This window comes from Leucoraja erinacea, chromosome 30 (genome assembly GCF_028641065.1).
Source record: "Leucoraja erinacea ecotype New England chromosome 30, Leri_hhj_1, whole genome shotgun sequence".
Lineage (NCBI taxonomy): Eukaryota > Metazoa > Chordata > Chondrichthyes > Rajiformes > Rajidae > Leucoraja > Leucoraja erinaceus.
The window spans coordinates 23,178,954-23,232,981 of record NC_073406.1 but is presented as its reverse complement, the minus strand read 5'-3'; the positions used below and the strand labels follow the sequence as shown (position 1 = coordinate 23,232,981).

Genomic DNA, 54,028 nt, shown 5'->3' with positions numbered 1-54,028 from the left:
TGCCAAACTGGGATGAACAATTGTTGTAGCTCATCCATGCCTTCCATTGCATATTCACCGTCAACCCTTTAAGAATCAAATTGCCAGTCTATCTTGGCCAATTCACGTCTCATACCCCCTTCCCTGACCCTATTGTCCTGCAATCAAAATGTGTTTTCATTCCCAATGTTATTATTTGTTTTAATCCATAAAGATGGATTAATTAAATTGTGAACACGTGAAACATTAAAACCGCAGTGTTAGATTGTCACTGCTATCGTTGACACGTTATTACCGAATTCATTTTAACGGCAAATCAATGCTCTTACTATGGAGTATCAGTACTGTAGTTATTTAATGAGCAACATTCACAACTATACGTATGCATATATGTTACCATGGTCCAGGATTTATTGACACAGGTTGATCATACGCTGAATAATCCAAATAATCCTGTTTGGAAGTGGAAAGAACTAATAGAAATTGCATTAACTGCAATGTGTAAAAAGAGTTGAGATACTGACTTATAATTTTGCTGCATGGCATTGTGGGATATATCATGTCTTGATTGGTGAATGTTTAGTTTGTGACTTTATTTGAAGCAGAAATAATATGTGAATGCTTCATTGAGTATAATTCCGACTGGTAACTACGTGCTTTATCCGAGCACATTATCGCGTGTCATGCAAGCCATCTTAAATGACCACCTAAACTGTCATTTGGCAAACTAAAAAGCTGCCAAGGTTGCCTGGCTGGCAACAGGGAAAAAAAGTTAAGCGAGAGCCCTGTAGAGCACATGATGCCCATGCCTATAGACCCCTGTATTAAGCAGCAGAGGTGCAGAAGATAGCTAAGACTCCCAGGATACTTATCCTCATTGGGTTAAAATGTATTTCATAGAATAGTGAGAAAAATATGTACAATATAGTTAGCACCTTTAGACATTAAATCATCGACTGTTACAATTCATTTTTGGAATGGACAATATCACTGTGTACTGAATGGGCTACATCCTTTGAAAAGCAAGATGGTCTCGATGGTAAAGGTGAAGTAGAGGGTCTACTGGACTCTCATAGCCTCCCATCACTCTTGCAGGTGGATCTCAGCCACTAGCACTTCCTGGAAAGTGATGATTCATCAGCAGTCAAGGACATCACATTAAACACTTCCACTTCGCCTCTTGAGGCTGCAGTTCTGACATTTCAGGAACAACACTCACTCCTCCCCATCAGAATCAAAGGGAGACTATTATTTGGCAACTAGTTCGACCAACTGTTTTTTCCGGTCACTATCAGCGAGTATAAGTACAAAAAATGGGCAAGAGTAGGCTCCCTAACCGCGTTATTAAGTCAGCAACATCATTCTCTGGAGGTCCCACGCTTAAGCCATCCATTTCCTTTTCATATATCCATAGAAACTCTTACTGATATTGTCGACAAGTTTTCTCTCAAAATCAAATTTCTCTTTTCATTTCAAGTCTTTTATTCTTCAGCTGCTGGTCATTTGACGACTGAGGGTTTGAAGATGATATACAGAGGAGCAGTGTCTTCTGTAAAGAATATGTAAATAAGGTGAAGCCTGAACTGTTCAGAGGATGAGAACATTTGAGCTTCTTGGTGCTGGACTGGAATAGTCTTCTGTTTCAGGTACTCTTGGTAATCTGTAAATGGATGTCATATGTCACAAACTTTCTGAACAGTTATGTATTCATACCTTCAGCATTGCATTGAACAAAGATCAAGAAAATATAGATGATATCTGAAATCAAAAACCGAAAATGAGAGAAACACTCAGCAGGTAACAGCATCCATAAAAAGTGATCAAGAGTTCATGTTTCAGCGTGAAGATTACTTGTCAGAATGGTTCTGACAAAAGATCATCACCATGAAACATCAACTCTGTTTATCTTTCCAGAGAGTTGTCCAGCTTTGTCTATTTTATTGATGCATTGAAGGACAGACAAATTTACCACTGTCTGTTGGACATTCTCACTGGATTTAAACTAAATAGTGGGGGGGGGGGGGGGGGGGGGGGGGGGGGGGAGGGGGGGGGGGGGATGGGATTTGACAAGTTGGGAGAATAAAGATGGAGTTAAAGAGATAGTGAGTACAGGAACCGTTACGAAGGTCTCCCGAATTAATGGGAAGGTAAGTTCGAGGAGGGACATGAGAGTAAGGTCGGGGCTAATTGCGAGCGGTGAGAGGAGAGGTGAATACTGGTCGAAGTGTAGTATATGAATGTGCGATGTATAAAAAATAAAGTGGACGAGCTTGAGGCTCTGTTAGAAATGATGTTGTGGGAATTACAGAGACATGGCTGCAAGAGGGCCAGGGCTGGGAACTGAATATTCAAGGGTATACCTATCGAAATGACAGACAGGTGTGGGGTAGCTCTGTTGGTGTGGAGTGAAATTCAGTCCCTTACCAGGGGTGACATTGAAATAGGAGATGTGGAATCAGTATGGATAAAACGAAGGAATTGTAAGGGTAAAAAGACCATAATGGGATGTATATACAGGCCCCCCAAACAGTAGCCTGGATATAGAGTGCAAGTTGAATCAGTAGTTAAAATTGGCATGTTGTAAGGCCTTTGACAAGGTTCCTCATGGAAGGTTGATTAAGAAGGTTCAACTGTTGGGTATTAATGGTGGAGTAACGAGATGGATTCAACAGTGGCTGAATGGGAGATGCCAGAGTAGCGGTGAATGGCTGTTTGTCAGGTTGGAGGCCGGTAACTAGTGTGGTGCCTCAGGAGTCTGTGTTGGGTTCACTGTTGTTTGTCAAGTACATCAATGATCTGGATGATAGAGTGGAAAATTGGATTAGTAAGTATGCAGATGATACTAAGATAGGTGGTGTTGTGGATAATGAAGTAGATTTTCAAAGTCTACAGTGAGATTTAGGCCATTTGGAAGAGTGGGCTGAAAGATGGCAGATGGAGTTTAATGCTGATAAGTGTGAGGTTCTACATCTTGGCAGGACAAATCAAAATAGGATGTACATGGTAAATGGTAGCGAATTGAAGAATGCAGATGAACAGAGGGATCAAGGAATAACTGTGCATAGTTCCCTGAAGGTAGAATCTCATGTAGATAGGGTGGTAAAGAAAGCTTTTGGTGTGCTGGCCTTTATAAATCAGAGTATTGAGTATAGAAGTTGGGATGTAATGTTAAAATTGTACAAGGCATTGGTGATGCCAATTCTGGAGTATGGTGTACTATTTTGGTTGCCTAATTATAGGAAGGATGTCAACAAAATAGAGAGAGTACAGAGGAGATTTACTAGAATGTTGCCTGGGTTTCAGTAACTAAGTTACAGAGAAAGGATGAACAAGTTAGGGCTTTATTCTTTGGAGCACAGAAGGTTAAGGGGGGACGATAGCGGTTTTTAAAATGATGAGAGGGATAGACAGAGTTGACGTGGAAAAGCTTTTCCCACTGAGAGTAGGGAAGATTCAAACAAGGGGACATAACATGAGAATTAAGGGACTGAAGTTTAGGGGTAACACGAGGGGGAACTTCTTTACTCAGAGAGTGGTAGCTGTGTGGAATGAGCTTCCAGTGAAGGTGGTGGAGGCAGGTTCATTTTTATCATTTAAAAATAAATTGGATAGTTATATGGATGGGAAGGGAATGGAGGGTTATGGTCTGAGCGCAGGTATATGGGACTAGGGGAGATTATGTGTTCGGCACGGACTAGAAGGGTCGAGATGGCCTGTTTCCGTGCTGTAATTGTTATATGGTTATATGGTTATAGATGGGACTAGGGAAAAAAAAAGTGTTTGGCACGGACTTGAAGGGCCGAGATGGCCTGTTTCCGTGCTGTAGATGTTAATTGTTATATGGTAAAGATAATGCTATGGTTGTTGTGGGAGAAGGCAATTCTGGATTTAGTGTTGTGTAATGAACCGGATTTGATAAGGGAACTTGAGGTTAAGGAGCCATTAGGAGGTAGTGACCATAATATGGTAAGTTTTAATCTACAATTTGAGAGGGAGAAGGGTAAATCAGAGGTGTTAGTGTTACAGTTGAACATAGAGGACTATGGAGCCATGAGGCAGGAGCAGGTCGAGGTTGACTGGAAAGATACCCTAGCAGGGATGACAGTGGAACAACAATGGCAGGTATTTCTGGGAATAATACAGAAGGTGCAGGATTAGTTCATTCCAAAGAGAAAGAAAGATTCCAAGGGGAGTGTGGTTGACAAGGGACATCAGGGAAAGTATCAAAATAAATGAGAAGTACAACGTAGCAAAGATGAACAGGAAGCAAGAGGATTGGGTAATGTTTAAAGACCAACAGAAGATAATTAAAAGGGCAATACGGGGAGAAAATATGAGGTACAAAGGTAAGCTAGCCAATAATATAAAGGAGGATAGTAAAAGCATCTTTAACTATGTGAAGAGGAAAAAATTAGTTAAGACCAAAGTTGGACCTTTGAAGACTGAAAAAGGTGAATTTATTATAGGAAACAATGAAATGGCAGATGAGTTGAACAGGTACTTTGGATCCGTCTTCACTAAGGATCACAAACAATCTTCCTGAAGTACTATTGGCCAGAGGATCTGAGGCAATTGAAGGAAATCCACATTAGGCAGGAAATGGTTCAAGAAGGAACTGCAGATGCTGGAAGATCGAAGGTACACAAAATTGCTGGAGAAACTCAGCGGGTGCAGCAGCATCTATGGAGCGAAGGAAATAGGCCACGTTTCGGGCCGAAACCCTTCTTCAGACTGATGGGGGGTGGGAGAGAAGGAAGGAAAAAGGGAGGAGGAGGAGCCCGAGGACGGGGGGATGGGAGGAGACAGCTCGAGGGTTATGGAAGGGGAGGAGGTAGCAAGGGCTAGCAAAATTGGGAGAATTCAACGTTAATGCCATCAGGATGCAAACTGCCCAGGTTTGAGGTGCTGTTCCTCCAATTTCCGGTGTTGCTCACTCTGGCAATGGAGGAGATCCAGGACAGAGAGGTTGGATTGGGAATGGGAGGGGAAGTTGAAGTGCTGAGCCACCGGGAGGTCAGGTTGGTTATTGCGGACTGAGCAGAGGTGTTCGGCGAAACGATCGCCCAACCTACGCTTAGTCTCCCCGATGTAGATCAGCTGACATCTAGAGCAGCGGATGCAGTAGATGAGGTTGGAGGAGATACAGGTGAACCTTTGTCGCACCTGGAACGACTGCTTGGGTCCTTGAATGGAGTCGAGGGGGGAGGTGAAGGGACAGGTGTTGCATTTCTTGCGGTTGCAACGGAAAGTGCCTGGGGAGGGGGTGGTATGGGAGGGAAGGGAAGAATTGACAAGGGAGTTGCGGAGGGAGCGGTCTTTGCGGAAGGCAGACATGGGGGGAGATGGGAAGATGTGGCGAGTGGTGGGGTCACGTTGAAGGTGGCGGAAATTACGGAGGATTATGTGTTGTATTTGCCGGCTGGTGGGGTGAAAGGTGAGGACAAGGAGGACTCTGCCCTTGTTGCGAGAGCGGGGATGGTGAGAGAGAGCAGTGTTGCGTGGTATGGATGAGTCCCTGGTACGAGCCTCATCTATGGTGGCGGAGGGGAATCCCCGTTCCCTGAAGAACGAGGACATTTCTGATGCCCTGGTATGGAATGTTGGGTAGACAGATGGGACTGAAGGCTGATAAATCCCTAGACTCTGATGGTCTGCATCCCAGGGTACTTAAGGAAGTGGCTCTAGAACGCATTGGTGATCATTTTCCAATGTTCTATAGATTCAGGATCAGTTCCTGTGTATTGGATGGTAGTTAAGGTTATCCCAATTTTTAAGAAAGGCGGGAGAGAGAAAACAGGGAATTATCGACCAGTTAGCCTGACATCGGTGGTTGGGAATATGCTGGAGTCAATCATAAAAGATGAAATAGCAGCACATTTGGATAGCAAATGGATCGGTCCGAGTCAGCATGGATTTACGAAGGGGAAATCATGCTTGACTAATATTCTGGAATTTTTTGAGGATGTAACTAGGAAAATGGACAAGGGAGAGCTAGTGGATGTAGTGTACCTGGACTTTCCAGGTACACTTGGATAAGGTCCCACATAGGAGATTAGTAGGCAAAATTAGGGCACATGGTATTAGGGCACATGGTGTTGGGGGTAGAGTGCTGACATGGGTAGAAAATTGGTTGGCTGACAGGAAACAAATTGTAGGGATTAACGAGGCCCTTTCAGAATGGCAGGTAGTGACTGGTGGGGTTCCGCAACGCTCAGTGCTGGGACCGCAGGTATTTACAATATACATCAATGAATTCGATGAAGGGATTCAAAGTAACATTAACAAACTTGCAGATGACACAAAGCTGGGTGGCAGTGTGAACTGTGAGGAGGATGCTATGAGAATGCAGGGTGACTTGGACAGGTTGGGTGAGTGGGCAGACGCAGTTTAATGTGGATAAATGTGAGGTTATCCACTTTGGTAGCAAAAACAGGAAGTCAGATTATTATCTAAATGGTGTCAGGGTGGGAAAAGGGAAAGTACAATGGGATCTGGGGATCCTTGTTCATCAGTCAATGAAAGTAAGCATGCAGGTAGAGCAGGCAGTAAAGAAAGCGAATGGCATGTTGGTCTTCATAACAAGAGGGGTTGAGTATAGGAGCAAAGAGGTCCTTCTGCAGTTGTGCAGGGCCCTAGTGAGACCACACCTGGAGTATTGTGTGCAGTTTTGGTCCCCTAATTTGAGGAAGGACATTCTTGCTATTGAGGGAGTGCAGCTTAGGTTTACAAGATTGATTCCCGGGATGGCGGGACTGTATGCTGAGAGAATGGAGTGGCTGGGCTTGTATACTCTGGAATTTAGAAAGATGAGCGGGGTTCTTATTGAAACATATAAGATTATTAAGGATTTGGACACACTAGAGGCAGTAAACATGTTTCCGATGTTGGGAGAGTCCAGAACCAGGGGCTAAAGTTAAAGAATAAGGGGTAAGCCATTTAGAACAGAGATGAGGATGATTATTGTGGGCTGTGTGTCTATGGTTTTCTCTGCCTCAGAGGGTGAGTCTCTAGATACTTTCAAGAGAGAGCTAGATAGGGCTCTTAAATATAGCAGAGTCAGGGGATATGGGGTGAAGGCAGGAATTTTAGGAAACAAGGAAATGGCAAGTGTTAAGTGGATGTTTTAGTGGATTAGCTTCACAGTACGTCACATGCTGGGAAACGGTAGGTACTATGAAAATCTAATTAATCCAATTCATATAGAATCATACTTGGGGAGGAATTAATATCATCATCAGTAAAAATGTAGTCCTGGGTAAATTAATGGACCTAAAAACAGAGAAGTCCTGTTTCTGGGATTCTGAAGGAAGTGGCCATTGCCGAGTGGATGCTTTGTTTGCAATCTTCCACAAATCCTTACATTCCAGAGAGGAACCAGAGCATTGGAAAACTACCAATGCAAAGTCAGAGGGAGAGAGAAAGCAGCTCACTAGAGGTGGACAAACATTACATCTGTTGCTGGAAAAAATGGTAGAACCAATTAATTAAGGAATTAATAACAGCTGCAAAATAATTTAATCAAACAAAGTCAGTGCTGCTCTATGAAGGTAAAATTATGTGTGGCAAGTATTGAATGTTTTGAGTATTGCTGACAGTCAGGAAAGATGAGATTGCACCAGAGAGAATTGAGATGTACGAGGATGTTGACAGGGATGGAAAATTGTATCTATTAAGAAAGATAAGATGAACAAGACAGTTGTTTAAGAAGGAACTGCAGATGCTGGAAAATCGGGAAGAAGAAAGGAAGAGGCAGAGACAATGGGCTGTGGAAGAGCTGGGAAGGGGAGGGGAAAGGGAGAAAGCAGGGACTACCTGAAATTGGAAAAGTCAGTGTTCATACCACTGGGGTGTAAACTACTCAAGCGAAATATGAGGGCTGCTCCTCCAATTTACGGCGGGCCTCACATTGGCCATGGAGAAGGCCCAGGACAGAAAGGTCAGAATCGGAATGGGAGGGGGAGATCAAGTTGGATATTACAAACCGAGCACAGGTGTTGGGTGAAGCGATCGCCAAGCCTACGCTTGCGATTTCACCGATGTAGAGTAGCTGACACCTAGAGCATCTAGAGAACTAGGTAGCTCTATTCAGAACAGTGGGGTCTGAGGGATGATCCAATTTTGGTGTAAAAAATGAATATAAGAGACCAATATAGAGAAAATAAGCAGGACCTATTTTGCTCAACAGAGTAGTCAGTCACCAAACCATACGTAATCTAATAATTAACAGGTGACCTCAGGTTTGAAAGACTGGTGTACTGAAATCAGACTTTGCACAAATTTACCTGTAAATATGTAAAGAATTTTTCAAAATTGTAAAGTCAAGTTACAGAAATGCACATCTTCAGGAGTTATATAAACGTAGCAGCTACCTAATTCAAAAGACAACTAGTGTTCAAACAAAAAACAAACAGTTTCTACATTATCTCCTAGCAGTAATCAAACAGCCGGTGGGTTGGATGTTGAATGAATGAATGAATGATATCTTTATTTCGAACAATTGAAAAAAAAAGAAACAATGAAAATTAATAAATAAAAGGAAAATTATATATATACACAGATATATACACATAAATACATACACACATATACATACATACATATACACATATATATGTACATACATAAATTAAAAAATCAAAAGCCAATTTCAACATAATATACATTAGACTCTTTCGAAAAGGGATAGGAAGAAGCCTATGCTTGTCGTCCTACCCCCATTCTTCACCATTAACAATTGCAAAATTCAATAAAATAAACCAAACAGACAATTCAAATAAAACTACTGCAATCAAGCTATTAAGAAAAAAAGAACAAAAAAAAACAAAAAGAACAAGCATCATTAACATCTGTGAAATTTACATTCTCCTTCCTCATTAAAGTACTTTTCAAAGATATATCTTTTGTACATTTTTTTAAATTGCATTATATTCATACTTTGTTTAATGGTTGTTGGCTGCAACCACCTCAATGCAAAGACAATTACAGTGGGCTGTGATAAATATGAAGTTATTACAACCACATCACTAATACTGTGAGTTACTGACCATTCCAAGAACAGAACCTGACAAAAAGGAAAGGTTTGAAGCAGAACGTTCTCACAATTGCCTTCCCCATATCAATCTACTAGACTGCATGTAAAAAATGGGAGATTTGGTTGAGGCTCAGACTGTTGCAACTACTGCATCCCAACATGATCCAGCATTAAGAAAATATAGAAAAATATTCAACTTGCTGTGTGAAGTATTTGAGATGTTGCTTGAATATACTCACTTCAATCTCTTTGCACTAAGGCTGCTCGTTGCTTCTTAGAGGTATTGTTGTTGAATCAGATGGATGCCCATTGATGTTATTCCAAATTGGAGATGGTCTGTCACCCCTACCAATCTGTAGAGATAAACACATTATGAAACTTGCAAGTTTGGAAAATTACATTTTAAAAGTGGTGATTTACTTGTCATTGTTTGACAATGAAAGAAACAGAATATTTACACCACAATGTTTGGCACTGACTCTCATTCTTTTGTCAAATTGTTGGGACATCTTTCATGGCACTCTCCATCTTCACGTTGAATGTCAAATGTTGTCCAGAGGCCACAAGACTATCTATAGTCCTCCTTATCAGCCCTGGTACTGCCGCCCTCACTGTGCAGTACTAGCTCCCCAACAAACTCCCTGCCTCCCACATTTCACCTGATCACTTGAACAAACATCCTGCCCCCCACAACATCACAGACATTACATCATCTCAAGTAGTTTGTCATTTCCTTTCCTCATGCTCACCGCTGATATCCAATCTTGAGCTGTTCTTCCCTTTTGTAACCTTACCCTGAGATGTAACATACACCAATGCTGATGACACCTCTGCCTTCAAGCACACCCGATCATTTAATGGCAGGATATGGATCCATGAGCATCCCTAAGATGCTGATCCTTGCTGTATTGCTTGCAACCTGGAGTACTGTATTCAGTGGTCATATTGTGGCCTCCTCCACATTGGAATACACAAATGAAGATTTGATCACAGCATTCTGTCTATAGGGGCAATTCTGAGTTCCCATTAATTGTCACTTTCATTCTTCATCCCAGTCCCAATCTGATCTATTCGTCTGTGGCTTCCTGCATTGTTGTAACAAGACATAATGTCAGCTTGATTAACGGCATCTCCATCTTCCATCTCGGGATGTTGCAGTCTTCCAGTCTACGGAATCTTCAGGTAACTCACTTTCTCTGCCTGTATCAGAACTGACCATTGACAATGTTATCCTTCTTTGATGTTGGCAGTTTCACGATATTTGAAATGTCTCTGGCTATATCATCACTCTCTCACTGCCACAGTAAACCACAAATTCTCCCTGTGATCTCCAACAATCACATATATTACCATTGTTCTATCTATTCCTCTCCATGTTTCCACATTTAAATCTTGCGTGTATGTCTCTCTTTCTCAATTATAATGAAGGGTCTTTGTTTTATAATATTAGTTGTTTCTTAACTAGTTCTGCTTGACCTCCTGAGTATTTCCAATATTTCCTGTTCTTATTTCATATCTCCAGCAACTACAGTTGTTTTGTTAATTTAGATCTGGTTCTCATTCTTTCTACTCCTCTTGTTCCACAATGTTATCTGATCTGCACAGAGGTACAAAATATTTGAATGTGATTTGAGCTAATGGAATGAAGGTTGTTTTGTTCCACTGCCTGCAGGCAACGTACAGCTCCATGACTCATACTCATACATTCTGCAATTTACTGTGAGTTATGTGACAACATATCAAAGACAACTACGATACGTTACTATGCATTACATCAGGTTAAGCACTTACATGAGCACGTAAGGTGAACAAAGGTAAAACCAAAATAGGTACAATCTGAACTCATCGTCCACTTTGCTGAAAGCGTTGGGATAGAAAGGATTTTTACTAATGTCACACCTCTGACCAAAAATAAGACTTACAATTATTATGGGATGGATATCAGAAACAAAATAGTCAACACAAGGATTGAATTCACATTTACCAGACATGAACTAAGACTAGAGTCACAGAGCAACACACTGACCAGGTTGGCATTTGGGCTAGTCCCACTTGGCTATATTTGATCCATGGCTCACTACACCCTTCCCTTCGATATATCCGTCCAAATGCCTTTTTTACGTCATGATTGTATCTGTTTTTATACTTTCTCCTGGGCTCATGAAAATTGTTACATACGCACATCAAGGTTGGGTTTATTTTGCAGTCTCTCAGTATTGTTTTACAAAAATCTAGTCCCATGGGTTCAGTGGTAGCTGATAAAGCCGATGTGGGATGAGATTATAATTTATATCGTAAATATTTTAATCATTTGCAAGATGCAGGGCAGAACGCCACAGGAGATACTTCTTCCCGGTGTCTATCGAACATTACAACTCCTCCGCCTTCTGTCGTGGGGTGGGTTGAGACCGACTCCCCTCCCCCTCCCCAATCTTTGCACATCCCCAAGCCTTTCCACTCCACATTTTAGTTTCATGTATTTTGTGTTTTTATGTCTATTGGCAGATCAATTTCCCTCCTGGGATAAATAAAAGCCTATCGTATCACTTAGCACCTCACGCTGTAAGGCACTGATCCGCTGTTGTTACTCCCTTTGATGTGCTTTGGGTCTAGTGTAATGATGCATCATTTCAGGGTAAGTAGAACATGCACAGGAAACACAATACTAAATTATTTGAATTAAACAGCAACAATCTTTGCTTTGTTTTCAACTTTAATTCTGCAAGAAATACAATTTAATACATATGAGCTTTAAATAATGGTGAGATATTATGTACTTACCCCATTCTCTCGTATTTTAATGAAACCTATCAGAAACAAAAACGTAACAAGGTTTTCCGCATAAATACCATGAAATTGGTTTACTAAATCTTTAGTCTATCATGTTTTGACATAAAATTAATTGGTGATTTACAAACTATTCTGCCAGTTCTATGACACAATTGTTCAGGTTGATAGTTCAGGTTGATAGATCCCATTGTGCCAGGTGGAGTTAACTTTAAATCTATAATTGGTGTGATAATGTTAGGAGTGAGATATACAACAGCTCAGGGTGTGTATTGTCTGTCTGGCGGCAGCATACCAGCAGCAGGGCCCAACAGGAATGAGTGGGCAATGAGAAGGGTTATGAAAACCTGAATTCTTCAGAACCACACTTAAGCAAAGGAATAAGTAATTCTTCTAAGTTCATAACTTCTAGGATTAGAATACATCCATTCAGCCCATCAAGTCTACTCTGCCATTCAAATCATGGCTGATCTATCATTCCCTCTCAATCCTATTTGCCCCATAATCTCGCACACCCGTACTAATCAACAATGTGTCAGGTCGACACAGAAACTCTGTGAATCCCAGCACTTACAATAATATCAGTTGGATCACAGAGGTAGCCTAAAGAAAATGTTCAGGAAGGAATTTCCAAACTTTAGAGGACTGGCGGAGAGTGAATTCAGGGAAGATCAGGAGAGTGGGTGTTTGCAGACCCAGAGGCCCCGCAGGTCTGCACAAGGCTGAAGGGATGGGACTGCAGTTGGGGGGGATAGCCGAAGGTCATGATAACCTGTATTTAGATTTTTATGTTGAAGTGCACTTGTAGCAGGAGTGATTGTTAATCAGCAAGCAGAGCAGCAGAATAGAGAAGATAATAGTAGCAAAAGCATGGCTGAGGATTTCAGTAAAGGAGGAGCTGATGCACGACAGAGGCAAGTGCAGGAAGTGAAAACAGGCCGTCTTCATAGTGGTGTGAATGTATGCAGAAAATCCCAGTTCTAGGTCAAAAACAACATTGATGTGTCGAATGACTCCTCTCAGCATCAAACAATTTCCTTGTGGAAATAATGAGAATGAACAAAACTAGCAATTTTAGGTCTTTTAGTACAGTGAGCAAAAAGATTGGTTCAATTCATAGTCACACAAAAGCTTGGTGATTGTAAATACCAATATTAAAAAAAACATGATTATTTCCAAACTGGCTAAAAAACATTGGATACAGAAAATGATAATAGAAAGATGTAAACAATAAATTAATAACATACATGGTCTGAGTCCAGGATGCCTCCAGAAACCAACTGCCACAATTAAAATCAAAACGATAACCACAATTGCGATAACTGGAATGATAACTTTTAAATTGGAATTTTCTGCACACTTTACATCAGCTTCACTGGTTCCATTTTCAACCAGTTGTAGATTGAGCTTTTCACATCTGGGGAATTTACAGAAAAATAAATGAATACAATCCCATTCCCAAATGCATGCTTTGTTAAGTATAATGAATCAGTTACAATTAATCTATTATTGAAATTTCATTGCAACACCAGCATTCTGAGGTTTACCACTTTTGGCATGATAAGGACATCAAGAATAGGTCAACCATTCATCTTCAAAACAGTTCCACAGAATATTTCCATTTCACCAGCGTGAGCAGACAAGACCTTGGTTTAACACCAGTCCCTGGGCAATGCACTGGGATGTCAGCCCTGATTTGCACGGATCACATCCTTCCAACTCAGGTGAAATGCTTTTTGCCACACCCAGTTCGCTCCTGCTCGTTAAGCACGGGTGTTATAGATGTCCCTTTAACGAGGCTGGGGACCTCTGGCCGTTTTTGTGAGAGGTTGAAAATGTCCATGAAACCTCTAGCCAGTTGCTTTGCACAGGTTTTTTTTTTTTAAGTTTACCTTCGAGACTGAGATCACCAGGTCATGTGGGACTGCATGGGCTCATAATGGCACATCATTGTTCTTCCTTTCAAAGTGAGCAGAGAAAACATTGAGCTCGCCTGGGAGCGACACGTTGCTGTCACTTGCGCTACTCCATCTCACACTGATTGAAACGATGGAGTGCAAGCCATGCATATTTGTTGAATATCCATTGGAGCCACTAGTTTAGCCCAGAAGAGTCAGGTCACATTTGCAGTGGCCTTCTGGGGGAGGTACTTGTACTTCTTGTACAAGCTTGATCGCCAACCTTGAACACCCAGATCTGGTCCTCAATAGATTGCACATCCAAGCCTTCTGGTTGGGGAACACACAGAGTGTCTAGGCAAGAACACGTTCTTCCTCCTCATTTTCCTTCTCATCTGTGTCAACTACCATACTGATTTAATCACACCATCCTTCTTTACTCTTTCACACAGCTATGCTAGACTACTCTCAGTTGCTTCCATTCTTAAGTTTCCAACGCAACAAAAGAATCAATCTATTTACCTATCAGAGGAACAGGGATATAAATTTGGTTCTTTTGGAGGTTCTATCTTGAGTATAATATCTTTACTTGTCTTAATTTGAAAAACGTATTTCACAATTGTTATTCATGATTGAAATGCAGTTAGAAGCACACTACTAAACAAAAATAGATTCATATTTTTTGAGTAATTCAAGAAAAATATTTTATCTTAATAACTTTCCATTATATATTTTTAAAGTGATTTGTGTTCAAATCCTCATAGGATTGCCGTTATTCTACCATGTTGAACTTTGCGTTGCTATCGTCACATATTTTTACTTGTTTGTTTGTAGAAATATTTGTTTACTGCTTCGGGATACTTTTGTTATTCTTGGTTATAATTCATGTTGAAGTTATACTTAAACCATTTTACGAGTTAAATTATGCAGCAAACATTGGATTTTTATTTTCATGCTTAATTGGAAATACCCACAACAGAAAATGCTTCACCTTAATTGAAATTAAATGTGCAGGACCGCTGATATTTTTTATCAGTGATTGACCATGTCAGAATTATCCAGCATTATCTAATAGTTGTAAAGTTTCTAACATTTAGCTAAATTAATTATGAAAGTAACTTCAACTAAATCAATTATGAAGGTAACCCTGCAACTTTTCTGTGGTATGGTGGTTATTTTGAGCATGAAGAAATGTACTTCCAAGCATTTAGAAAATCCAGAAACTCTTTGAATTAAATGTGAGAATCATTATGATTGGACTAACTGAGGGTTGCTCCCCAAATGCAAAAGTTGCAAGGTATGCCTGAAGGGGAAGATCCAGACACTGGGAAAATCACTGTCACCAAGGTCAAGGCAAGAGGAGGGAGATACTTTGCAGATGTTCTAGATGTGGGTCAGATCGGAAGAATATGGAAACAGGACTTTGAGAAAAATTCAACAAGAGTCGAGTTTCCGAAAAAAGGATTACAATGGATTTTAAAAGTACTCACACTGTCCAATTTTTACAAGCTTCAGTTGATGATTTATGACTTGAAAACGTTCCCGCAGGACACTTCTCACACACAGTGTCATTTAACTGTGTTCCTGAAAAATAAAAGAATAAGCATTAATGTCACACTAATATAACTTGTGTGGAGCCTTCTTGGCTTCGAAAGCTCTTGTCACTTTTTCATGCGCCACAGTTAAAAATAATTACTTTTCATTGCACAAAAACAAGTTTAACATTAAAACGCACTACCATTTTATAAATAATGAAGTTGTCACATATAATACGTTGAAAACTATGGAAAGAATTGACCACTGAATAATGTGTGTTGTTTTAAGTGAAAAGTTACTTGAAACTTTTTGTTTTACTTTTGTCTTGCCTGTGCTGCTGAGGTCACACCACTACAAATGACACTTCCAGCTACTGGGGAATACAGGCAAGGAACAATTGCTTACTGTAATGATGGAGGATAGGATGGGGACTGTGTGTGAGCAGGGGAGCTTACACAGGCTTCGGTATAACAGTGTGAGAAGGTGAAAGCCACATGAATAAAAAATGTGCACATTGATATTTAATTATTTCACAAAGAACTAGTGCTGATCAAGAAGTAGGGGAGTCTTGTGTTCTCAGGAGTGCAGAGAGAAGCAATAAAATGGACAATGGTGACAGAAGTCAAGACTGCTCCATAATGGACAAAAATGGGCAGCCTTTTAGAACACATATCCAAAACCCATTCTAAATTTATGCAAAGGACTCCTTAAAATAAACGTCAGCCTTGCATAAGCTACACGGAGTACCCAGGCAGCCGTCCAGCTGGTAGCAAGCTCTCTTTGGACATTTCAATGTCCTTGTTCTGCCCAGAATTAAATGCAGCAGGCCTATAAAAGTCATGGCATTTCAGCACAAGCCCTTGGCAAAATGCATTAATGTAAATTTCCAAACTCTGATTCTCATTATGCTGTTCAATTCCTACCTTCCTCTTTAACTCCATGGCCTGTTGGACATGTTTTATGCATTTCATCCAGCTGACAGTTTGTTCCATTGCAGTGATACCCTTCTCTGGGTTCGCATATCGTATTGTTAGTTGAAGTACAATTTTGCTTAATTTGAAGCCCCAAATCTGTAAAACATTTATGAAGTCCAGGCTGAATAACTATTAGTGTTTAAGAAGGAACTGCAGATGCTGGAAAATCAAAGGTACACAAAAAAGCTGGAGAAACTCTCGGGTGCAGCAGCATCTATGGATTGAAGGAAAAATGCAACATTTCGGGCAGTCTGAAGAAGGGTTTCTGCCTGAAATGTTGCCTTTTTCCTTCACTCCATAGATGCTGCTGTACCTGCTGAGTTTCTCCAGCTTTTTTGTGTATCTCTGAATAACTATTAACTACTTTCTATTTCAACTCGGACAAAAGGACGGATGAAACTGAAGCTGGCTTTGGCTGTTTAACATCTTGTGCCTGCTCTGCCATAAGAAAGTTCTTCTATCCCAGCACCTCTCTCTCAACACCAACTCCATGTCCCTCAAAATCCAAAAGTCTATCACTCAGTCTTCTATTTTGTATCAGTCCCATTAAATCATTTCTATTTCTTCACTTTATCATGAGACAACGTCCCAGGTACAGTCTCACCACAGCTCCACCAAGACATTATGACTACTTCCCTCTACCATCTTCTATCAAAGTAGACAACTGCACTATTTTCCATTTAATGCTCCACCCACCATGTCTCACCCACTCGCTTGACTCGTGCATCCCACCCACTCCCTGAAAGCTTCTCCACATCCTCTTCAAAATTCACACCCCCACTTGCTTTGTATCTGCAACAAACTTGGACACATTATTCTAAATGCGGCAATTATAAATGCTGGGAAACAATTGCAGGAAATTTCAATAGCACCTGTGGCGTGAGAAAGAGAATTAGTGTTTCAGATCAATTACATTTGATATCTTCATCCAAGTTACTTTGATGTGGATTGTGAACATTCATCCCTGTGGCACAATTGTCGCAACCACCTTTTTCCTCTTTGCTAACAATTCCTTAATTCACATTTCCAACCATTCCACTTTAGTTTATTCACCTTTTGTGGCACCATTTCAAAGGCCTGATGAAAACAAACATATACCCCTCCCATTTACACTATGCCTCACATTGCTACTATTTGATGGTATGTGGACTCTCACTAATCTTTTTCTGGCCCTGGCTATTTCTTCAAAACTGATACAATTTCTCAATTTTTCCTAGCCAACCTATTTTCACTCTCCTGACTTTATCTCAGTTTTAAAATCAGGGCTTTCCTTCATCAATGTCCATTTTGCCCTTCTGTTCTACAGATTTGATATCTATAATGCCAAATGTTGGTCACCATGCAATCATTTCTCATCTCAATCATGTAAAAAACAAATAACAAGTACTAATTTCTTTATGTCCCATAAACACCTTATTGGTGTTTTTGATGAGGTGACAAAGGTGATCGATGAGGGAAGGCCGATGGATATTGTCCACATAGATTTTAGTAAGGCATTTGATGAAGTCCCCCGCGGTAGCTTTGTGAAACACCTTTCAAATATTAGACATTCCTGTTGTCATTAAAATCTCATCTGGAACACAAACATGCTTTCAAATTCAACTCAGTGTCTTCAAACAAGTCAGTTGGGTTTAGACAGAATTGCATTTACAACTTTGGCCAAAAGTGTCGGCATCAAAAATGGCTAGGAAGCACGGTCTGAAAAGTCCAAGTAGGAGAGAGGGAATTTGTGTTATGGTCATGATGTTTGGAACAATAATCCAAGAATAAAGCAAGAATAGAAAAAGACCGCTTTTCACTCAATTTAGACGAGTGGACCTCAAAGAGAAACTAATGCTACACGTGTCTCAATTCACACCACACGGACAAGCTCTTCGGCCTCGGGATGATACAAATGTATGGATCAATACTTGCCGAAATAGGACTAAAACTGATCATTGATAAACTTGAAACTTTTGACATTAATGTGAAGAAACATGTAGTTGGAATGACCACTGATTGAGCCAGTGCCATGAAGAAGCTTGATAAAAAATCTGAGATATTCCAGCCATTATGTCATTCGTAAGGCATTCACTTAGTGCGTTTGATGTGTTGTACAAGTGGCTGCGTAACCTGTCTGCTGTTGGCGATGAAGATGAGTATGACGAGGACAAGATCTATGAAGAGAAGATTTAGGAGTCCAATGAGGATGAAGGCAATAACTCCATTGGCGAGTGGGTTGATGATCAATACGTGGATGCTGAGGTTCAACTTGGAGACAACATTGTTGAATTGATTTGAAAAATTCGAAAAATTGCTATGTCTTTCCGCAAATCACCCTTGAGAAATAGTTTACCGTAAAATCTAGTCAAACGTGAACAAGGAATAGAGATGGCATTGATCCTTGACTGCAAACCACATTGGAATTCAAGGCTGGCTATGCTGAGGCGGCTTTTGGAACTGAGCAATGTTATACCAACTCAGCTTAGTTAACTTTCATCCAGCCATCTTTTCCCGTCTGAAATTGAATTGCAGATGGCATTCGAATTAGCTGAAAGTTTGGATTTGATTGCAATGAGTGTCCTCGCCCTGGGACAATGCAATTGCAACTTAGTTAAAAGCTGACAAAATATTTGATTTGATGCAGAAACACCTGGAGCAATAAACTGGTGATAACAGCAGAAAACTGTGTGAAGCTGTTTGCATCAGGATTGAGCAGAGGAAACCCAGGCATTTCAGGATCCTCAGGTACATGGATGATCCAATGGATTATGGATGTGCCTGGAACTCCCGACTTGCGTTCCCACCCACAAAGGATCTTGCCAACACTGCAAGAGATGTTTACATGTGGCTGTTCTCAAACAAAGACAATGAATTATTTGATAGTAATGGTGTAGACTGTAGAAGATGATTATGATCGAACTGAGCCCACTGCAAAGCAAAGTAAATCACAAGCGCTCGTTGCCATTCTCTCCAGAAAGAAGGTAAAGTACCGAAGCTAATGTAATAATAATAATAATAACTTTATTTGTTAAGCACCTTAAAAACAACCAAAGCTGACCAAAGTGCTGTACAGAAAAAAGAAAACAAGCAAGACATCATAAAACAGGCAGAACAACAGAACATACAACTAACACGAGGCGCATAAATTACATACAAAAATCCAAACAATAAATTAAAAAACATAAAACACAAGTACAAACAACGCAGCAAAACCAAGCAAATAAAGTTAATAAACAATTCGACACCTCACTGGTCTACAAAGGCCATGGAGAATAGATATGTCTTCAGGAGTGATTTAAAAACAGCTAGAGAAGGGGCCTGTTTAACGTGCAGAGGCAATTCATTCCACAATCTCGGAGCCGACACAGCAAAGGCACGGTCCCCTCTGAGCTTCCGCTTAGTCTTTGGCTCAATCAGGAGCAGCTGATCATCTGACCTGAGAGAGCGGGAGGGTGAATAAGGGTGAAGAAGCTCAGATAGGTAGGACGGGGCAAGACCACTTAGGGATTTAAAAGTAAATAAAATAATTTTAAAACGAATCCTATACTGAATAGGCAGCCAGTGGAGAGAGGCCAAAAGGTGAGAAACATGATCATGCTTTCGTGTGCCTGTCAAGAGACGAACAGCTGCATTCTGTACCATCTGGAGACGGGCGATGGAGGACCGACTAACCCCCAGATACAGTGCATTGCAGTAATCCAGCTGGGTGGTAACAAAGGCATGGATTACCGTCTCAAAGTGCTTCCTTGACAAAATCGGCTTTATTTTTGCCAGCTGCCTCAGATGGAAAAAACCAGATTTAACAACAGCCCTTACCTGACAGTCAAATCTAAGCTCAGGGTCCACTTTAATCCCCAGGTTCGTGATGTTAGGTTTGAGATATGCAGACAAAAAGAGCCTAGATCAACAGGGGGGGCCCCAGAGGTGCCACCAAAGATCATTACCTCTGTCTTGTCATCATTAAATTTTAAAAAGTTCAGTGACATCCAGGCCTTTATGTCACTAAGACACTCAAGCAAGAGCCCGACAGAGTGTACACCCCCCTTTCCCAGAGGCACGTAAAGCTGACTGTCATCAGCATAAAAGTGGAATGAAATCCCGTGCTTCCTAAGGATGGAACCGAGTGGGAGCAAATAGAGTGAAAAGAGGAGAGGGCCAAGAACTGAGCCCTGTGGGACCCCACACGACAGAGGAGCAGAGGAGGATACAGAGTCCCCAAGGCTGACACAAAAAGTTCGATCAGCCAAGTACGACCTGAACCACTCCAGTGCTATGCCCCTGATACCCACCCACTGCTCCAAACGGGAGATCAAAATTTCATGATCCACTGTGTCAAAGGCAGCTGACAAATCTAAAAGCACGAGGACAACACAGTCACCTTGATCAGTAGCCAAAAAAATATCATTAAAAACCCTCAAAAGGGCCGATTCTGTGCTGTGCCGGGACTTAAAACCGGACTGGAAAACCTCCAAAACGTCATGTTCCTCCAAAAAGGCCATCAATTGCCTGTGCACGATCCTCTCTAGGACTTTTGATAAAAAAGGCAGTTTGGAGATAGGCCTGAAATTCCCAAGAACTGCAGGGTCAAGAGCAGGTTTCTTAATCAGGGGTTGTACTACTGCATGTTTAAAAAGTGCAGGAACAACACCCGAGGACAAACTGCTATTAACGACAGCGATAACAGATGGTCCTACAGTGGGCAACACCTCCTTAAACAGCCGAGGAGGAACAGCATCATTCGGAGAACCTGAGGGCTTTGAACGACCAACAATCTCATGCAAAAAGGAGAGAGACACCGGCTTAAAATGATCAAATACAGCCGTGCATGGAACAGATACCGAGGGGTCATAAGCAGATGGTGGGATTAGAGCTCTAAGCATAGCGACCTTATCAACAAAAAAGCGGAGGAAGTTCTCACACACAGCAGGGGACGCCTCCATACAGACTGCCTGCGGGGCATTAAGAACTGTGTTAATGGTGTTAAACAAAACACGAGGGCTGCGGCAGTCAGAGAGGATAATACCTGAGAAATGTTTCCTCTTAGCAGCTTTCACAACTTTCTGATAATGGCACCAACTCTCCCTCAACATTTGAAATGACACCTGCAGTTTGTCTTTCTTCCACTTCCGCTCAGCTCTACGACACTCGCGCCTGACAGCACGAGTCGTGTCATTCATCCAGGGCTCAAATTTAGTTTTAGGCTGCCTGAACTTCAATGGAGCCACAGTGTCCAAAACAGTCTGGCAGGTGGAGTGAAGCCATGAGCTAAGCTCCTCTGTATCACACACAGACTCAGGAACGATGGAGTTCAGAGCAAAAGCAGCCGAGAACTGAACAGCAGTGGAAGGGCTAACAACACGACAGTGCCGAGCAGGAGCGCGAGGTCGAACTGCTGTAGGTGCAATAATAACCTCAAATAACACAGGCATATGGTCGGAAAACACGGCATCACAAATCACTAGATTAGAAACGGGCAAACCATATGATAGGACAAGATCAAGCGTGTGACCATGCTCTTGTGTGGGTCCTGACACAGATTGTACAAGACTAAATGAATCAATGAGGTTCAAAAAGTCCTTTGCCATAGGCTTTTCAGGACAACACACGTGAACATTAAAATCCCCTACAATAAGTACACGGTCATATCTAGGCATGATTTCAGCCAGGAAAATAGAAAAGTCATTTAAAAAGTCCTTATTATACTTTGGAGGCCGATAGACCAGAGCACACAACACTGTGTTAGAGCCAACCAGCTCAAACAAACTTAATTCAAAACTTGCTAAAGAGGATGAAAGCAATAGCTGTTTACATTTAAAATGACTCCTAAAGACAGTAGCTAGTCCTCCACCTCTGCCCGACGTCCGCGGGGAGTTAAGATAGCAGCAATCAAGGGGTAACATCTCAGCGAAAGCGCTGGACTCACCAACACCCAGCCATGTCTCAGTCACACAGAGGAGATCTAACCCTCTGGATTCAAAAAAATCTTTCAAAATAAAAGTCTTGTTCACCAGCGACCTAGCGTTCACCAGGGCAATCTTGACAGGAACAGGCTGGTCCACGGCGTCCGATGTCAGGGGAGCCCGGCACAAGGGCCGCAAGTTGAGGAGATTTAAACCACGCCTGCGGGGTCGAGGAGAGGAGGGGCCACAAGGGAGGAGCAGTTCTTCCGGGCCAACGGCAGGCAGCAGGCAGCAGCCATCAGGGTCCAACGAGCGTCGAGGAAGAATAAGTGAGAACGACCAATCCCAGTCCAGGAAGACACAGGTAAACTCGCCAGACAAGCCTTCAGCCTCACCAACCGGCCGCCGCGTTTACCCCGGCGACGTTTACGCTTACGCCGAGGAAGTGGAGCCAGGACGAGGCAAAGGCGAACCGGGGCCCTTGCCAGAAGAGGGGGTAACGTACCGCGGCCACCACCAGCCAAGTCCACTGAACAAAGATCCAGCAGAGTTTGGCGATCATAGACCAACAGAGAGTCGACATCCAGGGTAAGAATCGAAACAATTACAAACAGCACACACAATTCCGAGAGCAACTGACGGCAGGCCACACACACCGGCGCCATCTTGGAATGTAGTCATATTCAAAACCACAAGATATTTTGAAGATAATAAAACAAGAAATGGCTGTCCTGGAAAGCATGTCAAAATGCCTAAGCACACTTGAACAAGTCCACAGAGCACACATGACAATTCCTCCCAGCTCAATTGAATCTAAAAGATGTTCAGTGCTGTGGGCCTCTTTGTCACTAAATTGTACATGACATTGAAAAATGAGACCATTGAAACCTTATGTTTTTTTAGTTCTTGCCTAATGACAGTCTAAAGTAGATATACATTTGTGAAATAAAGCTGAATTTGCCATGAAAAAATGGGGTTTAAACTTGAAAATCACAAAAATTAGATTTTCGGAAATTAATCATTTTAATCAGGGCAAAGTGATTACTTATTGGTTAATAATTTTGTCAAAACTAATCAGAAAGTAGCCCTATTACAGACAGGGGATTATGCTGAGAACAAGCCGTCTTGCTCTTGCTTATTCATTTATTTTTCTAATTTCCAGCTTTCTTTCCAGATATTTTTGTGATTTTCTGCATTATTACGTTTTTACTTCAATTTTTAGTTAGATAAATGTTGATTTCAGATGGCAATTTGTTGAGAATTCTTATGATTCATTCTAAATGGCCCGGCTTTCAACTAGAAAAGCTAAACACAAAGCACAATGAGAAATGATCCCATCTCTGAGGTATTTAATGGCCTCTTGGTGACCCTTTCCAGTGAATGACAGGGTCCTAGGGAGTCTTGTTCAACAGAGTACAAGTTCCCTGAAAATCGAAACACTGATAGAAAGGGTGGTGGAGGAGAGCAATGGAAAGATCAAATCGAGTGGGCTAGATATTGACAATTAAAACTATAGTATGACGAGTATGATTATATTGGCCGAAATATTGAGTACGAGAGTTAAGATGTCATATCAGTTGTACAAAATGTTGGTCAGGTGCTCTTAGCGCATTATGTGCAATTCTGGTTACCACACCATAGGAAGGACATGATTAAGTTAGAGATAGTTCAGAAAAGATTCCCCATGATACAGCCTGGATTGGAAAGCTTGAATTCACAGGTGACATTGGATAGGCTAGGTCTGTTTCCCCTGGAGAGAAGGTCGTTTACTGGTGACACAATAGAGGTACATAAGATTATGAGAGCACGAATTGTGTAAATAAAGGTATCTAAAACTAGACGGCATGGATTTAAGATGAGAGGGAGAAGGTTCAAAGGAGATTTATGAGGTACAATATTCACACAAAAAGTAGTTAGCATCTGGAATGAAGTGCCAGAAGAGGTGGTGGATGAGGAACAGCAACAACATTTAAGGGACATTTGGACAGTTACTTGAATGAGCAGGACAAAGGGCAGGTCAGACGCACGTGATCAAAGACCTATGACCATGACCACTGTGGCCATGCTCTCATCTCGCTGCAACCATTGGGAAGGTGGCACGCAGGCCTGAGAATCATTACATCCATTTAAAAGAAGCTTCTTCATATCAACCTTCAGACTGTAGAAACACCCTTTAATAATTGTACCAACTATGGACGACTAAGATTGCACACACACCTTGGCTTGCATTATCATAGCCCAGTTTACTGAATTTAATTTACTGAATATTTTATTTCAGATTTTGTTACATTTCATTTTTCTGTGAAGCTACAGCAAGTAAGAATTTCAATATTCCCATCTTGACACATGACAATTAAATACTCTCGACCTCCCTTGTCTACCTCCTGTCAGGGTATGTCTGATCCTGAAGGGGCTGAGTAGCTCCAATGCTCAAAGAACATCCTGTCTGTATTCAATCAATCAGGCACGATGCTCACATGCAGCTGGATGAGCACCGATTGCATATGATACATTCTTTTAAGAAAAGGTTTTAAAGATCAAATCGAGTGGGCTAGATATTGACAATTGAAACATGTCAATAGGATGTGCAATATTAAAACCAATGAACCTTTCAGTTTAGCTTTCCACAATAAAACCAAAAATACTGACCTGTGACCTACAGAGTTCTTAACTTTGGTGTCACAAAGAATAAAACTCAAAATGCTCTTTTAAAACCAAAGAATAAAATGAGGCAACTTCTTGCCCGAGATTTGTTGATGTTTAAGCACATAATACCTTTATCCTAAATTAAGATTTTGATGGCAGAAAATCCCACATTAAGTTTCAAGTTCATGATTCCATTATTAATGCAGTTGCATAATCATGAATCGATTTATCAGGCAAAGAGGCAGCAATAATCACCAAGTAATATTGGATGTATAAGATCAGTAAGAGAATTTAAGGAACCATGAACCGTGATGCCTTGATCTAATCAGCATCTTTCCAGTCACATTATCATATATATACCTCGATCACAGGACTTGCACTTAAAACATGTTTCAAGCCCATTTTGATGTTCAATATATTCTCCAGGTGGACATGGCTTACATGCGGTGCTTGTCTGAACAGTGCAGTGTTCAAAGACTACACGCCCTGCAATTAAAAAACAAAACATGTCCATTGGAGAGAGCCGACAAGGAATTACTGCGCTTGTCCTGCTATAAGGAAACCAGGAACAATGCAGTTTTGCGTAAAGTTCACAAATAAGACAATATAGACAGTAGACAATATTTGCAGGAGTCGGCCATTCGGCCCTTCAAACCAGCACTGCCATTTACTGTGATCATGGCTGATCATCCCCAATCAGTATCCTGTTCCTGCCTTCTCCCCATATCCCTTGACTTTGCTATCTTTAAGAGCTCTATCCAATTCTCTCTTGAAAGAGAGCTATTGCTCTTGAAAATATAGTAGAATTAGGCCAATCGGCACATCTTCAATCATGGCTGATCACTGCCTCCAAATCCCATTTTCCTGCCTTCTTCTTCTCCTCATAACCCGATACTTTAATCAAGAATTTATCTATCTCTGCCGTAAAAATATCCACTGACACGGCCTCCACCGCGTTCTGTGGCAAAGAGTTCCACAGATTAACTACCCTCTGACTAAAGAAGTTCCTCACCTTCTTTCTAAAATAGCACCCTTTAATTCTGAGGCTATGACCTCCGGTCCTAGACTCTTCCATCAGTAGAAACATCCTTTCCACATCCACTCCGACCATGCCTTTCATTAATCTGTAGGTTTAAATGAGGTCCCCCCGTCAACCTTCTAAACTCCAGTGAGTACAGGCCCAATGCTGTCAAGCTCTCATCATATGCTAACCTATTCATTCCAGTAATCGTTCTTATAAACCTCCTCTAGACCCATGTTTTTTGACTTCTCCAGTGCTTTTAACATATCCGGCCTACAATGCTAGGGAGCAAACTGACAAAGATGCGGGTGTCCTGGACCACGAACTACCTAACTGGACAACCACAATATGTCAGGCTCAGTGAGGATTCTTTACGCTGCTTTGTTGCAGAGCACTGTTAAATCTGTCCTGCTCACAGCTTTGTCGAAGGCACTTGAACAATCAAACACCTGGCAGTAGCAATCTTCATTCAGAAGCCTGTATTGTCATGGCTAATATGTAGTAGGAAGAAGCATGGACATGTGAAACTGCCAGAGAGCATCTTCAACATCATTTAGTTTCATCTACGACAATAAACCTGAACATTTATAATCCAAAGTATACTTTGCCAAAATGCTGCAAATTTGTGAGTCGGAAGAAAGAACATTATTTAAATTAATAACTAACAATGTAAACCATTCAAAATACAGGTTGAAACTCTGGTCCGGCAGCTTCCAGGTCCAGCATGTTTGAACCTGGTGTCAATAGTTGGCAGAGCAGCCACAAGGACTACTCTATTAGAATTTGTATTTGCAAAGCCTCTCCATGTTAGAAACATTTGATGATAACAAAAAAATCAATTTGATGGAATCTGTTAAAAAACACAAAATATATGTAGAGAATGGAACTAGTTTAACAAAGACAAAGATCCATGGGATGCTGGATCACAGCGGGAGACCATTTGGGAGATGTGCAGATGGACTGGCAGTCCTTGGGATGCACATAGGTTTACATAAGGGGGTTCTCAGGGCAATCTCTGTGGTCCAGCTCTAGGTACCAGTTTCAACCCATATAGTCATTAAATCCTCTGAGAATCGACCACATATATTTGAAAAACTTCTGATGTACAAAAATAGTAACTTTCAATGTAAACAAAAGGAAGGTAGGTATATTTTTCATAGTATATGGGTAATATCATTCATGAAATAAAAGATGATTTATGATGACTTACTTTAACAAAAATCATATCTGCAGCACATACAAACATAAAAATAAATTACCTTTGTTAGCGTTGTGGTAAAGAAGGTATAAAATATTGGCACAAAAAGCTGGAGTGACACAGCAGGACAGGCAGCATCTCTGGAGAGAAGGATCGGGAGAAGTCGAGACCCTTCTTCAGTTCGAAGAACTGTTTTTCAAATATATGTGGTCGATTCTCAGAGGATTTAATAACTATATGGGTTGAAACTGGCACCTAGAGACCTAATCAGTTCGAAGAAGTATCCCGACCTGAAACTTCACCCATTCCTTCTCTCCTGAAATGCTGCCTGCCCCACTGTGTTACTCCAGCATTTTGTGTCTATCTTCGGTTTAAACTAGCATCTGCAATTCCTTCCTGCACTTACCGGCTGAACACAATGGGCAGCAGGTACCATTATGGTCATACTACTCCCATTTATCGCACGCAGTTACTTGTGAAAGTTGACAAATTAACAATAGAATGACGAAAATCTGCAATTAAACGATTAAATACTAGGATTAATAAAATTCAAAAATATATAATTCTAGTAACAAACAGTTCCACTGTGGGTTTAAATATATTTTAAATTTCACTCTACAGTGTTAAGCAGTACTGTTTGGTGTGTTTTGATATTAATCAATAGCAGTGCTGTTTTCGATAGGGTAATCAGTAACAATTATTGGCAGATCTTCAACAGTGTCTAGAGAATTACAGATATTTGGGGGATTAATGCAAAATACTATTTGTAGCCAGGCATTAAATTGTCAGTGGATAATTACTCTTGTCCTTTCAAAGTCATTTAACAGAAAATGCTGTGGGAAAGAAATAGAGTAAAAGTTTCCGGTGAACAAGTAAATCACAGCAGATACTGGAAATGTCATTAAAGGCAGAAAATACCAGGGATACTCAGCTGGTCGACAAACATGGAGAGAGGTTGACAACAGGTTCTGATGAAGAGTTACTGACCCAAAGTATAGACACCGTTGCTCGCTCCACCAATGCTGCCTGGTCTGCCCTTATTTTAATGTTTTGGGTTGATGCCCTTTCAACAGAGTTGCCCTAATGTTACCTGCCAAGCTTAGCTTTTATCGTATTTTGTGTTCATATATCAGATTAAAAAGTGGAAGTCTCAAATTAAACAGGTGATCTTTGAAAGGAGTGAAAATGTAAATATAAAATATTTTATTCCACAAACATTACTCCACATCTGTAAACTAAAATTAATTTACAAAATATGGCAATAGCATAATTTCCTTCAATATAGCAGTGTAGAAACTCATTTGCACCTGAAATACTTTTTATTAGACTCGAGGTCCAGATAAAAGATGACATTACATAGACTAAATTGCATACAAAAGCACAGTAAATTATTTACAAAAGCATGATAAATCACATACAAGAGCACAATACATGGTTTAAGATCAAGAATAATAAGAAAAAAAAATCAGTCCTACAACATGATAACTATACCAATGTTTCCACGGCTGGGATTAGTAGCGTGTGGTGCAAAACCTTATGTTTGGTAAGGCCAAGATGATTTCATTTTCAGAGTCATTAATCTGGCAAATAAATGTATACATAAGATTTCTTAAGACAGTTTGGAAAGTATTGACTCCTGCAAGCCACAAACATTTCATTTGCACTACACCATCTAGGTCTCTTAAGTAATATTCTCTTGGGATCATTATAAGCTACTTTAAGTCTCAGTGAGCTTACTTTTGTGTAGTTTGATACAATATGCTCTGAACAGACATCGTCACTCCATCTGTACATGCACTAAACTTGCGTAAGGGAATATTTGCTTATGCATACATTATCGGTGTTGCCTATAAATATCCTCATCATCTGTCATTTGTTCTGTAATAAAATGTCCAAGATATTTTGTTCAAGAAGGAACTGCAGATGCTGGAAGATCGAAGGTACACAAAATTGCTGGAGAAACTCAGCGGGTGCAGCAGCATCTATGGATGTGTCTGTAATAATACCTTATTACAGACACTAAGATTATTATCAGACACTCAGGACATTTTAGACATTTATCCTCTTTGGTTCTACAGATTTGTTTGATTTATTTGTTATTTGATTCAATTTATTGTCACTGCACTTTTCAGTGCAACAAAATGGTTTAGCCTGCAGTCATAACATAGAACTAGGTCTAGGGATTCGCAAAAATGCTGGAGAAACTCCGCGGGTGCAGCAGCATCTATGGAGCGAAGGAAATAGGTAACGCTTCGGGCCGAAACCCTTCCTCAGACTGCCCTATCAGCCTGAGGAAGGGTTTCGGCGAAGGGAGGGGAGAGAGGGGGAAGAGAGGAAGGATCTGCCGGACATGCTGTGTGTGTGTGTGTGTGTGTGTGTGTGTGTGTGTGTGTGTGTGTGTGTGTGTGTGTGTGTGTGTGTGTGTGTGTGTGTGTGTGTGTGTGTGTGTGTGTGTGTGTGTGTGTGTGTGTGTGTGTGTGTGTGTGTGTGTGTGTGGCGGAGTCCGAGGGGAGAAGGAGAGAAGGGAGGGAGAGGTCCAGCGGCGGGAACGGATGCCTGGGTCCAGGCGTGAGCTGAGTCCGAGGTTTGTAAATGTTGCAGCAACCTCAGGCCCGGCCCTCCGTGTATTGTTCACCGCGTCTTCCTGGAGAGAGGGGGGAGGGCGGGACCCGGGGCTGTGTGCGTGAAGCACGGTGACTAGAGGGACGGGAGAGCTGCCCCAGGAGCGTGAGGGCACCCCCCCCCCCTTCTCCATTCCCCCTCACACCCCCCTCCTCATCTACCCCTTTCTTCCCCCTCTACCTCTCTACTCTCTCGGTCCGCAGCAATCTGCCAGACATGCTGTGTGTGTGTGGTTGTTTGGCAGTTTGAGGGGAAAAACGCTGGCACTAAGAGCGAGCTAACGTGCGGACAGAATGGACAAAAGCAACGATCATAGGTCGGAATAGGTGACCAAAGATCTTTGTCGGTGACATTTCGGGTCGAGACCCCTCTTTTGACTGACTCAGGGGAAAGAGGAGCAAGAGCTATGGACGGTACTAAGGACAAGTGAATGGAAGATATGCCGATATCTCCCGTTTCCCTTGGCTATCAGTCTGAAGAAGGGTCTCGACCCGAAATGTCTACCAACGCCGCTCTATGAACGTTGCTTTCGTCCGTCTGTCCACGCTTTCGCTCGCTCTCGGTGCCGGCACTTCTCCCCTCATGGCAGCTATTGAAAAAGTCGACCCAAAAAATCACCTATTTCCTCCTATTATCACGTATTCCTCATCAGAGATGCAGCCTGATCCACTGATTTACTCCAGCCTTTTGTGTCTGTCTTCGGTTTAATCAGCATCTGCAGTATGTGCCGTTTAAAAAGTACAAGGCATGTGCCGTTTAAAAAGGAAGTGATAAAAAACATTTAACAACACCTAAACTGTTCCCCCGCAACGCTGCGAGAGGCATAACTGAAGTCGGGTCGGGGTTACTGAAATGATGGAGGTTACGCTCCGGTGCGGACTACGCGTCAGTTCATTGTATTTCGCAAGAGTGGACCATCTTGCGCGCTATAAGATCTTTGCTCCAATTGATTTGATTACTCTAACGCGGAGCCCAATTGGGAGAAATAGGTCCTTTCGGCTAAAGGCCAGCCCTGACTGGGTAACTGCTGGGATCGTGGCGCAAACTCGCGACCACAAGCCGAGCACTCTACCACTGAACCACATGTTAAAATCTACGTTAAAAACCTTCTGTTCGGAAAACCGAAAAATCACGAAATCCGAGAAGTGTCTGGTCCCAAGGCTTTCGGATAAAAGGTTGTGCACCTGTACTCCGTAACCTCATCCTTTATAATGGATTCTAAAATCTTACCAACCACTGAAATCAGACTAACCGGCCTATAGTCCCCACTATTCTGCTTTGCTGAGAGGTAATATTGGCAATTCTCAAATCATCTATGAACTCTGTCTCTAGTGATACCTCAAATATCAGTCAATGCCTCCACAATCTCCAAGGCCACCTCTTTCAGAACCCTGAGGTCACAGTCCATCTGGTCCAGGTGACCTATCCACCTTCATTCTTTCAGCTTCCCAAGCACCTTCTCCCTAGCCACTCCACTAACTTCCAACCCCTGACTCTCATGAATTTCAGGCACATTGCGGGTGTTGTTCGCTGTGAAGACTGATGCAAAAAACTGATATTCAACTCCTCTGCCATTTCTTTATTCCCCATTATCACCTCTTCTGCATCCTTCTCCAGCGGTCCAACGTCTACTCTCGCCTCTTTATTATTCTTTACATAACTGAAGAAACTCTTGCTATCCTCTTTTCTATTATTGGCTAGTTTACCTTCGTATTTCATCTCCCCCCCCCCCCCCCCCCATTGCCTTTTTAGTTACCTTCTGTTGTTCTTTAAAATCTTCCCAATCCTCTGTCTTCCCACTAATCTTTTGCAATGTTATCTGCCTTCTCTTTTAGTTTTATACTGTCCTTGACTTCCCTTGTCAGCCACGGTCACCTCTTTCTCCCCCTAGAATCTTTCTTCCTCATTGGAATGAAGAGATCCTGCATCGTCTGCATTATACCCAGAATAGGGCCAGGGGAATGGCATCTGCTGTGGCAATAAGCAAATTGCAGTGGATATAGGCTCTATGGGAGGCTGGAGTTAATATGCACCCAGACCTGACTCCAGAAGAAGTGAATGTCAGAACCACTGGATAGTAGTTATATTAAGGCTATCTTGATGTTATTTGGTACTAGGACTTCCTAAAGCTGGTAGGAACCTCAGAATGGAGCAGGAAGAGATTAAAATGTCTTTAAATTGTCCTGCCAGCTCCTCCATGGACCCTAACATTCCTTCCAGGTGAGACAGAGATTCACATGCACCTTCTCTAACCTCATTTACTGCATCCAGTGTTGGGTACCAATCGTGTATATTGGGTAGACAAAGTGTAAACTCAGCAACTGTTTCACTAAACACGTGCTCAGACCGCCAAGGCTTACTGGAGTTCCCGGTTTCTAATCAATTTAACTCCCCTTCCCTTTCTGTCCTGGGCCTCCTAAATTGCCAGACAACATGCAAATTGGAGGAGCAGCACCTCATATTTCACTTGGATAGCTTACAAATTAGCAGTATGAATGTTGAATTCTCCAATTTTAGGTAACTTGTACAAACACCTCCATTCCCCCTCCCCTCCCTCTTCCCCTACATCTCCTCCACTACAATCAGTCTGAAGAAGAGTTCCGACCCAAATCGTCACTTATACATGTTCTCCTGAGATGCTGCCTCTATCTTTGGTATAAACCAGCATCTGAGGTCCCTTTTTATTAGTACTCGGGGCTTTCTACAAATTGGAGATTTATGGCGGGTAACATGTACATAAAATTTTAAGCTGTATCGTGACCATAATAAACTGAAAGAATTCAAACCCAATGCCAAACAACTTTGTATTTGCCAAATTTAGTATTTTTATTTCAACAGGAAGGAAGAATGATTAACACCAACAGAATAAGAAACTGTAAGCTAAAAACTGTATTTTGGCTTAATTATCCACTTTCACCAGAAATGTGACGATAATCTTACCTTTATCAACTCTTTACCTCCTGTACCTGAAAACAAAAGAATAATGTATGTACATTTTTCTCAGGAATCTATGAACTTGACTTTTTTTTGCTCGCACTGGCACATGAGCAATTACTGAAAAACAATTGGAATTTCAAATTCCTGAAAAGGATTGATCAGAGAAGTCCTGGACTATTAATTCGGACATCACCAGATCTACCTTGGGATTCATCTTTGCTTTTAATACTATTATCCCAACCAAGCTCATCTCCAAACTTGCATCTTCGAGGTCCATTCTGTAACCGGACCTTAGACGGCCTGACCAACAGAGCACAATCAGATGATAGGTGACAAATCATCCTTTACTTTAATTCTCAACACTGGTACTCCACAAGAATGCGTCCTCATTCCCTCCTATGCACTCACGACTGCAGCCATATACCAATCCAATTCAATCTACAAGTTTGCAGACAACACCACCGGGTGGCACTGTAAGTGGCAACCTCGCCAACAGCCTGTCTCGTCCATTTCTTCTTTTGGTGTTTTTAGTCCGTTTTAATTTTATGTTTCAGTGGATCTTTAGTTCTTGTATTGTGTGGGCGGTGGAAGAAACTTTTTTTTATCTCTTCCTTCGATGGAGATGCAACTTTTTCCGTATCGTATCTCCGTCCGCAATGCGGCCTTAACATCGTGGAGCTGGCGGTCCCTTTGTTATAGGTATGTTACACACCTACCCCGTGTCCGCGTTTTGGCGCTGTTTAGAGGGGGCGGGTTTAAAACGCGATTTTTACTAGGCTGTTCCAATCGAAAATGTTCAGCCTAGTAAATCATTAACGGAAAATTGTTGAAAGACCCCGTCGCAAAAGGTATTATTAGTTTTTATGGCCTTGTATAATATTTATAGTAGTTTAAAAATCACTCTCTCACTCCGCAACCTCTCGCAGCCCCAGGGTTTTATAAAGCAAACAATTAAAGGTATGTACCTTATTTTTACATTAAATGGGGCTTGTATATAACCCTGTATATAACGTTTTCTATAGCGAGTAGTTCATTTTGGGTTCTTTATATCCCGCAGTATTTTTCTGGGCACTTGAGGGCACAAATCCAGCGCAATGTGAACGTTCTAAACCAGCGCGTTCACAGAAACCCACTAGAAAGCCGATTTAAATTGACTTTAATTTACAGCAATTGAACACTAAATTCCTTCCATTTGGCCTATAAATTGATGTAAATGAGATTTAAAAATCATGTTTTATTGTGATTTATTTGTGAATATTATTTGGACACTTGGGCTATTTAAAAATGTTAATCATTTATTAAGAAATGGATAGATGTTTAGATATAGTAATTGAAGTTTGAAATTAGCTACAATTGGGTAACTAACTAATTATATGCTTTAATTTCAGGTCATCCAAGTAAGATTATTTTATATTTGTTTCAGAATTTGTTTCATTCAATCTATGATAACTGAAAATTTCATTCAGTTCTCTTAATTTTTAAGAAGGTTATGTGCTTTTGACTGTCCACGATCACAGCTTTTTTGTTATGTCCATAGAAAATCAATAGGGAACAAGATGCTAATTTCCGAGTATGAAAATGGCCATAACTTTTTAAATACTTGAGATATGAAAGTGAATTAGGTGTCAAATTAAACTTATTGTTATGCTTTATCTGATGGGATAAATTGCAGACTTGATTTTTCAATCTCAAAATTTTGTAACATTGCTATTTGTTAGGGATTGATTTCAGGAGCTCCAACTGCAGGAGCTTCGACCGCTCAGATCACGGGAGCCTCAATCGTCCCGTGGCGGGGACTTCGATCGCCCCGACTGCGGATGCTTCGATCGCCCCGACCACGGGGGAAAATGAGGAAGGTAAAAGTTATTCGCTTTCCATCACAATAGGGTTTTTAATTGATGGCAATGGTTTTAGACGGGTCTAGTTTTATCGCCGATAAACATGATGTCAGAGACTTGAATCACGTCTCCAACTATTTTGCTTGAATTTATTTTAGCTTATTTTTTACATTAAATCATGGATAGTTCCTTACGGAGCCCAGATCCTTTGGTGTTCGACAGTGAGCTTGCTGAACGGTGGCGCATCTTAGAGGTAGAATTCAGGATTTTCATTGATGCTGCCCACCCTGCAGCTGCACCCCACATCATTGTGTCAATTCCCCTCAATGTGCCGGGCACAGAGGTTGCCCTGCGGACACAAGATTTCCACGACGCCCCAGAACATACCGATTCGGTAACACATGTTGTGACCCCAGCAGAATCCATCAGAGACCTGGTCTGCCTCCTCCGAAAGTTCAGAGAACCGTGCCAACTTCACACCAACGTTATCATGGAGCACCACAAGTGTTTTACCCGCAGCCAACAAGAGGGCAAAATGGTTGAATCCTACATTGGTGCCCTCAAGAGCATTGCATCCAGATCCCACTTCTGACACCATGTTTATTGGCGATCCATATGAAATACACATACTTGGTGAAATTAAACTTTATTCCATTAAGCAAACAGGAACATTCAAACTGCCAGCTGCTCACGTCTAGTTTTGCTGGCTTGTGAGTGAGAGTGTGTGAGTGTGTGTCTTTGTGTAGTATCGTAATACCATGTAAAGGGTGGCAAGGGTGGTGAAGGCAAAAGTCAGCAAGGGGAGATCTTGCTTGACAAATTTACTGGAATTCTTTGAAGAAGTAAATAGCCGGGCAGACAAAGGAGAGTCAGTAGATGTTGTTTACTTCTGTTGTTCAGAAAGTCATTGATAAGGTGCCACATTTGAGGCTGCTAAGGAAGATGAGAGCCCACAGTATCAAAGGGCAGATACTCGCATGGATAGCAGATTGGCTAGATGGCAGAAGTCAAAGAGTGGCAATAAAGGAATCTTATTCTGGTTGGCTGCAAGTGACTAATGGAATTCCGCAGGGGTCAGTGCTGGGGCTGCTACTCTTCACATTGTATATTAATGATTTGGACAAGGGGATTGAAGGCTTTGTGGCCAAGTTTGCGGATGATATAAAAATAGGTGGAGAGGCAGGTAGTGTAGAGAAAGCAGGGACTCGAACAGGTTGGGAAAGTGGGCAGGGAAGTGGCAGATGGAATCTAGTGTCACAAAATGTAGAGTCATGCAATTTGGTAGTAAGAATAAAGGCGTAGACTATTTTCTAAATGGGGTGAGAATCCAGAAATCGTTGGTACAAAGGGACTTGGGAGTGCTGGTGCAAGATTCCCAAAAAGTTAATCTGCAAGTCAAATCAGTAGTATAGAAAGCAAACTCAGTAGAACAGTAACTTGGGGAAGTCATTGGAAGTGTCTTAAGAGCAGTCAGTGTTACCGTCGAAGATGTACTGAAGGTACTGTCATGTAGAAAGATAGATAAATCTCCAGGGCTTTTCAGGGCTGCATCTTTCACTTCTTTAACAATTATATGTTAACACCCAGCTCCATACAATGTAGGGATATTATTTTCTTGAAAATCTCTTAACAAATGGTAAATTGCCAAATCTACATACAGCTTAAAAAAAAAACACATTTTCATCCCATTCTTCCAGCACCATTCTAACTGATTGAAGTTCATAAACATTTAACACCACCATGCTTTCCAACTACAGTAAGCTTGTTATTATGGAACAATTATGGATTTTGGTTATAACAGACGGAGTGCCCCACACTGTCTCCATGAACAGGGGCTGCTAGTTACACTGTGGAGGTCATAGAAATTGACAAGCAATTGCTTTGATCAAGACTGCAATAATGTGGTTGTGAAACTTATCAGGTCAGTCATAATCTCTAGTGAACATGGATAGACATGACGTTTCGGCGGTGACGCTCTGTATGGACGGCACCAGTAATCAGGATGGAACCGGGTCTATGGCACTGCAAAGCAGCAACTCTAGCTAACAAAGGTTTAAAGTATGATTTTCTAATGCTTGCCATCTACAGAGTTAGAAAGATGTCCTGTACACATTGGAGGAATCCCATTCAACTATGTAATTTATTTAACTCATTTGCACAATTAATGACTGGTAATTGAAATACTGTTTTTTAAAAGACTCATGACTATTCAGAATTAATCCTGACTCGCATCTGTACTCAGTTCCTCACCCGACGTAACAACTCCGCAGTTGTATCGTCAGTAGCTTAATCATATTCTCCATCTTGATCTCCATCCTATAGCAATGTTACAAAAGTTTGAGATTTAAAAAATCAAGTCCGCAATTTATCCCATCAGATAAAGCATAACAATAAGTTTAATTTGACACCAAATTCACTTTCATATCTCAAGTATTAAAAAAGTTATGACCATTTTCACTCGGAAATTAGCATCTTGTTCCCTATTGATTTTCAATGGACATTACAAAAAAGCTGTGATCTTGGATAGTCAAACGCCCATTTCTTAAGGAAAGATTACCATTTTTAAATAGCCTAAGTGTCCAAAGATTATTCACAAATAATTCACAATATAACATGATTTTTATATCTAATTTACATTAATTTATAGGCCAAATGGAAGGAATTTAGTGTTCAATTGCTGTAAATAAATGCCCATTTAAATCGGCTTTCTAGTGGGTTCATGTGAACGCGCGCTGGTTTAGAACGTTGACATAGCGCTGGATTAGTGCCCTCAAATGCCGAGAAAAATACTGCGGGATATAAAAAGCCCAAAATGAACTATTCGTTATAGATAACTTGATATTCAGGGTTATATATATGCCCCATTTAATGTAAAAATAAGGTACATACCTTTAATTGTTTGCTTTATAAAACCCTGGGGCTGCGAGAGGTTGCGAAATCAGAGAGTAATTTTAAAACTATTATAACTATATTATCGAGGCCTATAAAACTAATAATACCTTTTGCGACCGGGTCTTGCAGCGATTTTTCGTTAATGATTTACTAGGCTGAACATGTGCGATTAGTACAGCCTAGTAAAAATCGCGTTTTAAACCCGCCCCCTCCAAACAGCGCCAAAATCGCCGACATGGCTGAGGGCAGATTCCCAATGACGATTCAGGTAGGTTTTGTAACATACCTACATCCTATCAGACATTCCTGTGGTATGATGCTGATCCCCTTCCTCATGTCCGCAGCATAGACTCTTATATATTCATTTTTTCTTGTTCTGACGCATTGTCACCAATCTAAAAATATTCACTTTGCTTTCTTTTAATCCACATATGCTGTCTGACCTATCAAAAATAGCCTGTTAGGATTACTGAACACATAAATCAAACGTGTAAGCATGCGAGTTCAGGAAATGATGTGTAAATGGGATAAATGGCAAACCTGAGAAAGAAAGCCCTTGTTCATGATCACTAAATTTCCATCCAGTGATACACAATGCAGTTAACTGTAAGGTATTTAGGATGACAGACACTGGTTTCCATTTCTGTGGATTTTCATGCATTCTTCAGTATCTGCAAAACATGACACCACATAACTTCATAGTTTCTCTACTTGGTCAGTCAAGCAATCAATCCAAGATAATTATTGTATTACCATGCGTTTACTGGAAACCCATTTAATGAAATATCAAATGATATTTGACTCAAATTCAATTTTTGCTTATATATTTCTTTAAAAATATTATCTCCAAAATATTGAGCAGCACATATTTTGTCACTTCTGTTTCCAGTTCCAGTAAAACACAATAAACTGTGAGACTAGCAAAACTTCGCACCTTCACTCTCCTACTCAAAACTATATCCGGCTCAGAAGATGCACCAGCAAGCCCTTCATCCATTGCACAGGGATGTTTGACGCGGCTGTTGATGCGGCTCACGTTGTAGCCCAGAGGGCAGCACTTTCTTCAGGTTGCTGCCGTGGAAACGGCTGCACTCGGACACCATGAGACGCTCTCCACCAAAGATCCTATAGCTTTGCTATAGGATCTTTGCTCTCCACTCTCATCAGCTGCTGCTTTTTCCTATCGGTTTCCGCTTTGTCCACTTCCCACTCCATTACCACCTCCTTCTCCCATCGCTTTGTCCAGTCGGTCACTTCCACCTCCAATGCCGCCTCCTTATCTTTCTATTCCTGTCGTTTTGTCTACTCCGGCACTCCGTCTTCCACTCTCCTTCTAACCAGGAGTCACCAACATAATCCACCTAAGGAGCACCTGCGGGGGAGAAGTGATGGCCAACGGGAAGAAACAGCAGTGGGGAGGGGGAGTCTACGGTGGCCTAGCGCGTGTGTTGTTGGCAATGGCTCGCAGAAAGCATAGTCCCCAGGGGCTGCAACATGAGTCCCAACAGCCTTGGCAACTGGACCATGTGGACTGGTGAAGAAGGGCTCGCTGTTGTTGACCAACAGCATCGTCGCAGAGTTCTAAGGTGAAACAACAAAGTGCTGGAATAGCTCAGTAGACTGAATCAGTCTGAAGAATAGTACAGACGTCACCGATCCACTTTCTCTGGAGATGCTGCCAGATTTGCTGTTATTCCAGCATTTTGCACTCTTGTGCATTAACCATCAACTGCAGTTCTTTATTTCAACTACATACAAGAATAATGCCACACTCAGTTATAGAGGACAATCGTCAATAACAGACACCATCTCTTTCCCACACCCGCACATGGTCAATATAGCGAGGGTTTACTGTACAAGAATGTTATCATTGAATCATACATCTAAAAGTGAAAAAAAAAGTGCAGAATTAATTTCATTCTCTGTTTTGACTTGATCCTAAAGCTAAATCGGAGACTGCAGATGCTGGAATCTGAGACAAAACAAATTGCAAGATTAACTCAATGGGTCAATCAGATCTGAGGAGGCAAACGCATCCATGGATGTTTTGGGTTGGGACCCAGAATTAAAATGGATCTGTTGGCAATTATTGCCCATCTCTCTATTCCCAAATGAGTGGCTGGCTCGGCTGCTTCAGAGAACAGTCAAAAATCAACTCCTCTCTCAGCATTTATTACTTCTCATCTCTTCACTGACCACAATGAACTTTTATTGTTCTCTATCACACTCTTGAAATTCTGGTTACAAGTTCACACTAAAGCAGGCCTATGCTTATTCATGTGAGATAATTATATTTACCTGGGTATCAGATCTTTACGAAGATTAAACGTCCGTTTCACGTTCCTCTTGCTGCACATGAAGTAACAAGACTTTTTAAAATATAACCAATTTGTATATTATATCTAGCTTTTCAAATCAAGAGGTCCGACCCTGGAATAAAATAAATAATATACATTAAAGCTTATCTAAAATAGCATATACACCCATACCTGCATGGTAGGCTGCTCTGTAAAGTTACTGGAAAGCTCGGGAGAGCTAGCAGATTGGATACAAAACTGGCTTCATGGAAGGAAGCAGAGGGTGACGGTAGAAGGTTGTTTTTCAGTCGAGGTCCATAACTAGTGGTGTGCCTCAGGGATCGGTGCTGGGCTCATTGCTGTTTGTGGTTTATATCAACAATTTGGATGAGAATGTATAAGGCATGTTTAGTACGTTTGCAAATGACACTAAAGTGAGAGTAGATAATATCAAAAATTACAGTAGGATTTTGATCACTTGTGAGTGGACACCCCAATTTCTGGACATTCCTTTTCCTTCAAACAAATGCTCCAATCAACTTCAGCGAGTTCCTGTCTAATAAGTTCAAAGTTGGCCTTGCCCCAATTTAGAAATTTAAACTTGTGGGACCGCCATGTCTCTATCTATAATTATCTAAAACCTAATAGAACATTGGTCGCTGGTCCCAAAAGGCTCATCCATGAACACTTCATCCACTTGCCCCTCCTAATTTCCTAAAACTAGATCAAGCTTTGCCCTCTGGAAACTTCCATGAACACATTTGATAAATTCTGCCCTGTCTAAAACTTGCTCTATGACATTCAGTTAGTATTAGGAAATTTAAGATCTCCAACTTCGACCTTATTAGTCCTGCAGTTGTTTGCACTCTTGTGGCATATATAACCATGTAACAATTACAGCACAGAAACAGGCCATCTCGACCTTTCTAGTCCGTGCCGAACATGTATACTCCCCTAGTCCCATATACCTGCGCTCAGACCATAACCCTCCATTCCTTTCCCGTCCATATAACTATTCAATTTATTTTTAAATGATAAAATCGAACCTGCCTCCACCACCTTCACTGGAAGTTCATTCCACACAGCCACCACTCTCTGAGTAAAGAAGTTCCCCCTCATGTTACCCCTAAACTTCTGTCCCTTAATTCTCAAGTCATGTCCCCTTGTTTGAATCTTCCCTACTCTGTGGGAAAAGCTTATCCACGTCAACTCTTGTCTATCCCTCTCATCATTTTAAAGACCTCTATCAAGTCCCCCCTTAACCTTCTGCGCTCCAAAGAATAAAGCCCTAACTTGTTCAACCTTTCTCTGTAACATAGTTGCTGAAACCCAGGCAACATTCTAGTAAATATCCTCTGTACTGTCTCTATTTTGTTGACATCCTTCCTATAATTAGGCGACCAAAATTGTACACCATACTCCAGAATTGGCCTCACCAATGCCTTGTACAATTTTAACACTACATCCCAACTTCTATACTTAATGTTTAAGAAGGAACTGCAGATGCTGGAGAATCGAAGGTTACACAAAAAAGCTGGAGAACTCAGCGGGTGCAGCAGCATCTGTGGAGCGAAGGAAATAGTCTGAAGAAGGGTTTCGGCCCGAAACGTTGCCTATTTCCTTCTCTCCATAGATGCTGCTGCACCCACTGAGTTTCTCCAGCTTTTTTGTGTAACCTTCTATACTTAATGGTCTGATTTATAAAGGCCAGCACACCAAAAGCTTTCTTTACCACCCTATCTTCATGAGATTCCACTTTCAGGGAACTGTGCACAGTTATTCCAAGGTCCCTCTGTTCACCTGCATTCTTCAATTCCCTACCATTTACCATGTACGTCCTATTTTGTCAAGATTAGTCAAACATAACTTTCCAGGCACAAATCCATGTTGACTGTTCCTAATCAGACCCTGTTTATTCAGATGTTTATATATATTATCTCCAAGTATCCTTTCCATTAATTTGCCCACCACTGACGGCAAACTAACAGGTCTATAATTGCTAGGTTTACTCTTAGACCCCTTTTTAAACAATGGAACAACATGCGCAGCACGCCAATCCTCCGGTACTATTCCCGTTTCTAATGACATTTGAAATATTTCTGTCATAGCCCCTGCTATTTCTACACTAACTTCCCTCAATGTCCTAGGGAATATCCTGTCCGGACCTGGAGACTTATCCACTTTTTGCTCTTCTAATTCCCGTTGACTATTTGGGAGCCTGTTATACACACACACACAAGGTGATCATCCCTTTCTTATTTCTCAGCTCCACCTACTGTATGCACTGGATGAACCATCATTAATGTTATGTCTGACCACTGCCGGGAAATCTACTTGATCAATAAGGCAACACTCCATCCTCTTTTACCCCCACCTCCATCACTCCTGAAGCTCTGTCCCCCTCTCTTAACTAGGCTTCTGTAATAGGACCTCAAAGAGTTGTAACTTCATGACTGAGAGGGTGAATTCTTGGAATATTCTACATGAGAAGACTGTGGGACTCAGTTGTTGATTATATTCAAAATGGAGGCCAGTCGGTTTCCAGATGTGAGAGAAATTAAGGGATGTGTGATTGGATAGGAAAATGGTATTGGTTCCACAAATGGAATGTATTAGTCCTGCTCCCATCTCATGTTATTTTCCATTGAAAAAAAAGCTTGTTCGCAAGGTATTCTGTACATACTACTGAACGTTTGGGAGAAACTTTTTTCAATCTCTTACCATGCGATGCGATGGTTTTCCAGATTGTATCTCCGGTTGCTCTGCGGCCTAACATCATGGAGCTGGTGACCTTGCTCGAGACTGACTTTGAGCCCCACCATGGTGCCGTGGACTTACCGTTGGAGCCTGATGTTGGGAAGCTCTAAAGTCACAGGAGGTTCGACCAGCTCCAACCCGTGGTCCGATTGCCCAGCGTGGGGGAGCCGAGATCGCCCCCGATGCGGGAGCTTGATCAGCCCCACCGCCGGCTACGGGAGCCAAGATCGGCCTGACAACGGAAGGCTCGAAGCCCCCGACCGCAGAAGAACAAAGAAGGGAAGAGATTGAACTTTTTTTTTTGCCTTCCATCGCAGTGAGGAATGTAGAGGAATCGCTGTGGTGTTAAAATGTATTTTGTGTGCTTTGTTGCTTTTAATTGATATGAATGTATGGCAAATCAAATTCCTCGTATGTTGCAAAACATACTTGGCTAATAAAGTATGATTATGATGAGAAGATAACAACAAAGTTAACAGATAAAACATAAAAGAAAACAGTCAGAGTAATCAGATAACTGAAGGGGGGGGGGAAGATGGAGGGAGAGTTAGAGGGAGAGCAAAGGTTACTTGAAGTTAATTCATACTGCTGGGGTGTAAGCTGCCCAAGCGAAATATGAGGTGCTGTTCTTCCAATTTGCATTGGGCCTCACAGTGGAGGAGGCTCGGGACAGAAAGGTCAGATCGGGTATGGGAGGGGGAGTTAAAGTGCTGAGCAACCGGGAGATCAGGTAGGTTAAGGCCTTAGAGTCATAGAGCGTGGAAACAGGCCCTTTGGCCCAACTCGCTCACACCAGCCAACAATGTCCTAGTTCTACTTGCCTGCATTTGGTCCATAACCCTCCAAACCCGTCCTATCCATGTACCTGTCCAATTGTTTCTTAAACAATGGGATAGTCCCAGCCTCAACTACCCTCTCTGGCAGCTTGTTCCATACACCCACCACCTTCTGTGTGAAAAGGTTACCCCTCGGATTCCTATTAAATCTTTTCCCCTTCATAGTCCGTGGGCCAAAGGGGCCTACTGTGCAAACCCCCCCACCCTATGATCCTGCTTCTTGGGTGTCATTTTGCTCATTGGTATTTCTTCTGTCTGAAAAATGACGTTCCCAATTAAAAAAACTCATTTGGACTATGCTTTTTAACCCCTTATTTCAATCTATGTCAACATTGTGTTTTTTCACACTTTGCCCTCTTTCTTGTGGCCCTCTTCCATTATCCTATGTCAACCGAAAAGCAAATTGAGATTTTTGTGAGCAGCACTGGAAGCGTGATGATGGGGATAAAGCATTCAAACAGTGTACAAAAAAAGATCTGGCATGGATGCCTACCCGGAAAGCGAGTAGTGAGAAAGGTCAACTTAAGAGCTTCCAGCTTGGGCTGGATTTGTCTCAGCAACAGGTGAGGTGCCTTCAAATGTGATCACAATTGACTACTATCCTGTAATCAATCATCCCATCACGGAATTTAGTTCAAGAGTGTTTACGAGCTTCTGAAGAAGCAAGTCATGAAGTTGGCCAAGAATATGTCATTACAACATTCGTCTTGGGTGTCTGCATGAAGGCATATCCTCTCGTGTGGAGTCATCTTGCAAAGTAAAGAAACACACCGTGTTGATTGGCACATTTCATGTAATTTGTGCATACTTCAAAATGCTTGGAAAGAAAATGGTAGGATCCGGACTTCAGGATGTCCTCATGGAATCGGGACTCATGTTTACTGGTTCTATGAAAGGTCTTATGACAATAGACAATAGGTGCAGGAGTAGGCCATTCAGCCCTTGGAGCCAGCACCGCCATTCAATGTGATCAGTACCCCATTCCTGCCTTCTCCCCATATCCCCTGACTCCACTATCTAGCTCTCTCTTGAATGTCTAGAATCACAGGAAACTCTTGAATGACAGGAAAGAACTACAACAGAAGTCTGCACTGCCACAAAATGATGGTGGAGTGCTTGGAGAGGTTTCTTTTTGATGAATTCCTGTCAATGGCTGGAAAAGAAGCAAGTGCTGTCCGGTGTATCAATGGAATCAAAGAGCATCTTTCAAGAGCTAATCCGATCGTCAACAAAGCAGACACTTGCTGAAGTCATGGCCAATGCAGATCTCAACACATTGATGGAGTTGTATAAGAGCTTCAAAGCTGATGTTTGAAAAGCATCTCTTGGGAAGACTGCACAATTTTGGTTGTTGTACATGGATTCTGTGTGGATTGCTCTCTTATTGATTATGTCTATGAAAGAGAACAACTTTCCGTTGTACTTGCACTGTCGGTTTTTTTATGCCTGATCTCTTCTTCACCTTTGGTGGTCACAATTACTCCTGCTATCTGACCTAACTTGCTCTGTTCTTGGCAAACATCGAAGAATCTGGCTTTCCTCAAAAGAGGTGCCATCAGTGTCGCTATGTCGTTCATACCAGGAAACCAATGTGCTGTTGACAAAACAATTGAGGAGACAAGGGCAAACTTTCTCTCTACAACTCTCAAGCCTCGCAGACATGACTTCTGGTACCAATCGCAGAAGCAAACACAGAGATCAACTGAGATAAGGAAAAGTGAGGCATGTGTAAAGAAAGCCATTGATGCTGTAAAGAGCTTCCTGAATCATTTTGACGTAGATGACAAGACTGGGTTGTATGTACTCTCTTCTGGTGCACATGTTCCAGCTGAAGTTGAGAAAGATGTCATGAAGGTACTTACCACAGGGAAAGAACAGAAAGAGAAGTTCATCAGAGAGAAAAAGACAGCATTCTCCGAACCCATCAAATATCTGAAACTCAAAACCATGGCAGAAACAAAGAAAAGAGTGAAGCTGAAAACATCTGAACGAAAGGTTAGAGTATAAGAAACAAGGAGATTTTGCTTTTCAACTGATGGTGCAAGCACAAAGTTCTGGCAGTCAACTAAATCTATGGGAGATTATGAAGTACCCTCTGACCCCTGTACCCTACTCCAATGGTACATCCAACAACTTCTTTGCAAAGACTGATAAATCCAAGGGCCTACACTTCCTATTGAAAGATGTGGACAACTCACAACCTCCTGCCAGTAACAAGACATTGATAGTGGAAGATGGCAATGCTGCATTCTACTCTCAGTTCAAAATTCCTGCAAACTTCAAAGAGATTGGCATCAAAATCTTCAATGCATTGTCAACTAATGATGTAGTCTTCAGTATCGATATGTACAAACCAGATTCAGTGAAATCAAGTGAAGGGACACGGCATAGGTGTGTGGAGAAGAGAATAACCAAAGGAGGAAAGACCAAAAAACCAAGAGATTGGAAGCAGTTCTTGACCAATGATGAGAAGAAACAGCTCATTGAACTTCTTGATGTGTGGAGTGAGCATGACATGGCAAAGAGGTTACATGGAAGGAAGGTGATCTTCATTAAGGAAGGAGAGGCCAGTTGTAGATCTGCTGCTGCTGTAGATTTGGGAGGAACAGCAGCAGCAGATTAGCAAGAGATACGACTGATTGGCTCTAGCCCAAGTGGGAGGAGAGGGGTGAAAACAGTTGAAGTAAAGGCCAAGGACGGGCAGTCTTTGTTCAGAACTGCTGTAGATTTGGGAGGAACAGCAGCAGCAGATTAGCAAGAGATACGACTGATTGGCTCTAGCCCAAGTGGGAGGAGAGAAGTGAGTCAGTGTGGGAAAACAGTTGAAAACTGAGGAATTTGCTTTGTAAATTGGTAAATCAGGCAATTTATCAGTCAATTTAAGCAAGACGGCTCTTAGCGAGCGGCAGTGAGTGAGCAGCCTAGTGAGGGAAGTGCCCTGTGAGAAAAGTGTGAGTCTTTGGCTCGAGAGTCTTCGGCGAGGAGGCTGAGGAGAGGAGACCACGCAATACGCTTGAGAGGTAGAGACGAAAGAAGGAGATGTCAGGCAAGCTGATTCAGTGCGATGCTTGCAGTATGTGGGAGGTCAAGGACACCGCTGGTGCCTCTGGCTGCTAAAAATGCGAGAAGCGCATCCAGGTAGAGCTCCTGAAGGGCCATGTTGGGGAACTGGAGAAGCAAGTGGATGACCTCCGATTCGTACGAGAAACTGAGTCGTTCCTTGACAAGTCCTACAGTACGATTGTTACACCTAAGGTACTGGAAGAGAGACGGTGGGAGACAGTGAGAAAAGGAGGGAAGCATGGAATGCCAACGTCCCCGGGTGGTGTACCTCGTGTAAACAGGTTCATCCGCTTAGAAGCTGTTGGGACAGAAGACGTGAGCGGCGGACTGGCTTGCGATGCGAATAGGGCTGTTGAGCCAAAACCAAAAAGGCCTAAGGCAGGCAAGGCCATTGTAGTGGGAGACTCCATTGTGAGAGGTACGGACTGGGGTTTCTGCGGCAACAGACGGGATGCAAGGATGGCGAGCTGCCTTCCCGGTGCCAGGATCCAGGATGTCACGGACAGAGTGCAGAAAATCCTCAAGGGCGAAGGTGAACATCCGGAAGTGGTAGTGCATGTCGGCACAAACGATGTCGGAAAGAAGGGAATGAATATTCTGCAGCGTGACTTTAGAGAGCTCGGAAAAATGTTGAAAAGCAGGACCTCCAGGGTTGTTATCTCCAGTTTGCTTCCAGTTCCCCGTGCTGGCGAGAGCAGGAACAGTGAGATACGGGACCTGAACGTGTAGCTGAGGAACTGGTGCACGGGGCAGGGATTTAGATTCTTAGATCACTGGGATCTGGTTTGGGGTAAGGGGGAACTGTACAAAAGGGACGGATTGCATCTTAACAGGTGTGGGACCAGCATTCTGGCAGGCAGGTGTGCCACTGCTACATGGGTGGCTTTAAACTGAATAAGGGGGGTGGGGAGTCGAATGGGATAGTGGAGGATGGAGTTAAAGGGAAAGGGTTTCTTAAATGTGTGAGCGTAGAGACCGAGAGGTGTAAAATGAGGGTAGAAGCAATAGGTAGCAAGGTGAAAAGTAAAAGTGGCAGGCAGACAAAACCCGGGCAAAAATCAAAAAGGGCCACTTTTCAACATAATTGTATAAGGGGTAAGAGTGTTGTAAAAACAAGCCTGAAGGCTTTGTGTCTCAATGCAAGGAGCATTCGTAATAAGGTGGATGAGTTGAATGTGCAGATAGCTATTAATGACTATGATATAGTTGGGATCACGGAGACATGGCTCCAGGGTGACCAAGGCTGGGAGCTGAACATCCAGGGATATTCAATATTCAGGAGGGATAGAGAGAAAGGAAAAGGAGGTGGGGTAGCGTTACTGATTAGAGAGGAGATTAATGCAATGGAAAGGAAGGACATTAGTTTGGAGGATGTGGAATCTGTATGGGTAGAGCTGCGAAACACTAAGGGGCAGAAAATGCTGGTGGGTGTTATGTACAGGCCACCTAACAGTAGTAGTGAAGTTGGAGATGGTATCAAACAGGAAATTAGAAATGCGTGCGACAAAGGCAAAACAGTTATAATGGGTGACTTCAATCTACATATAGATTGGGTGAATCAAATTGGCAGGGTTGCTGAGGAAGAGGATTTCTTGGAATGTATGCGGGATAGTTATCTAAATCAACATGTAGAGGAACCAACGAGAGAGCAGGCTATTTTAGACTGGGCTGCGTATTGAGGAAGGTTTAGTTAGCAATCTTGTTGTACGTCCCCCCTTGGGTAAGAGTGAGCATAATATGGTTGAGTTCTTCATTAGGATGGAGAGTGACATTGTTAATTCAGAAACCGGGAGTTTCTAGGGAGTCGGTCTTACAAGGGGGCCGATAGAGCTCAGTGATCTCCCTTCCAATCCCGGCAACCTCCGCAACCTCTTGCACAGTCAGCCGGTGACGTGGTCCCAGCGAGGCCTGCATAACTACGCCAATGAAAAAGCTACTTATCTTAACTACTAAACCAGGTTCGCTTCTTAATAAACAGACACCACACAAACTGTTTGGTAGACCAGTTCAAAACTTTACTTAACATCGGCCGATGGAAGGGAGGGAGAACTCCAGTCAAGTGACCAACACAGACACTTGACTGTGCTCAGCCACCTTCCCTTAACAACAGAATTACATTGCCTTAAATAGGTTTTTTTTGTCCCCTTAGCACATTCCACAGACATTAGTCATGGTCAGAGGTACAGGAAAAGGTTTCCACAGAATGCATCACATCAAACCTTTTGTTTACATGGTACAAGATATACTGAAAACATTGGCCATTTGCCTTATCTCCAAATAGACCACCCTAGCTCTTTTCGCTGCTTCCTCTGTCATTTGGTCCCTCATAAACATAGGTCATTTGTTTACAAAGATGTGACTGGCTATTTCTCTCTTCCTTTATTGCCTCCTCCCCATAAACATTGGTCATTTGGTTTATGGCATCTTACTTCAATGATATCTCTAGCTCCTTCTCTCTGCCTGTCACTTGGGAGACAATGTTATAGGATTTATTATCTCACACACCCCGCAACCTGAGGAAAGCCTAATTTGACACTAAATATAAGCTGTAAGCTAGCCCAGAAACCAATTTAATATCTTCTTATATTTTTAACTAAAATTCGGCTTCATCATTGGGAGAAATTCAGAGACCAGCAGAGGAGGACAAAGGGCTTAATTAGGAAAAGGAAAAATAGATTATGAAAGAAAACTGGCAGGGAACATAAAAGCTGACTGCAAAAGTTTTTATAGATATGTGAAAAGAAAGAGATTAGTTAAAACAAATGTAGGTCCCTTGCAGTCAGAAACAGGCGAGTTGATCATGGGGAGCAAGGATATGGCGCACCAATTGAATAACTACTTTGGTTCCGTCTTCACTAAAGAAGACATAAATAATTTGCCGGAAATAGCAGGGGACCGCGGGTCAAAGGAGTTGGAGGAATTGAGTGAAATCCAGGTTAGCCGGGAAGTGGTGTTGGGTAAATTGAATGGATTAAAGGCCGATAAATCCCCAGGGCCAGATAGGCTGCATCCCAGAGTACTTAAGGAAGTAGCTCCAGAAATAGTGGATGCATTAGTAATAATCTTTCAAAACTCTTTAGATTCTGGAGTAGTTCCTGAGGATTGGCGGGTAGCAAACGTAACCCCACTTTTTAAGAAGGAAGGGAGAGAGAAAACGGAGAATTACAGACCAGTTAGTCTAACATAGGTAGTGGGGAAACTGCTAGAGTCAGTTATTAAAGATGGGATAGCAGCAAATTTGGAAAGTGGTGAAATCATTGGACAAAGTCAGCATGGATTTACGAAAGGTAAATCATGTCTGACGAATCTTATAGAATTTTTCGAGGATGTAACTAGTAGCGTGGATAGGGGAGAACCAGTGGATGTGGTGTATCTGGACTTCCAGAAGGCTTTCGACAAGGTCCCACATAAGAGATTAGTATACAAACTTAAAGTACACGGCTTTGGGGGTTCAGTATTGATGTGGATGGAGAACTGGCTGGCAAACAGGAAGCAAAGAGTAGGAGTAAACGGGTCCTTTTCACAATGGAAGGCAGTGACTAGTGGGGTACCACAAGGCTCAGTGCTGGGACCCCAGCTATTTACAATATACATTAATGATCTGGATGAGGGAATTGAAGGCAATATCTCCAAGTTTGCGGATTACACTAAGCTGGGGGGGCAGTGTTAGCTGTGAGGAGGATGCTAGGACACTGCAAGGTGACTTGGATAGTCTGGGTGAGTGGGCAAATGTTTGGCAGATGCAGTATAATGTGGATAAATGTGAGGTTATCCATTTTGGTGGCAAAAACAGGAAAGCAGACTATTATCTAAATGGTGGCCGACTAGGAAAAGGGGAGATGCAGCGAGACCTGGGTGTCATGGTACACCAGTCATTGAAAGTAGGCATGCAGGTGCAGCAGGCAGTAAAGAAAGCGAATGGTATGTTAGCTTTCATAGCAAAAGGATTTGAGTATAGGAGCAGGGAGGTTCTACTGCAGTTGTACAGGGTCTTGGTGAGACCACACCTGGAGTATTGCGTACAGTTTTGGTCTCCAAATCTGAGGAAGGACATTATTGCCATAGATGGAGTGCAGAGAAGGTTCACCAGACTGATTCCTGGGATGTCAGGACTTTCATATGAAGAAAGACTGGATAGACTCGGCTTATACTCGCTAGAATTTAGGAGATTGAGGGGGGATCTTATAGAAACTTACAAAATTCTTAAGGGGTTGGACAGGCTAGATGCAGGAAGATTGTTCCCAATGTTGGGGAAGTCCAGGACAAGGGGTCACAGTTCAAGGATAAGGGGGAAATCCTTTAAAACCGAGAGGAGAAGAATTTTTTCACACAGAGAGTGGTGAATCTCTGAAACTCTCTGCCGCAGAGGGTAGTTGAGGCCAGTTCATTGGCTATATTTAAGAGGGAGTTAGATGTGGCCCTCGTGGCTAAGGGGATCAGAGGGTATGGAGAGAAGGCAGGTACGGGATACTGAGTTGGATGATCAGCCATGATCATATTGAATGGCGGTGCAGGCTCGAAGGGCCGAATAGCCTACTCCCGCACCTAATTTCTATGTTTCTTACTTCTCAGAATGGGAAAGAGACACTGCAGTCTGAGATTCAATCCCTGAAGTCAAACCAAGAAGAAACACTCACGAGTCATTCTATACTGCAACTATGGCAAAGAGCAAGGATATGACCACGTGCAAGTCAAAAGCCTAGACAGCGATATCTTTTTCATATTGCTTCACTATGCAAACAGCATCCAAGACACCACTGTTCTTTGACACAGGGAGACACAGGCAAAGGCTAACAGATGTCACCCATTTTGCAAAACAGTCCACCTCAGAATACTGCTCAGCATTACTTGGACTGCATGCATTCTCAGGCTGTGATTCAACAAGTGCCTTCAAAGGAATCGGCAAAGTCAAGCCAATCAAACTGATGCAACAGCATAACGAATTAGTGAAAATTCTGGCAGAACTTGGTGATTTTCATAGAGTTGACGATGATATGGATCTAATTTAGTGGATTTTTTATGCATCCTTACTAAGAAACATACTCAACTACAAGTACCAGATTCACAGACCCCAAGAAAGAGGGCAAACTGTGAAAAAACACAATTTTGACATATTGAAATAAGGGTTAAAAAAAAGTCCAAATTAGTTTTTTTCTTGGAAACATCATTTTCCCGACAGAAGAGATACCAATGAACAAAACGACACCCAATAAGTAGGATCATAGGGAGGGGGAGGGGGAGGGGGTGCGCGGTAGGCCCACTGGCCCACCTTGAATCTATGTCCTATAGAGCAGATTAAATGTGGTGGGGACACGGGGGTGACGTGGACACTTGGGCGTCAGAACCTTCTGGATTGTTCCTGCACATCTCCAGTAGGTCGTCCATTCACGGTGCACGGAGAGGGCCACCGAGCCCAGCGCGGGCTGTAACCTCTCCATTTCTCTACCTGGAGTCTGGGCTGGAGATCATCACAGTCCAGCCGGCCGGCGCTCCGCTCCGCTCCCTCTCCTCACCCACCCATTCATTCACTGTGGACAGAGTAACCCCGACACCGAGTGACTTACTGCGGGGAGACGAGGCGCTGATGGCGGGAGAACCGCTTCACAGCGGAGTTGGTGCCGAGCGCGAATCAGCTGCGAGCTGCGAGCGGCGACAAAACAGCGCAGTAGCAGCTTTCCCGCTTTGCTTTTACCTGTCGGTGGGCGGGAGCGACGTCGTGTCGCGCACCAATGATGTTGCGTCTTGGCTCTCATTCACTCGCGGCGCTCGATGATCTTTGGGCACAACTCTGACTCAACGACTGGAGAGAAGGAATGGGTGACGTCAAGGAGGGTAATGATATATACGCACGCACATATAGAACATATGAATGTAAGATAGACATATGAAAAAGTAAGATGATAAAGCTGTCCTCCCACTACCTCCAAATCCGGGGCGTAGCTATGGGCCACTGCATGTGCCCCAGCTATGTCACACTTAGGCGATTTTAGGCGACTGTCATAGTCGTAGCAGGTCGTCGAAAAACCAGCAACTGGACTAATGGGCCTGTCCCACTTTAGGTAATTTTTTAGGCCACAGCCGGCGAATACGACAATGGAATTCACCGAAGTCAGCACTTGCGACAACCTACGTCACCTGGCAACAACCTACATTAACGTGGTGACAACCTATGAGAGCACCTACGTCAAGCTACGCTCATTGGCGTCAAACCCACGGTCGCCACTGTCATCAAACTTTTTTTCAACATGTTGAAAATCCAGCTGCGACCAGAAAGACACTACAACTCTTTGGGTGACTGAGGAGATTACGCACGACCATACAGGCGACAACCCGGTGGCCATGTGGTGACAGCCTATTCGCCTGCTGTCGCCTTAAAAAAAAGCCTGTGGGACAGGCCCAATATGTCGAACAATCACTGTTCCTGGCATCCACTGGCCCTATCCCTGAACTCTACCTCTGCTACATCGATGACTGCATCAGTGCTACCTCCTGCACCCATGCAGAACTCACTGACTTCATCAACTTCACAAGTAACTTCCATCCTGCACTCAAATTCATCTGGACCATCTCCAACATCTCCCTATCGTTTATAGATCTCACTGGCCTCATCACAAGGGACAGACTATCGACTGATAACTATGATGAACCTGCCAACTCCCACAGCTACCTAGACTACACTTCTTCCTACCCTGCGTGCGGTAAAGACCCTATCCCCTCCTCCCAATTCCTCCACCTGTGCCCAAGATACTATGACATCAGAAATGTTGTTATTCTTTAGGGAATGACCGCAATAGGTAGCAAGGTGAAAAGTAAAAGTGGCAGGCCGGCAAATCTAGGGCAAAAATAAAAAAGAGCCACTTTTCAGCATAATAGTATAAAGGGTAAGAGTGTTGTAAAAACAAGCCTGAAGGCTTTGTGTCTCAATGCAAGGAGCATTCGTAATAAGGTGGATGAGTTGAATGTGCAGATAGCTATTAATGACTATGATATAGTTGGGATCACGGAGACATGGCTCCAGGGTGACCAAGGCTGGGAGCTGAACTTCCAGGGATATTCAATATTCAGGAGGGATAGACAGAAAGGGAAAGGAGATGGGGTAGCGTTGCTGGTTAGAGAGCAGATTAACGCAATAGAAAGGAAGGACATTAGCTTTGAGGATGTGGAATCGATATGGGTAGGGCTGCGAAACATTAAGGGGCAGAAAACGCTAGTGGGAGTTGTGTACAGGCCACCTAACAGTAGTAGTGGAGTTGGGGATGGCATCAAACAGGAAATTAGAAATGCGTGCAACAAAGGTAAAACAGTTATAATGGGTGACTTCAATCTACATATAGATTGGGTGAATCAAATTGGCAAGGGTGCTGAGGAAGAGGATTTCTTGGAATGTATGTGGGATAGTTTTCTAAACCAACATGTAGAGGAACCAACGAGAGAGCAGGCTATTCTAGACTGGGTATTGAGTAATGAGGAAGAGTTAGTTAGCAGTCTTGTTGTGCATGGCCCCTTGGGCAAGAGTGACATAATAAGGTTGAGTTCTTCATTAGGATGGAGAGTGACATCGTTAATTCAGAAACAAGGGTCCTGAACTTAAAGAAAGGTAACTTTGAGGGTATGAGACATGAATTGGCCAAGATAGACTGGCGATTGATTCTTAATGGGTTGATGGTGGATATGCAATTGAAGGCATTTAAAGACTGCATGGATGAACTACAACAATTGTTCATCCCAGTTTGGCAAAAAAATAAATCAGGGAAGGTAGTGCATCCGTGGATAACAAGGGAAATCAGGGATAGTATCAAAACAAAAGATGAAGCGTACAAATTAGCCAGAAAAA

The 54,028-nt window shown here is 42.3% G+C and overlaps 1 protein-coding gene across 1 annotated transcript; it reads right to left on the bottom strand.

Moving 5' to 3' along the window:
* Positions 1-321: 321 nt before the first annotated feature.
* On the bottom strand, positions 322-39,554 carry LOC129711747 (tumor necrosis factor receptor superfamily member 5-like). Its single transcript, XM_055659672.1, is given in 11 exon segments — positions 322-1,639; positions 9,250-9,363; positions 11,792-11,817; positions 13,045-13,214; positions 15,186-15,279; positions 16,155-16,301; positions 25,094-25,219; positions 27,359-27,464; positions 32,515-32,540; positions 37,782-37,912; positions 39,540-39,554. Coding segments are annotated over 9 exon segments (915 nt in total). The 5' UTR covers positions 37,903-37,912; positions 39,540-39,554; the 3' UTR covers positions 322-1,639; positions 9,250-9,264.
* Positions 39,555-54,028: the final 14,474 nt, after the last annotated feature.